Source organism: Triticum urartu, chromosome 3A, assembly GCF_056163025.1.
Source record: "Triticum urartu cultivar PI428250 chromosome 3A, HENAU_Tu73, whole genome shotgun sequence".
NCBI classification, from domain to species: domain Eukaryota; kingdom Viridiplantae; phylum Streptophyta; class Magnoliopsida; order Poales; family Poaceae; genus Triticum; species Triticum urartu.
The window spans coordinates 434,018,402-434,090,490 of record NC_141875.1 but is presented as its reverse complement, the minus strand read 5'-3'; the positions used below and the strand labels follow the sequence as shown (position 1 = coordinate 434,090,490).

Below are 72,089 nucleotides of genomic sequence, written 5' to 3'. Positions count from 1 at the left end.
AAGTTTGTTGCGGCTATAATAATAAGCGTGATGCTACTATCCGTATTTTATTTTTATCGACACCTCTCTCGCTAAACATGTGGACATGATTTTCGATATCGGCTTTCGCTTTAGGACAAGCGAGGTCTAAGCTTGGGGGAGTTGATACTTCCATTTTGCATCATGTTTTCCTACTTTTATTTCTAATGTGTTTATGCATAATAATGCTTTATGGAGTAATTTTAATGTATTTTCTCTCATAATATGCAATGTTTACACAAAGAGGGAGAATACCGGCAGTTGGAATTCTGGACCTGAAAAAGCTACGTCAAATATACCTATTCTGCGCATCTCCAAATGAGCTGAATTTTTTCGAGAATTATTTTGGTATATATAAAAAAATACTGGAGCAAATAACTACCGGAGGGGGCCACCTGGTGACCACAAGACACCAGAGCGCGCCAGGCCCCCCAGGCACGCCCTGGTAGGTGATAACCCACAAGTATAGGGGATCGTTTGTAGCCTTCTTCGATAAATAAGAGTGTCGAACCCAACGAGGAGCTAATGGCAGAATAAATATTCCCTCAAGTTCTATCGACCACCGATACAACTCTACACACACTTAACGTTTGCTTTACCTAAAACAAGTATGAAACTATTTTGCAAGAGTAAAACTACGAGTACTTTGCGAGAATAAAACTATGAATAAATTGCAAGGTAATAAAAGTGGATAGCTTTCGTCAATAAGAAAGTCATTTGTCCCTAGGCAATCGATAACAAGTACTGGTAATCATTCCTGCAATTTTATATGAGGGAGAGGCATGAGCTAACATACTTTCTCTACTTGCATCATATGCACTTATGATTGGAACTCTAGCAAGCATCCGCAACTACTAAAGATTATTAAGGTCGTGAAACCCAACCATAGCATTAAGTATCAAGTCTTCTTTACTCCCATACGACATACCCCACTTACACGGGTTTAAGCTTCTGTCACTCTCGCAACCCACCATAAGCGAACCATGGACATATTGCAACACCCTACAGCGAGGATCCCCCACATTTGCGCGAGATGGAGGGCACCGTAGGACAGCACCAAAAATAAAATATACAATCATACCAACCAAGATCACGATTAACCCATAGGACAAAATAGATCTACTCAAACATCATAGGATAACCATAGATCATTGGGAAATAATATATGGAGGGAGCACCATGTTTAAGTAGAGATTATAGTGGAGAGAAGGGGTGTTACACCGCTGCATAGAGGGGGAGAAAGTTTTTGTTGACAGTAGCAAGGTTGTTGATGTAGATCATCGTCACGATCCTAGCCCCGGCGGCGTTCCGGGGAGAGAGGGGAGAGAGCCCCCCTCCTTCTTCTTCTTCCTTAACCTCCCCCCTAGATGGGAGGAGGGTTTCCCCTCTGGTCCATGGCCTCCATGGCGGTGGAGGGGCAGGAGCCCCTCCGAGATTGGATCTCCCTCTCTGTTCTCTTATGTTTTGCGTTCTCCAGATCTGTCCCTTCACCGTTTCTTAAATTCCCAGAGATCCGTAACTCTGATTGCGCTGAAATTTTTACACAATTTTTCCATAAATTATCTTTCTTGTGCCAGAAGAAGGGCCCCAACCGACTTTCGAGGAGGGCATAAGATACACGGGCGCGCCAGGGGGGTGCTTGGCGCGCCCTGGTGGGTTGTGGTCACTGTGGGCCCCCGTTTGTGTTGATTCCAAGTCCCAAAAATCACATATATTTCAAAACAATTCTCCATAAATTTTTATCACGTTGGACTTCGTTTGATATGGATTTTCTGCGAAACAAAAAAACATGCAACAAACAGGAACTGGCACTGGGCACTGGATCAATATGTTAGTCCAAATAAATCATATAAAATGTTGCCAAAAGTGTATAAAAGTTGTATAATATTGGCATGAAACAATCAAAAATTATAGATACGACGGAGACATATCAGCATCCCCAAGCTTAATTCTCGCTCGTCCTCGAGTAGGTAAATGATAAAAAAGATAATTTTTGATGTGGAGTGCTACCTAGCATAAACTTGATCAAATGTCTAGTCATGGCATGAATATTAAGACATGAGTGATTCAAAGCAATAGTCTATATTTGACATAAAGACATCAATACTCAGGCATCCCAACAAACAATCATGTCTTTCAAAATATCAACGCTAAAGAAAGCTATCCCTACAAAATCATATAATCTTATCATGCTCTGTCTTCTTAACACAAAGTATTTATCATGCACAACCCTGCTTACAAGCCGAGCAATTGGTTCATACTTTCTAACATGCTTCAGCTTTTTCAGCGCTCACGCAATACATGAGCGCAAGCCATGGATATAGCACTATAGATGAAATCGAGTATGATGATAGGGGTAAATATAGAGAAGACAAAAAAGTAAGAAAGTGTCACATCGACGTGGCTAACCAATGGGCTATGGAGATGCCCATCAATTGATATCAACATGAGGAGTAGGGATTGCTATGCAACGAATGCACTAAGAGCTATAAGTGTATGAAAGCTCAACATGAAAACTAAGTGGGTGTGCATCTAATCCTATAATGAAAAATTCCCACTAGTATATGAAAGTGGCAACATAGGAGACTCTCCATGTGAAAAACATGGTGCTACTTTGAAGCACAAGTGTGGAACTAACATGTCCCTTCTCTCTTTATTTCTCTTTTTTTCTTTTTCTTTTTTTATTTTTCTTTTTCTTTTTTCTTTTTATATTTTCTCTCTCATTGTCCGGGGTCTCATCCCGACTTGTGGGGGAATCATAGTCTCCATCATCCTTTCCTCACTGGGGCATTGCTCTAAAAGTGAATAATTGATGATCATCACAGTTCTATTTACTTACAACTCGATACCTATAACAAAGTATGACTCTATATGAATGCCTCTGGCACTACCAGGATTTGCAATGATCTAGCGTAACATGTATGAAAAATGGTGAACGGTGGCCGAGCCACAAATACTATGTAAACTATATGATCATGCAAAGCAATATGACAATGAATCCTTAAGTCATCAAAATGGAAGCGGTGGAAGTTGCATGGCAATATATCACGGAATGGCTATGGAAAGGTCATAATAGGTAGGTATGGTGGCTGTTTTGAGGAAGAAATAATGAGGCTTATGTGTGATAGAGCGTATCATATCACGGGGTTTGGATGCACCGACGAAGTTTGCACCGACTCTCGAGGTGAGAAAGGGCAATGCACGCTACCGTAGAGGCTAGCAAATTGCGAAAAGGTAAGAGTGTGTATATTCCATGGACTCACATTAGTCATAAAGAACTCATATACTTATTGTAACATTTATTAGCCCTTAAATCAAAGTACTACTACGCATGACCCTAGGGGGATAGATTGGTAGGAAAAGACCATTGCTCGTGCCTGACCGCCACTCATAAGGAAGACAATCAATAATAAATCATGCTCCAACTTCATAGCATAACGAGACACTATACGTGCATGCTTCGGGAATCACAAACGTTAACACCAATATTCTCACTAACCACAACCGTTTACGGGTACCTCCCACATATTCCATCTCTATATCGCAAAACTATTGTAAGGAATCAAACATATCATATTCAGTGATCCACAAGTTTGATGTAGGATTTCATGACTGACCATGCAATTGACCAATTCCTGCTGACTCTCTAAATAGATATAAGTGAAGCATGAGAGTTTAATTATTTCTCCGAAAGACCACGCTCTAATAAATATAAGTGAAGCACAAGGGCATTCTCCAAATAACGGTTTTCTGTGTGAAGAGAAACAGGCAATTCAAATTTCAAATGATATAAGTGAAGCACATGAAGCATTCTATAAAGCCATACTCAAAAGATATAAGTGAAGTGCAATGAGCATTCTATAAATCAACCATGGACTATCTCACAGTAGCATGGTGCATACAAGAAAAATGAAAAATAAACACAAAAGATGCTCCAAGATTCAGACATATCACATGAACGAAACGAGAACGAAAACATATCAATACTTGTAGACGAAAGATGGGATGCCTTCCGGGGCACCCCCAAGCTTAGACGCTTGAGTATCCTTGAATATTTACTTGGGTTGCCTTGGGCATCCCCAAGCTTGAGATCTTGCCTCTCCTCCTTCTCCTCATATCAAGACCTCATCGATCTTTGATCACTTCATCCACACAAAACTCAACAGAAAGCTCGGTAAGATCCGTTAGTATAATAAAGCAAATCACTACTCTAAGTACTGTTGCAAACCAATTCATATTTTGTTTTTGCATTGTAGCTAATGTATTATAAATTTTCCATGGCTGATACCACTGATAGAATCGATAGTTTCATCAAAACAAGCAAAACAATGCATTAAAAATAGAATATGTCTTAAACATGACAGTCTGTAACAATCTGAACATATACCATACTTTTGGTACTCCAAAAATTATAAAAAATTAGGAAACAATAAACAATTTGTATAGAAATATTGTGCAAAAAGTTTCATAACCTTTTGACTTCCCGGTCAAAAATGAAAATTCACGCGCTACAGCCAAAGTTTCTGTTTCTGCACCGCACATACCAACAAGCAATCTAATCATCCTAAAGGTAAATCTTGGCACATTATTTTTATAATACAATGGAAAGGTACAAGGGGGTAATTATTCTTGTGGGAATATTCATGAAAAATTCTACATTGTTTCCATGAGCATGAACACAAGTGTTCAAGGTCGACCCTCACTTCTCCAATGCATAACTTCCAATCGCTTCTCTTTTATGAGAAAGTTTTTAAGTTCCCCTCTATATTTTTTTGTTTTAAAACTTTATAAAAGCACTCAACAGAAAAAAAAAGACTCTCTAAAACTTCCAGGTTTTCTCCCTGGCAGCGCTTTCTTTAAATCCATTAAGCTAGGCATGAAGTGCTCAAGTAATGGATCCACCCGGATCCCAAGGTATATCAAAGCCAATTTTAATTAACAATGATTTGGCATTTAGTAGTGAGCACAAAGCAACATATATCATGCAATGACGGAGTCTAACTCTCTTCCTATACATTGGCATGTCATACAAGAACAATTCATGCACATCAAGTAAAGGCCAATACATAGCATAAGCAGTTTCTTGCAATTTTATCGTGTTGAAGACATAAAGAGGCGGAGATATAGTTCCTCTCTCATAATAATTGCAAGTAGGAGCAGCAAGAATATGCATATTATATTCATCAAAATCAAGATATGTAATGGTAGAATGCAACCCATCAATATAATCCTTAATAAGTGTAAATTTCTCCGATATAGTGTAGTTTGGAGAATTCAAAAAGATAATAGGACTATCATGTTTGGGTGCAATAGAAACAATTTCATTCTTAACATAAGGAACAATAGCAAGTTCATCTCCATAAGCATAATTCATATTGGCATCTTGGACACAAGCATAGCAAGCATCAAGTTCATGAAAAAGGGATATTTCAAATGAATCAACGGGATCATAGCAATTATCATAGCATTCATTCTTCGGTAAAAATGAAGGGACATTAAACAATGTATGAGTTGGAGTGTTACTCTCATTAGAAGGTGGGAACGGGTAGCTAATCCGCTCTTCCTTTGTTCTTCACTCTCCTCATCATATTTTTCATCCAATGAGCTCGCAATTTCATTGATTCCTTCTTCCATAGACTCCTGCAATATATTAGTCTCTTCTCGGACAGCAGAGAGTTTCTCGATAGATTTATCAATATAGGAATTATATTTATAATTATCATAGCAATGTTTAAGGATGGCAAAATTTTCAGGTCTATAAACATCATCATCAAAAGCTTCAAACTTTTCAAACAAAGATTCAATTTCATAAGCACCCTTAAAAGCAACAAATTCTTCTATTCGTTCAACATCATAATAATCATATATATCATTAGCATAAGAAGCCAAGGTTTCATTATCACTAATTTTGCATGAAAAGGGAAGGTGCGAAGCCTTCATCCTAGAGCAACAAGTATAATCATATCTCAAGCATAGCTCATGAGCATACCAATGCAACATGTGAATTTGATCCCATAACAGTTTTCCTTTTTGAGTCAAGCGATAATCCCTAAAGTATTCACGTTGATCCAACGTTACTCCCATTATCAAGTTGAATGGGGTTTTCTCAGGATTATCAAAGTAGAGCATAATATTTTTCACATAACGAGCATCGAGGGTTTTAGGAGGTTCCCCATCTCCACGAGCAGCAAGTACAACTAATATTTTTGGTGTTTCGTGTTCCATATCCATAACTAAAGATAGAGAACAACTTCGAACAGGAAATAAAAACTACGTAGTGATAAAGCAAACATGCACACACAAGAATATTCACCCCACGCTATTGCTCCCCGGCAACGGCGCCAGAAAAAGGTCTTGATAAACCACAAGTATAGGGGATCGTTTGTAGCCTTCTTCGATAAATAAGAGTGCCGAACCCAACGAGGATCTAAAGGCAATTTTATATGAGGGAGAGGCATGAGCTAACATACTTTCTCTACTTGGATCATATGCACTTATGATTGGAACTCTAGCAAGCATCCACAACTACTAAAGATCATTAAGGTCGTGAAACCCAACCATAGCATTAAGTATCAAGTCCTATTTACTCCCATACGCCATACCCCACTTACTCGGGTTTAAGCTTTTGTCACTCTCGCAACCCACCATAAGAGAACCATGGACATATTGCAACACCCTACAGCGAGGATCCCCCACGCTTGCGCGAGACGAAGGGCACCGTAGGATAGCACCAAAAATAAAATATACAATCATACCAACCAAGATCACGATTAACCCACAGGACAAAACGGATCTACTCAAACATAATAGGATAACCATAGATCATTGGAAAATAATATATGGAGTTGAGCACCATGTTTAAGTAGATATTACAACAGGGAGAAGGGGTGTTACACTACTGCATAGAGGGAGAGAAAGTTGGTGTTGACGGTATCAAGGTTGTTGATGTAGATCATCGTCGCGATCCTAGCCCTAGCGGCGTTCCGGCGCCACCGGGAGAGAGGGCGAGAGAGCCCCCCTCCTTCTTCTTCTTCTTCCTTTACCTCCCCTATGGTCCATGGCCTCCATGGCGGTAGAGGGGCGAGAGCCCCTCCGAGATTGGATCTCCCTCTTTGTTCTCTTCTGTTTTGCATTCCCCAAATCTGGCCCTTCACCGTTTCTTAAATTCCCGTAGATCCGTAACTCCAATTGCGCTAAAATTTTACATGGATTTTTCCCCTAAATTATCTTTCTTCCGCCAGAAGAAGGGCCCCAACCGACTTTCGAGGAGGTCACAAGACACCTGGTAACACTAGGGGGTGCCCGGCGTGCCCTGGTGGGTTGTGGTCACTGTGGGGCCCCATTTATGTTGATTCCAAGTCCCAAAAATCACATTTATTCCAAAATAATTCTCCGTAAATTTTTATCGCATTTGGACTTCGTTTGATATGGATTTTCTGCAAAACAAAAAACATGCAACAAACAGGAACCGGCATTGGGCACTGGATCAATATGTTAGTCCAAATAAATTATATAGAATGTTGCCAAAAGTGTATAAAAGTTGTATAATATTTGCATGAAACAATCAAAAATTATAGATAAGACAGAGACGTATCAGTGGGTTGTGGACAGCCCAGCCCACCTTCGGTGTCCATCTTCTGGTACATATGGTCATTTGACCATGAAAAAAATAAGGAGAGGACTTTCGGGATGGAGTGCCGCCATCTCGAGGCGGAACTTGGGCAGGAGCACTTTTGCCCTCTGGCAGAGCGATTCCGCCTGGGGAACTTCCCTCCCGGAGGGGGAAATCATAGCCATCATCATCACCAATAATCCTCTCATCTTTGGGACGCCAATCTCCATCAACATCTTCAACAGCACCATCTCATCTCAAACACTAGTTCATCTCTTGTGTTCAATCTTTGTACCGGAAGCTTAGATTGGTACCTGTGGGTGACTTGTAGTGTTGATTACATTTTTTAGTTGATTGCTATATGGTTTATTTGGTGGAAGATTATATGTTCAGATCCATTATGCTATTTAATACCCCTCTGATCTTGAGCATGAATATCATTTGTGAATAGTTACTTTTGTTCTTGAGGTCATGGGAGAAGTCATGTTGCAAGTAATCATGTGAATTTGATATGTGTTCGATATTTTGATGATATGTATGTAGTGATTCCTCTAGTGGTGTCATGTGAATGTCTGATGTCTACTACACAACCTTCTTCTTGTAGACGTTGTTGGGCCTCCAAGTGCAGAGGTTTGTAGGACAGTAGCAAATTCCCCTCAAGTGGATGGCCTAAGGTTTATCAATCTGTAGGAGGCGTAGGATGAAGATGGTCTCTCTCAAGCAACCCTGCAACCAAATAACAAAGAGTCTCTTGTGTCCCCAACACACCTAATACAATGGTAAATTGTATGGGTGCACTAGTTCGGCGAAGAGATGGTGATACAAGTGGTATATGGATGGCAGATAAAGGTTTTTGTAATCTGAAAATATAAAAACAGCAAGGTAACTAATGATAAAACTGAGCGTAAACGGTATTGCAATGCTAGGAAACAAGGCCTAGGGTTCATACTTTCACTAGTGCAGGTCCTCTCAACAATAATAACATAATTGGATCACATAACTATCCCTCAACATGCAACAAAGAGTCACTCCAAAGTCACTAATAGCGGAGAACAAATGAAGAGATTATGGTAGGGTACGAAACCACCTCAAAGTTATTCTTTCCAATCAATCCATTGGGCTATTCCTATAAGTGTCACAGACGGCCCTAGAGTTCGTACTAAAATAACACCTTATGACACAAATCAACCAAAACGCTAATGTCACCTAGATACTCCAATGTCACCTCCAGTATTCGTGGGTATGATTATACGATATGCATCACACAATCTCAGATTCATCTATTCAACCAACACATAGAACCTCAAAGAGTGCCCCGAAGTTTCTAATGGAGAGTCAAGAAGAAAACGTGTGCCAACCCCTATGCATAGGTTCATGGGCGGAACTCGCAAGTTGATCACCAAAACATACATCAAGTGGATCAATAGAATACCCCATTGTCACCACGGGTATCCCACGCAAGACATACATCAAGTGTTCTCAAATCCTTAAAGACTCAATCCGATAAGATAACTTCAAAGGAAAACTCAATCCATTACGAGAGAGTAGAGGGGGAGAAACATCATAAGATCCAACTATAATAGCAAAGCTCGCAATACATCAAGATCGTACCACCTCAAGAACACGAGAGAGAGAGAGAGAGAGAGAGAGATCAAACACATAGCTACTGGTACATACCCTCAGCCCCGAGGGTGAACTACTCCCTCCTCGTCATGGAGAGCACCGGGATGATGAAGATGGCCACCAGAGAGGGATTCCCCCTCCGGTAGGGTGCCGAAACGGGTCTAGATTGGTTTTCGGTGGCTACGGAGGCTTCTGGTGGCGGAACTCCCGATCTATTGTGCTCCCCGATAGTTTTAGGGTATATGGATATATATAGGTGGAAGAAATACATTAGGGGAGCCATGAGGGGCCCACGAGGGTGGAGGGCGCGCCCCCTGCCTCGTGGATTCCTCGTTGATCCCCTGACGTGCACTCCAAGTCTCATGTATTGCTTTCTTTCCAAAAATAACTTTTCCGAAGGTTTCATTCCGTTTGGACTCCGTTTGATATTCCTTTTTTGTGAAACACTGAAAGAAGGAAAAAACAGAAACTGGCACTGGGCTCTGGGTTAATAGGTTAGTCCCAAAAATCATATAAAATAGCATATAAAACATCCAAGGTTTATAATATAATAGCATGGAACAATCAAAAATTATAGATACGTTGGAGACGTATCAGCATCCCCAAGCTTAATTCCTACTCGTCCTCGAGTAGGTAAATGATAAAAACAGAATTTTTGATGTGGAATGCTACCTAACATATTTCTCTAAGTAATTCTCTTCATTTTGGCAAGAATATTCAGATCCATAAGATTCAATACAAAAGTTTAATATTGACATAAAAATAATAATACTTCAAGCATACTAACTAAACAATCGTGTCTTCTCAAAATAACATGGCCAAAGAAAGTTCATCCCTTCAAAATCATATAGTTTGGTCATGCTCCATTTTCATCACACAAGAATGCTCTCATCATGCAAAACCCCGATGACAAGCCAAGCAATTGTTTCATACTTTAGTAATCTCAAACTTTTTTCAACTTTCACGCAATACATGAGCGTGGGCCATGGATATAGCACTATGGGTGGAATAGAATATAATGAGGGGGTTATGTGGAGAAGACAAAAAGGAGAAAGTCTCACATCGACGCGGCTAATTAATGGGCTAGGGGGATGCCCATCAATTGATGTCAATGCAAGGAGTAGGGATTGCCATGCAACGGATGCACTGGAGCTATAAATGTATGAAAGCTCAACAAAAGAAACTAAGTGGGTGTGCGTCCAACTTGCTTGCTCACGAAGACCTGGGGCATTTGAGGAAGCCCATTGTTGGAATATACAAGCCAAGTTCTATAATGAAAAATTCCGACTAGTATATGAAAGTGACAAAACAAGAGACTCTCTATCATGAAGATCATGGTGCTACTTTGAAGCACAAGTGTGGAAAAAAGGATAGTAGCATTGTCCCTTTTTTTATTTGGCCTTTTTCTTTTTTTTATTTGGCTTTTTTATTTGGCCTTTCTTTTTTTTCCTTTTTTGGCGTTTTTCTTGGGACAATGCTCTATTAATGATGATCATCACACTTCTATTTATTTACAACTCAAAGATTACAACTCGATACTAGAACAAGATATGACTCTATATGAATGCCTCCGGCGGTGTACCGGGATTGCGATGAATCAAGTGTGACATGTATGAAAAATTATGAACGGTGGCTTTGCCACAAATACGATGTCAACTACATGATCATGCAAAGCAATATGACAATGATGATGCGTGTCATAATAAACGGAACGGTGGAAAGTTGCATGGCAATATATCTCAGAATGGCTATGGAAATGCCATAATAGGTAGGTATGGTGGCTGTTTTGAGGAAGATATAAGGAGGTTATGTGTGAAATAGTGTATCATATCACGGGGTTTGGATGCACCGGCGAAGTTTGCACCAACTCTCAATGTGAGAAAGGGCAATGCACGGTACCGAAGAGGCTAGCAATGATGGAAGGGTAAGATTGCGTATAATCCATGAACTCAACATTAGTCATAAAGAACTCACATACTTATTACAAAAATCTACAAGTCATCAAAAACCAAGCATTACGCGCATGCTCCTAGGGGGATAGGTTGGTAGGAAAAGACCATCGCTCGTCCCCGACCGCCACTCATAAGGAATACAATCAAATAACACCTCATGTTTCAAATATGTTACACAACGTTTACCATACGTGCATGCTACGGGACTTGCAAACTTCAACACAAGTATTCCTCAAATTCACAACTACTCAACTAGCATGACTCTAATATCACCATCTCCATATCTCAAAACAATTGTCAAGTATCAAACTTCTCATAGTATTCAATGCACTCTAAATGAAAGTTTTTATGATATCCCTCTTAGATGCCCATCATATTAGGACTAATTTCATAACCAAAGCAAACAACCATGCTGTTCTAAAGGACTCTCAAAATAATATAAATGAATCATGAGAGATCAATTATTTCTATAAAATAAAACCACCACTGTGCTCTAAAAAGATATAAGTGAAGCACTAGAGCAACAACAAACTACTCAGAAAGATATAAGTGAAGATCAATGAGTAGTCAAATAATTATGCAACTATATGAATACTCTATAACATTTAAGAATTTCAGATCTTGGTATTTTATTCAAGCAGCAAGAAAAACTAAATATAATAAAATGATGCTCCAAGAAAAACACATATCATGTGGTAAATAGAAATATAGCTCCAAGTAAAGTTACCGATGAACGAAGACGAAAGAGGGGATGCCATCCGGGGCATCCCAAAGCTTAGGCTCTTGGGTTTCCTTGAATATTACCTTGGGGTGCCTTGGGAATCCCCAATATTAGGCTCTTGCCACTCCTTATTCCATAGTCCATCGAATCTTTACCCAAAACTTGAAACCTTCACAACACAAAACTAAACAAAAAACTCGTGAGCTCCGTTAGCGAAAGAAAACAAAACACCACTTCAAGGTACTGTAATGAACTAATTATTGATTTATATTGGTGTTAAACCTACTGTATTTCAACTTCACTATGGTTTATAAACTCTTTTACTAGCCATAGGTTCATCAAAATAAGCAAACAACACACGGAAAACAGAATCTGTCAAAAACAGAACAGTCTGTAGTAATCTGTAACTAACGCAAACTTCTGGAACCCCAAAAATTCTAAAATACATTGCTGGACGTGCGGAATTTATATATTAATCATCTGCAAAAATAATTAACTAAATAGCACTCTCCAATAAAAAATGGCAGCAATTCTCGTGAGCGCTAAAGTTTCTGTTTTTACAGCAAGATCAACAAGACTTTCCCCAAGTCTTCCCAACGGTTCTACTTTGCACAAACACTAATTAAAACGTAAAAAAACTCAATCATAACAGAGGCTAGATAAATTATTTATTACTAAACAGGAGCAAAAAGCAAGGAACTAAAATAAAGTTGGGTTGCCCCCGACAAGCGCTATCGTTTAACACCCCTAGCTAGGCATGATGATTTCAATGATGCTCACATAAAAGATAAGAATTGTAACATAAAAAGAGCATCATGAAGAATATGACTAGCACATTTAAGTCTAACCCTCATCCTATGCATAGGGATTTTGTGAGCAAACAACTTGTGGGAACAAGAATCAACTTGCATAGGAAGGTAAAACAAGCATAACTTCAAAACTTTAAGCACATAGAGAGGAAACTTGATATTATTGCAATTCCTACAAGCATATATTCCTCCCTCATAATAATTTTCAGTAGAATCAGAATGAATTCAACAATATAACCATCACCTAAAGCATTCTTTTCATGATCTACAAGCATAGAAAATTTACTACTCTCCACATAAGCAAAATTATTCTCATTCATAATAGTGGGAGCAATTCATAATAGTGGGAGCAAACTCAACAAAATAATTATCATGTGAGGCATAATCCAATTGAAAACTAAAATCATGATGACAAGTTTCATGTATATCATTATTCTTTATAGCATACAAGTCATCACAATAATCATCATAGATAGCAACTTTGTTCTCATAATCAATTGGAACCTCTTCCGGAATAGTGGAATCATTACTAAATAAAGTCATGACCTCTCCAAATCCACTTTTATAATTATCACAATAAGATTCAACATCCTCCAAAGTAGTGGGATCTTCACTTCCTAAAGTTGACACTCTTCCAAACCCACTTTCATCAATATAATCATCATAAATAGGAGGCATGCTATCATCATAATAAATTTGCTCATCAAAACTTGGGGGACAAAAAATATCATCTTCATCAAACATAGCTTCCACAAGCTTGTGGCTTTGCATATCATTAGCTTCATGGATATTCAAGTAATTCATACTAACAACACTGCAATCATGCTCATCATTCAAATATTTAGTGCCAAACATTTTATGGACTTCTTCTTCTAGCGTTTGAGCACAATTTTCCTTTCCATCATTCTCACGAAAGATATTAAAAAGATGAAGCGTATAAGACAAACTCAATTCCATTTTTTGTAGTTTTATTTTATAAACTAAACTAGTGATAAAACAAGAAACTAAAAGACCCGATTGCAAGATCTAAAGATATACCTTCAAGCACTCACCTCCCCGGCAACAGCGCCAGAAAAGAGCTTGATGTCTACTACACAACCTTCTTCTTGTAGACGTTGTTGGGCCTCCAAGTGCAGAGGTTTGTAGGACAGTAGCAAATTTCCCTCAAGTGGATGACCTAAGGTTTATCAACCTATAGGAGGCATAGGATGAAGATGGTCTCTCTCAAGCAACCCTGCAACCAAATAACAAAGAGTCTCTTCTGTCCCCAACACAGCCGATACAATGGTAAATTGTATAGGTGCACTAGTTCAGCGAAGAGATGGTGATACAAGTGGTATATGGATGGTAGATAAAGGTTTTTGTAATCTGAAAATATAAAAACAGCAAGGTAACTAATAATAAAACTGAGCGTAAACGGTATTGCAATGCTAGGAAACAAGGCCTAGGGTTCATACTTTCACTAGTGCAAGTCCTCTCAACAATAATAACATAATTGTATCACATAACTATCCCTCGACATGCAACAAAGAGTCACTCCAAAGTCACTAATACGGAGAATAAACGAAGATATTATGGTAGGGTATGAAACCACCTCAAACTTATTCTTTCCAATCAATCCATTGGGCTATTCCTATAAGTGTCACAAACAGCCCTAGAGTTCGTACTAGAATAACACCTTATGACACAAATCAACCAAAACCCTAATGTCACCTAGATACTCCAATGTCACCTCAAGTATCCGTGGGTATGATTATACGATATGCATCACACAATCTCATATTCATCTATTCAACCAACACATAGAACCTCAAAGAGTGCCCCGAAGTTTCTACCGGAGAGTCAAGACGAAAACGTGTGCCAACCCGTATGCATAGGTTCATGGGCGGAACCCGCAAGTTGATCACCAAAACATACATCAAGTGGATCAATGGAATACCCCATTGTCACCACGGGTATCCCACGCAAGACATACATCAAGTGTTCTCAAATCCTTAAAGACTCAATCTGATAAGATAACTTCAAAGGAAAAACTCAATCCATTACAAGAGAGTAGAGGGGGAGAAACATCATAAGATCCAACTATAATAGCAAAGCTCGCGATACAGCAAGATCGTATCACCTCAAGAACACGAGAGAGAGAGAGAGAGAGATCAAACACATAGCTACTGGTACATACCCTCGGCCCCGAGGGTGAACTACTCCCTCCTCGTCATGGAGAGCACCGGGATGATGAAGATGGCCACCAGAGAGGGATTCCCCCTCCGGCAGGGTGCCGAAACGGGTCTAGATTGGTTTTCGGTGGCTACGGAGGCTTCTGGTGGCGGAACTCCCGATCTATTATGCTCCCCGATAGTTTTAGGGTATATGGATATATATAGGTGGAAGAAATACATCAGGGGAGCCATGAGGGGCCCACGAGGTGGAGGGCGCGCCCAGGGGGGTGGGCACGCCCCCTGCCTCGTGGCTTCCTCGTTGATCCCCTGACGTGCACTCCAAGTCTCATGTATTGCTTTGTTTCCAAAAATAACTTTTCCGAAGGTTTCATTCCATTTGGACTCCGTTTGATATTCCTTTTCTGCGAAACACTGAAACAAGGGGAAAACAGAAACTGGCACTGGGCTCTGGGTTAATAGGTTAGTCCCAAAAATCATATAAAATAGCATATAAATGCATATAAAACATCCAAGGTTGATAATATAATAGCATGGAACAATCAAAAATTATAGATACGTTGGAGACGTATCAATGTCGAATACATGGCACTTCACAGTATTTGGGCCTAAGGGAATGCATTGTGGAGTAGTTATTAGATGATGGGTTGCTAGAGTGACAGAAGCTTAAACCCTAGTTTATGCGCTACTTCGTAAGGGATTGTTTGGATCCATATGTTTAATGCTATGGTTAGATTTTATCTTAATATTTTTATCGTAGTTGTCGATGCTTGTGAGGGGATTAATCATAAGTCGGAGGTTTATTCAAGTAAGAACAACACCCAAGCACCGGTCCACCCACATATCAAATCATCAAAGTAGCGAACGCGAATCAAACCAACATGATGAAAGTGACTAGATGAAATTCCCATGTGCCCTCAAGAACGCTTTGCTTATGATAAGAAACCATTTTGGTCTATCCTTTGCCACAAAAGAATTGGCTACCTTGCTGCACTTTATTTACCGTTACCGTTACTTGCTTGTTACAAATTATCTTGCTATCAAACTATCTGTTACCACTTATTTCAGTACTTGCAGAGAATACCTTGCTAAAAACTGCTCATCATTTCCTTCTGCTCCTCGTTGGGTTCGACACTCTTACTTATTGAAAGGACTACGATTGATCCCCTATACTTGTGGGTCATCACAGCCCAAACCTAATTCTTCAGGTGAAGACATTGGAAAACTCTTCTGAGTGGTTGAGTCAGCTTTGATTGTATCCCAAGTAAAGTTGTTGTATTGTGTTTGAAATCTTACCATTGGGACACGTGTCCTTTGGTCATTCACCCAGGGTCATTTCGGTCATATCATGTCGGGATGCTACCCCGGCTATAAATAGCCACCCCCTCCACCATAAGTTGTTGGCTGCTTTGAGTTATTGCATGATAATTGTCATCTAGAGAAATCCAACCTCCGAAGCATTTGAGGGAATTTCTGCAAGAAAAAACCCGCAAACGCTCAGAACCCAAAGTGATTGAGCATCACTGAAGAATTTTTATTCTTAGTGAACCAAAGACTTATTACACTTGAAGATTGTGATCTTCTAGACGGTTAGGCATCATGTTCTGAGCTTCCAAGGGACCATTATAGAGTGCATGTGAACAAGTTTGTAAAGGTTTCAAAATTCTACCTTGAATACTTACCACGAGTGATTTGGCGAGAGGTTTGAGTGACCTTAGCTCAAGAATAATAAGGTGAAGACTTGGTCTTCTCAATTCAATCACAGCATCTCCAACTAGACGTAAATTTGTCACAACAATTGAAACTGGTCCAACAAATTTTGAGTCTTCTCCGAGCAACTGGTTCTATCTCTTCACTACTTTACTTTGCATTCTGTATTGTGAAGACTTTGCTTGCTTCTTTGTATGAAGACTTTGCTTGAAGACTTTCTTTACCATGCTTTCTTTTGTCTTTAGCCTAATAGTTCCTATGTGTGTGCTTGTATGTTTGCTTGTTTTAGATATATTGCTATTTAGTTTGCATGGTATCCCTTATCTTGATGATTGTGTGTTCTCATTGTTTACATGATTAGATTAGTTCTACTTCCGTCTTGTATTGTTTCGCACTACTATTCCTTCCGCATTTTCGAATACTTAACCTGTTTCGAAGAGTTTGATAAAAATCTCCCATTCACCCGTCTAGTTGATAACTAGCACTTTCACCAACTAAGATTTAACTAACAAAAGATCCTCAGATATTGTGAGTGTCGGACCTCTTGCCTTGAGTATCTGTGTTGTTCTTTTCTTGTTGTGGGCAATGTTCCCCCAACATCAAACGTAGGACAATTTGGATCCCCCAAGTCATATTTTCTAAGGTTCGTAGGCTCTTTAACCTCATTGGTCATATCCGACATAAAATTCTCCTAAAATGATTATGATTTCAAATCCTAAAAAGGCTTTCGCCCCGCTTTATATATAAAGCAACAAACAACATAGAAAATGCATACAACCCCACACCACACACACACCCAAGGCAGAGACAAGGGAGCTGATGAACAACAACAATACTCCAACTACCCCAGAGCAAACAACAAGTGTACGGATAGAGCATAGCTTGGGATCGAAGGAGCTCTCAACTATGAACGAGTCATCGTGAGGAGACGAAGCCGAAATCCGACGGACCAAGATCTCAAAAACGGTGTCTCCAAGAAAGAAATGGCACTGCAGTGCCACCACCGCCCTATCCACTGAATCCAGATTTTCACCCAGAGTAACACGAAGGACGCAGGGACACCGAGATGGTGCCTTCAAGAAGGGATGAATGCATGGACGCCACTACCGTCGGCCTGGCCAGAGGAAGGTGAGGTTTTCACCCTGGCCACCACCCTCCACCTCCACCCGGTGTACGGCCCGACATGAGAGCGCCAGACGCACCACCACCGTAGAACATCAAACACCCACCCCCATACCACCCACGTGGCCATGACAGTGACCCCGTCAGCACCCAAGCCATGAGCTCCACCCACGAGCCCACAGCTCCGCCACCAAGGTCGCCACCCCGTCTGGAGACCATCAAGGTACGGGCATTGAGCCGACCAGTAGATCCCTAGCACCATTGGAGCGGTCGGTGACCACCCCGCCTCGAATATTGGTCTGCAACCATGAAGCACTAGGCCTAGAAATAGGAAGGAAGGAAGGAGCGGAGCACGTCCGGACCAACGCACAGATACGTCTCCAATGTATCTACTTTTCCAAACACTTTTGCCCTTGTTTTGGACTCTAACTTGCATGATTTGAATGTAACTAACCCGGACTGACGTTGTTTTCAGCAGAACTGCCATGGTGTTATTTTTGTGCAGATATAAAAGTTCTCGGAATGACCTGAAAATCCATGGAGACACATTTTGGAATTAATGAAAAATATTGGCGAAAGAATCAGCATCAGGCGGCCCACACCCTGTCCATGAGGGTGCAGGGCGCCCCCTGGGGCGCGCCCCCTGCCTCGGGGCCCCCCTGGGACTCCACCGACCTCAACCCCAACTCCATCTATTCACTTCAAGGGAGAAAAAAATTGGAGAGAAGGATTCATCATGTTTTACGATACGAAGCCGCCGCCAAGCCCTAATCTTCCTCAGGAGGGCTGATCTGGAGTCCGTTCGGGGCTTCGAAGAGGGGAATCGGTCGCCATCGTCATCATCAACCATCCTCCATCACCAATTTCATGATGCTCACCGCCGTGCGTGAGTAATCTCATCGTAGGCTTGCTGGTCGGTGATGGGTTGGATGAGATTTACCATGTAATCGAGTTAGTTTTGTTAGGTTTTGATCCTAGTATCCTTTATGTTCTAAGATTGATGTTGCTATGACTTTGCTATGCTTAATGCTTGTCATTAGGGCCCGAGTGCGATGATTTCAGATCTGAACCTATTATGTTTTCATGAATATATGTGAGTTCTTGATCCTATCTTGCAAGTCAATAGTCATCTACTATTTGTTATGATCCGGCAACCCCGAAGTGACAATAATCGGGACCACTCCCGGTGATGACCGTAGTTTGAGGAGTTCATGTATTCACTAAGTGTTAATGCTTTGGTCCGATACTCTATTAAAAGGAGGCCTTAATATCTCTTAGTTTCCAATAGGACCCCACTGCCACGGGAGGGTAGGACAAAAGATGTCATGCAAGTTCTTTTCCATAAGCATGTATGACTATATTCGGAATACATGCCTACATTACATTGATGAACTGGAGCTAGTTCCGTGTCACCCTATGTTATAACTGTTGCATGAGGAATCACATCCGACATAATTATCCATCATTGATCCATTGCCTATGAGCTTTTCACATATTGATCTTTGCTTAGTTACTTTTCCGTTGCCACTTTTACGTTGCTACAAAAATTACAACTGTTACTTTTGTCACCATTACCGTTACTTCCATACTACTTTGCTACTAAATATTTTGCTGCAGATATTAAGTCTTTCAGGTGTGGTTGAATTGACAACTCAATTGCTAATACTTGAGAATATTCTTTGGCTCCCCTTCTATTGAATCAATAAATTTGGGTTGAATACTGTACCCTCGAAAACTGTTGCGATCCCCTATACTTGTGGGTTATCAAGACTATTTTCTGGCGCCATTGCCAGGGAGCATAGATCTATTCTTTGAGTCACTTGGGATTTATATCTGTTGATCACTATGAGGAACTTGAAAGATGAAAGAACCAAGATTTTTCCCTCAACTACGAGGGGAGGTAAGGAACTGCCATCTAGCTCTGCACTTGATTCACCTTCTGTTATGAGTAAATTTGCGACACCTACACCTATTATTGATTCTGATATGTCGCATGTTATTGATGATGCCACTTCTGCTATGCATGATGCTTATGATGAAACTACTTCTATGCTTGATAATACCGTGCCATTAGGTGAATTTCTTGATGAACAACTTGCTAGGGTTAGAGAGAATGAAATTATTGAAACAGATAATATTGATGAAAGTGGTGATGAAGATTCTCCCCCTAGATATGAATTGCCTGCGGTGCCTGAGGGTTATGTTATGGATGAAGAAACTGCTAGAGACCCTTTTGCTTGCAAAGATAGATATGATCTTAAGAAACTATTGGCTAAGCTGAAAGAAAAGTCTTTGAATGCTAGAATGAAATATGACCCTGCTTTTGCTACTTCACCTATCTCTATTTCTGATAAGGATTATAATTTCTCTGTCGATCCTGAGTTAATTACTTTGGTTAAATCTGATCCTTTTTATGGCTATGAATCTGAAACTGTTGTGGCACATCTTACTAAATTGAATGATATAGCCACCCTATTCACTCATGAGGAAAAAAATCTGTTACTACTATATCCTTAAGTTATTTCCATTCTCATTAAAGGGTGATGCTAAAACATGGTTTAATTCTCTTGCTCCTGGTTGTGTGTGTAGTCCCCAGGATATGATTTATTACTTCTGTGCTAAATATTTCTCCGCTCATAAGAAACAAGCTGCCTTAAGGGAAATATATAATTTTGAGCAAATTGAAGAAGAGAGTCTCCCACAAGCTTGGGGAGGCTTCTCCTATTACTTAATGCTTTGCCTAATCATCCTCTCAAGAAAAATGAAATACTTGATATCTTTTATAATGGACTAAGCGATGCTTCCAGAGACCACCTGGATAGTTGTGCTGGTTGTGTTTTCAGGGAAAGAACTGTTGAGCAAGCTGAATTGCTATTGAATAATATATTGAGTAATGACAATGATTGGACACTTCCTGAACCAACTCCTAAGCCAACTCCGAAGAAAAGGAGTATTCTATTTCTTAGTCCTGAAGATATGCAAGAGGCAAAGAAATCTATGAAAGAAAAGGGTATTAAAGCTGAAGATGTTAAGAATTTACCACCTGAAGAAATGCATGGTCTTAATAACCCGACACAGGTAGTAAAGGTAAACTCTCTCTATAGATTTGATGAAGGTGATATTCCTCATAATAAGTCTGCTAGCCAATGCTTGGATGAGTTTCATAATTTTATTGTTAAACAAGAAAAGTTCAATGCTTATGTTGGTAGACAATTGAAACATAATGCTTATATGGTTGAACACTTGAGTGATTATATGTCTAGAGTTAAAGGTGACCTTAAACTTATTAGTAAACATGCTTCTATGGTTACCACTCGGGTAGAACAAGTGCTTAAAGCACAAGATGATTTGCTCAATGAATTAAGTAATAAGAAAAATGATAATGTTGTTAGAGCTATGACTAGAGGGGGAAGAATGACTCAGGAACCTTTGTATCGTGAGGGCCACCCTAAGAGAGTTGAGCAAGATTCTCAGAGAACTAATGTTGATGCACCTAGTCCTTCTAAGAAGAAGAAAAAGAAAAATGATAGGACTTTGCATGCTTCTAGTGAACCTATTGTTGACACACATGAGAATCCCAATGATATTTCTATTTCTGATGCTGAAACACAATCTGGTAATGAACATGAACCTAGTGATAATGATGATGTTCATGTTGATGCTCAACCTAGCAATAACAATGATGTAGAGATTGAACCTGCTGTTGATCTTGATAACCCACAATCAAAGAATCAACGTTATGATAAGAGAGACTTCGTTGCTAGGAAGCACGGTAAAGAAAGAGAACCGTGGGTCCAAAAACCCATGCCTTTTCCTCCTAAATCATCCAAGAAAAAGGATGATGAGGATTTTGAGCGCTTTGCTGAAATGATTAGACCTATCTTTTTGCGTATGCGTTTGACTGATATGCTTAAAATGAATCCTTATGCTAAGTATATGAAAGATATTGTTACAAATAAAAGAAAGGTACCGGAAGCTGAAATTTCCACCATGCTTGCCAATTATACTTTTAAAGGTGGAATACCAAAGAAACTAGGAGATCCAGGAGTACCAACTATACCATGCTCCATTAAAAGAAACTATGTTAAAACTGCTTTATGTGATCTTGGAGCCGGTGTTAGTGTTATGCCTCTCTCTTTATATCGTAGACTTGATTTGAATAAGTTGGCACCTACTGAAATATCTTTGCAAATGGCCGATAAATCAACTGCTATACCTATCGGTATTTGTGAGAATGTGCCTTTTGTGGTTGCAAATGTTACTATTTTAGCGGACTTTGTTATTCTTGATATTCCCGAGGACGATAGTATGTCGATTATCCTTGGTAGATCCTTTTTGAATACAGCACGGGCTGTTATTGATTGCAAGAAAGGCAATGTCACTTTTCATGTCAATGGTAATGAGCATACGATACACTTCCCGAGGAAACAACCTCAAGTCCATAGTATCAATTCTATTGGAAAAATTTCAACGATTACTATTGGAGATTTTGAATTCCCTCTTCCTACTATCAAGAAGAAATATGATATTCTTATTGTAGGGGACATGCATATCCCCATTTAGGTAACCTAGTGTTATTCGAAAATTCTTTGGTTTCATGTTATTCGGAAAGAGTTTGTTATCAAGACTTGATCAACCTTGTTAGTGGATTCCTTTTGATGAGCACGACATGGATGAAGTTAGAAAGCACAACTCTCTGTACCCTCCTTTTACTTTATGTTATTTAGGTTAAATAAAGCAAAAATAGTATTTTATGTATGTTTTCTGAATTATCCTTGCAATAAAAATACCCTGAAAATAAAAGTTCTCCAAATGTCCTGAAAATGAAATATGAGTTTTTGTAGAATATTTAAGAATTTCTGGCACTGAGAACACGCTAGGGGGGGGGGCCACCATTTGGGCACGAGGGCACAGGGCGCGCCCACCCCCTAGGGATACCTTGTGGGCCCCATGTGGACCCCCTCCACTTATTCCAGCACCCACTCACTTTGTCTTCCTCCAGAAAAAATCCTCACATAGCTCAAACCCATGTTCTAGCTCATCTTGCTGCCATTTTCGATCTCTTTGCTCAAAGCTCCATTCACAAAACTGTTCTAGGGGATTGTTCTTTGGTATGTGACTCCTTCAAAGGTCCAATTAGTTTTTGTTCTATTGCTTTATTTATTGCAAAATTTTGCTGTTAAGGTGACCCTGTTCTTGAGCTTGCATGTCAAATTTATATGGTCCAAAGTAGTTTTAATGCATGATATAGTCTCTAGGCACTTGTGGGAGTAGTTGCTACCAATCTTGTTGAGTTTGGTTCACTTTTATTTTGAGTCACTAAAAAATTTCAGAAATTTTTCAGATAAAGAAAATGATGAAGAGATTGTTGAGGACCTCTTCGAGTCAAAGCTCGAAGGATAAGAAGAATGAGGAGAATAAAAAGCCCAAATACAATCTTCCTCGCACTACGGAGGTTCGGCCATGCGAATGGCCTTGTGATGCATTCTTGAGAGCCACCGAAATTTATGATGACTTTTATTACTTGGCTAAGAATGCAGGCCTCACCGACTTCCTCCACGACCAACATGAACAGTATCTCCTACTCACTAATATTTTCGTGCAAATTTTTTATTTCCATGCTAAGAAATCACCACCTTCAGTGGAGTTTCACTTATATGGTGAGGTTAAGGAGATGTCACTCCATGATTTTTGTCGGGTCTGCAAGATACCCTTTGTGGGCAGCATCGAGGAACCACATCGTAGTGATGTGGATGGATTTATTGATAGAATTGTTGTAGGGGAAACGCGGAAAGTTTCCGATGCAAGAATTACTAGTATACATTTTCCTGTTCTACGTTACTTTGCGATATTTGCTAGTAGATGCTTAATTGGTCGCGGGAACAGTGGAAATCTTAGTGCTCCTGATCTTGTCATTTTGCGCCATGCTTTGTTTCGTGATACAACTTTCAGCTTAGGCGCTATTGTTGCTAAACAATTAAGTCTAAACCGTACAAAGGGCCCCATCTTCGGAGGCATCTTTGCTTCACACCTTGATAAACACTTTGAGATGCCTATTAGGCATTATTAGAAAGAGGAAAAGTTGATGCCCCCTATTTTTCTAGATTATAAGAGTATGGCAACACATGAATTTATTGTTAAAAATAAGAAGAAGATGCTTAAGTATACTTTGATATTTGATAAACTCACTGTGAGACTATTACCTTACCTGCACCCTCTTTGTTTAACATACTCCCAGGCATGTACCTCATCTTACCCGAGGCCATTTATGCATACTGGAGACTGACACAAGTCGCAGAGCCTTAGTTTGAGCCACCACTTGACCCTTATCGATAGTCTGTTTATCAGTGGGATCCGGAGGAGATCGCCAACCAGTGGCACCCTCAGGACCCTCCTCAGTACACCGGAGAGAGTAGCTTCGATCCATGGGCATAGACCAACTTAGGCTAGAAGCCTAAGCTTGGGGGAGCACGTATTTCTCACCGACATTACATTCATGTTCACACACTCATTCTAGTTGTTGGTGCTCATACTTTTTCATTGTACTATCCATGCTAGTTTGTTTTCTTTTCTAAGCCTTCTTCTTGTGTGTTTGAAAAACCTTAAGAAAACCAAAAAAAATAGTTGTAGCTTTTAGCTAGTTTACTTTCCATGCCTGTAGTAGTAGTAGTAATTAAAAGAAAACCCAAAAAGATTTCTCATTCTTCTTTTGCTTGTTCGGAGCTTTCCCGTGTAAATAGTTTTATTTATTTTCTTATTCTTTGGGGGTCGAGAGGAGAAGATCATGATGAAAATGTTGAGTGGCTCTCATATGCATTATTGTTGATTTAACCAAGAGCCCATATTACCTTGTCTTCCCCCTTGTTTTAAATACTTGCAGATTCCAGCTTAGTACAATGTACGTGTGTCGGGTGGTAGGTGCGACATATGCCAACGGGTGGCTTATCATTGTGGGAGCCAGTAAGATGTCACCGGTGCCTGAAAACGGGATGAGGCGAAGACATGCACGCCGGCGAATCTTACCCAGCTTCGGGGCTCTCCGTGGAGATAATACCCCTACTGCTGCTCTGCGGGGTCTCCGCATGATCACTAGATGGACAAGTAGCTACACAATGCTCCTTGAGCTGTTCGGTGGGAGGAGGAAGAAGGGCATGGCCAGCTTGCTTCTTCTCCTTGTGTGGTGTCTAAAACTAGCTGGGGGTCCAACCCTTTGCATGGGCGTCCCGGGGGATTTATATAGGCCTACCCCCGGGGGTACAATGGTAATCCGACTGGGCGCGGGGCCCAGCCTCTGTGACTACGCTCGCCGACTTCTGGGGCCCGCCGGCTGGTGGGTCCCACCGGCTGCCAACTCCTTGGCAATAGGCAGGCCCCACTGCCAAGGGTCTTGTCGGTGGCTGGTTACTATTGCCTCAACCTGATGACGAGGGCTTCGTCGAGGTAAGCGTGGCTACAGTGCCGCCGTCCGGCGGGCGATCGTTGTAACCTTACCGCGTCTTGTCTCCTGTGGGGCGTCTCCTTCGAGGGGGGAAGCGAGCCGGCTGTGGGGAGCCGGCCCCGTCTCGGGCCGACTGGGGGAGGCCTGGCCGCCTTCGGGCGTCTCTCTGCCCGAAGGGGCCCACCGCCCGTGGGCCGCGCTGGCGGCCCGTCGTGGGTGACATCAGGGTCAACATGGCAACAGTGCCGCGCCGGACGGGTCATGCCCACTCCGTACGGCGCACTGTGCCAGGCATGCTCCGGGATTCGGGGGTGGCAGGCTTCACTGTAGCCACGCCCCGTCACATCGCCGCTAGGTGGATGCAAACTTTGAGGGTACGGTCTCGACCGCTTTATGGGAGCCGGCTTCTTGGAGTCGGCCTTCTCGCGGCCGGCTTCTCGAAGTCGGCCCTCCCATGGCTTTCTTCATGAGGGCTAAAGTCGGGCCGCCTTTTGAAAGCCGGCCTGGGTGACAGCCAGCAAGGGGAAGGCGGCCCCATGTGTTGGATTCTTGAGAGCTGGACGGGCTCGTAATTTTTTCAGAAGGGCCAGGGGAAGCCGGCTAGGCTACCCATGGCTATTTACTCCGACAGTAGTCCCCGAAGCTGATCGAGCTTCGAGGCGGACAAAGGGACGAGAAGCTTGGTCAGCTTCCTACCCTGAAGAGCCGGCTTTGCTGGTGTATGCCGACTTCGGAGGCCCTGCGTCTTGCAGGCGGGAAAGTGGTCGACCCGTGTGCTGACCGCGGGCCCTCCCGCGGGCCACGTGGCAGCGAGACCCTGCCAGCGCACGCGCGCGACGGGACGCCGCCGCAGGCCCGGGCCCGCCACTCCTAGGCCTCGGCCCGAACGCTGATCTTCTGCGGCCCAGGTGGACCGCTCGCCTTCCCGTGGCGATTTTATTTCGCCGTTAGGGCGTAATAAGCACGGGACGTGGGGGAGTGGGCACGATCGATCCCCACGTTTCCCCACGACGCGCCTCCTCAGCTCCGCCACGCGAGCTTATAAGTAGGGGGAGGAGGGGGAGAGACAGAGGCTCGCACGCTCTCTCTCGCTCCGCCCTCCTCGTCCTCCTTTCTTTCTCTCGTTGCCGCCGCAGCCTCCCGTCTCAGCGCCGCCGCGCCGCCACATCGTCTTGCTCTCATGGCACTGTCGAGCTCGTGGGATGGCTCCAACATCCATGAGGACCATGTTGAGTTCCTTCGCCAGACTCGGCGCCTGCCCGACGCCAACCTCGTGCGGGTCCGCCTGGCGCCAGAGACGGAGATCTCGCCGGCACCTGAGGAGGGCGAGCGGGTCGTCCTCCGCTCGCACTTCCTGCGCGGCTTCGGCCTTCCGGCGAGCGGATTCCTGCGCTCCTTCCTCGAGTTCTACAATCTTCAGCCGCATCACCTCACGCCCAACGCGGTGATGCTGCTGTCGGCCTTCGTCTCTCTCTGCGAAGGTTTCTTGGGGCTGCTCCCCACGCTGGAGCTCTGGGGGGAATTCTTCCAGAGCAAACTCGGCACCGTCGTCGCAGGCGTGCCCGCCCCCTGCGGGGCCTACATCGCCATGAGGAGGTCGGGCGAGAACAACCCGTTCCCGTCCATCCTCCTGATCCAGTCGGTGAAGATCTGGCAGAAGTCGTACTTCTACGTGAAGAACGTCGCCCAGCAAGGAGACCACGTCAACCTGCCGGCTTACGTAGCCGGCCCGCCGGCTGGGAGGCAGCCCTCATGGAGTTTCCGGTCCAGGTCACTGTCTCAGGCCGGGAACGCTGCCGTCTCCCGGCTTCGGGTGATGATCCAGTCGGAAGGCCTGAGCGGGGCCGACTTGGTGGCCGCCTTCGTGGAGCGCCGGATACTTCCTCTCCAAAGCCGGCCCCACATGATTGTGTCAGATGAGCGGCCGCTTCGACCCAAGCCGGCTGAGCACCAGGGAGATGCCTCATGCGGAGGTGTCATACATGGTAAATCATATCTCCAATTGCAAGCTCGCCGAGGACTAGCGATACGGCAAGGTGCCGTATTCTCGCGCCAACCCTCTGCCCATGGTAAGCTTTCCTCTCTTTTTTCTTTTTGTTGGTAGCCGGCTTTATGATGGCCGGCGTCTGATCGGTCGGTTCTTCTTAGCAAAACCCCCTTCTTCTGCCGACGACCGGGGCAGCAGGGATAGAACGCCAGTACGTCCCCGACCGCACGGTGGACGACGTCGACGACCCGGATTTGGGGGCGGCCGCCATGGAAAACGCCATCGTGGGGGACGACGCCGAGCCCGAAGGCACAGGGCTTACCGCCAACTTCGAGGACTGGCCGGATGATGCCGAAGCCGAAGTCGCCCCGCGTTGCCAGCCGGCGGCCGACCATCAGGGCGCGGGCTTGTCCACCGTGCCGGCTGCCAGCGGCGGCGCACAGAAGCGCCGGGCCGCGTCAATCCTCTTTGGTAGTCGGCCGAAGAAGTCCAAAGCCTCCACCGCGGCAACCAAACGAGATGAGGCGGCCGCGAAAGCGGCCCGCTTCCGCAAGGCGGTGAAGCAGCCTCAGGCGGTTTCAGCGTAAGTCGTCGATTGCCTGGTCTCATGCTTTTCATCGTTCTCTCCTGTTCGAACATTCTTCCTAACCTTTCCCCGCTCGCTGGACAGGGCGCCGCTTTCCCTTGAGCGGGGTCCGGGCGGCTCCATAGTTGGGCCGACTGGAGGGTCTTCGGGCTCCCGCCACGTGGACCCCCGCGCCGACCTCAGGGAGGCCACGGAGCGGAACGCCCGTGAGGCGCGGGAGGAGCGTGAGGCGGCAGAAAAAGCGGCCGCCCAGGCGGCGAGGGAGCAGGCCGACGTGGCAGCCAAGGCCCAGGCGGAGGCAGCGACCGCGGAAACGGAGGCGGAGGGTTCGCGTAACCAGCCTCCGCTGCTCGCCATTCCCCTCCGAAAGTGGCCCCTGACACCCCATTGCCCCTGGCAGAGGAAATCGTCCAAGACCCGCCGCTGATGGAGAGGAGGGAGGACCTCGTGGTCTTCGCGGGGAGAGCGCCGCCGACAGCGCCAACCGGAGCGGGCCAAGGCGGCCAATCGTCAGCGGCGCCAGAGGAGCCGGCCGGGGGTGAGCCGGAGGATGGAGCCGGCTTCGAGGTGCAGCCGGTGACGCGTCGGCGCGTAGGGGGAGGCGCCGCTCCGCCGGAGTCGCGCCGAGTTGCAGGCGCCAGCCAGTCGGCGGAGGCTCCGGAGGCGGCCAGCACCGCCTCGTCCGAGTGGACTCCTAGCGGGGGGACTGGCGAGCTGAATGCGGCGACTCAAGAGGTCCGGAGCCGGCTTCAAGCTCAGGCCGCCCTGCTGCAGCAGTACACCCAGGAGTTCCTGTCGACGCGGGCCGCCATCCGGGTGAGTCTTTCATTCTTGGCCGCTTTGGTCTCTTGATTTCTTCCGTGGGGGCGCGTCAGCGCACCCACTGGGTGTAGTCCCCGAGATTCGGGGCGACTGCTGAGCAGTCGGGTCGGATCTTTCTTGACGACTACCTTATTTTTGCTTCCTGTCTGAACTTCCAGGAATATCATAACTCCCGTGCTGCCGCCTTCAACTCCCAGGCTCAGGAGTTGGGTCGGAAGACCGACGACCTGGTCAACAGCCGAAGTAAGCGCTTGATCTTGTCTGTCTCCTGTGGGGGCGCGTCAGCGCACCCACTGGGTGTAGTCCCCGAGATTCGGGCCGACTGCTGAGCAGTCGGGTCGGATCTTCCTTGACGACTTTTTCCTTATTGGTTTTTTTCTTTCGTCTTTCGTGCTTTCAGGGGCCAACGCCGACTTGAGGAGGGAGCTCGGCGAAGCGCAGGCCGCCCTTCGTACCAAGGATGCTGAGTACGCTGCCTTGGTCCAGGAGCGTGACCGCCTGGCCAAGAAGCTGGCTGACCAAGAGGAGAGCCACAAGGCGGCCCTGCAGAAAGCGCAGGATAGCGAGGCCGCCCTGAAGGCAGAGTTTGAGACCGAGGCGGCGAGCTGGGCTGAGACCCGGCGAGCGCTGGATGAAGGCTTCGGCCGCATCGAGGACTTGATCGACAGTAAGCCGCCTTCCTCGCTCCTCTCCTGCCCCTTGCCGCCTGGTTTTTGGCCTGACTTGTGCTGCTGCCTATTTTCTTGTGCAGACTACTTTCCCGGCTACTCCGCCTTCGCCGCCCAAACCATCGAGGCCCATCGCGAGGCGCGCCGTCAGGCGGGGGTCAACATCGCGCAGCTCTTGGCTGTCCAAGCGCGGCTGCAGCCGGCTCACCGGATGCTTCGCCGGCTCCAACGTGCCGGGGCGCAGGTGTTGGCCGCCCTCTGGCCCGGCGAGACGATCCCCCGCACCCCAAGCCGGACTGCCGACTGGTTGGAGGTCGCAGTCGGTCGCTTTGAAGCTTGGAAGGCGTCAGCGGCCCGTCTTGGAGCCGGGCGGGCGTTGGAGTTCGTTCGAGCTTGGTACCCAGGGCTGAACCTGGACCAGCTGCGCACTTGGCGGCTGGAGGCCGACGCGGAGCTGGAGGAGGTGCGGCCGGCTATCGCCCAGCGTGCTTCGACGATCGCCGAGTGCACCGACATCAGCGTTTTTGCACCTGAAATCAATGATGACAGCGTTGCCCAGCCGGAGGAGTGGTTCGGGCTGAACCCGGCGGTGGGCGAGGACTCGGCAGAGGAGATCGCCTCCAGCGACGAGGGCGAGGATGATGAAGAAGAGGACGGTGAAGACGTCGAGCCGGCTAGTGGAACAACCGGCCGGCCTCAGGCTGACCGTGCCTCCAGCAACGAGGCGCGTGGAAGCGCGCCCTCTGCGGGAGGCGGTGATCAAGTCGAGGTTCGCCAGCCGGCCACTCCTTCAGCCAGCACAACCGTCTCCACCGACCAGCCCGGCTTGTCGGTCGCTTCGCCAGCTTGACCTGCCGTCCTTATTTTTCCCACTTGTTGCCTTTTGAACAATCTTTATTAAGCTTTCGCAGTTCCACCCACTGGGGGTGTATCCAAACTATGTTGAATGCTGGCCTGTTGGAGGTCTTTTATGTAAATATTATTATGTGCATGTTTGGTTTCCATTCGCGTATGCTTTTTATCCTTAGGCTTTTTCCTTTGCCGCCTTCCCTCTTTGGGGAGGCAAGTACTCGAGCTTTCTTGGATTGAAGTGAAGTGAATGGAAACCGGCCGGCCGGCTACTTTGGTAATCGGTCGGTGGTAGGCGGCAAACCGGCTTTCGTTATATTAGTCCGTTGGTCCCTGGCCATTTTTCGTGTGGGCATCCTTTCCTGCTTTTGACTCTTGCCAGCCGGACAGCCGGTTCTTCGAACTGTGACTTTGGCAAGAGCTAAGCCTGGGTGTCAGCACACTACTTGTCTGACCGCGGGTAGGACTTCTAATATAACTCCAGTCGGCCAGTCCCCGGGCCGACTAGTCGAACCCGGTGCCGGACGGAACAAGTAAATGAAATGACAAGGTCATAAGCATGATACTTTTCATTCATAGATAAAAGATGGCAGTCCCCGAGCCCTCCTCAGGGGGCCTATTGTCTCGTATTTAGTACAAAAGTTAGCGTGATACATACTGCATTTCAACTGTAAAATCTTCGAAGGAGGTTGGCGTTCCATGGTCGTTCCGACTCCTTGCCGCAGTCGTCTCTCTTTCGTGCCTTCGGCTTCTGCGCATCGATCAGGTAGTAGGAGTTGTTGCCTAAGGCTCTGCTGATGACGAAGGGGCCCTCCCAAGGGGCCGAGAGCTTGTGCTGGCCGGCTGTTCGCTGGGTCAGCCGGAGCACAAGATCGCCCTCTTGGAAAGATCTTGGCCTGACCTTCCGGCTGTGGTAGCGGCGCAAACCCTGCTGGTAGATGGCAGACCGGCTGAGGGCTAACAGCCGGCCTTCTTCCAGCAGGTCGACACCGTCTTCTCGTGCTTCCTTGGCCTCCGCCTCCGTGTACATGGTTACCCGGGGCGAGTCGAACTCGATGTCGGTTGGGATGACCGCCTTGGCACCGTACACGAGGAAGAAAGGAGTGAAGCCGGTTGACTTGTTTGGGGTAGTGCGCAGACTCCAGAGGACAGCCGGCAGCTCATCGAGCCAACAGCCGGCTGAACGCTCCAGTGGTACGACCAGTCGGGGATTGATGCCGGAGAGGATGAGGCCGTTGGCTCGCGCGACCTGGCCGTTTGACTGCGGGTGGGCGACGGACGCTAAGTCCAGCCGGATACCTTGGGTTGCGCAGAAACGTGCCAAGGCTCCTTTGGCAAGATTCGTGCCATTGTCGGTGATGATGTTGTGTGGCACGCCGTACCGAGTTGTTATGTCTGCGATGAATGTCACAGCAGTCGGCCCATTCAGCTTCTTGATCGGCTTTGCCTCAATCCTCTTGGTGAATTTGTCCACGGCGACGAGCAAATGCGTCATGCTGCCGCGCGCCGTCTTGAATGGGCCCATCATGTCCAGTCCCCAAACGGCGAAGGGCCAGGTGAGGGGAATGGTCTTGAGTGTCGAAGCCGGCATGTGTTGCTTGGAGCTGAAGAGTTGGCACCCTTTGCAATATTTAGCTAATTCTTTGGCGTCATCCAAAGCAGTCGGCCAGAAGAAACCATGGCGGAAAGCTTTGGCGACGAGTGATCTTGAAGCCGCATGGTGGCCGCATTCTCCTTGGTGAATGTCTCTGAGGATTGCAATGCCCTTCTCTTGCTCGACGCACCGTTGGAGGACTCCAGTGACACTGCGCTTGACGAGTTCTCTGTTGACGATTGTGTATGCTCCGGCTCGACGTTGGACTTGTCTTGCCTCTGTTTCATCAGCCGCCAGATCTTGGTTTACTAGGAAGTTGAGGATGGACTGAGCCCATGACGGAGCCGTGACTTCTCCTACTGCCAATGTGGCTACTGCCACCAGGGTGGGCGGGCTGGGTGGTGAAATGCTGGAGTCGGCCGCCGGCTGTTGTGTTGGTGTAGTCCCCGGGCCAGCTACTGCAGTCCCCGAGCCGGGTGTGGCAGTCCCCGAGCCGGTTGCCGAAGTCCCCGGGCCGACTACTGAAGTCCCGGGGTCGCCTTCTTGGTTCTTCGAGCCGGACCCGGCCGCGTCGGGGTCAGGCGGTATGAAGATGGAATCGGACTCTGGAGATGGCTTGATGGACGTCTTGAAGAGGCGTTGTAGAGCGACGCCGGTTGGTATTGCTTGCCGAGTGGAGCCTATTCGAGCCAGGACATCGGCTGGCTCGTTGTCGGCTCGCGGTACGTGGAGGAACTCGCATCCTTCAAAGTATCCGCTGAGTTGTTGAACCAGGAAGCGGTAGCTTGCCATATTTGCGTCCTTGGCGTCCCAGTCGTCGGATGATTGCTGAACCACCAAGTCTGAGTCGCCATAACATAGGATCCGGCGGATGCCGAGTTCCTTGGCAAGCCGGAGCCCATGTATGAGTGCCTCGTACTCGGCTACATTGTTGGAGGCGGCAAAGTGAATCTGCAGCGTGTATCTGAGCTTGTCGCCTTTGGGAGAGGTAAGGACGACGCCGGCTCCCAAGCCGGTGCGCATCTTGGACCCGTCAAAGTGCATGCGCCGATGGGTGGAGTCGGGAGCCGGCGGCAGGTACTGGGTCTCGGCCCAGTCGACGAGGAAGTCGCCAGTGCTTGGGACTTGATGGCGGTGCGGGGCTGGTAGAAGATTGTGTAAGGGGCCAGCTCGATGGCCCATTTCGCCACCCGGCCGGATGCGTCCCGGCTGCCTATGATCTCGGCCAGCGGGGCGGTGCAAACGACCGTGACGGGATGCTCTTGAAAGTTGGGCTTCAGCTTCTTGGCGGTGAAGTACATGCCGTAACACATCTTCTGGTAGTGCGGGTAGTTCTGCTTTGAAGTGGACAGCACCTCGCTCAAATAATACACCGGCCTCTGGACCGGCTGGGCTCGGCCTTCTTCTGGGCGTTGGACTACGATGACGGTGCTGACCACCCGGCTGGTTGCGGCGATGTAAAGGAGCATGGGCTCTTTCTCAGTCGGCGCCGCTAGGACGGGCGGCGTGGCCAGCATCTTCTTCAGCTCGTGAAAAGCTTGGTCGGCCTGGTCGTTCCACTTGAAGTGACTGCTCTTCTTCATGAGGCGGTAGAGGGGGAGAGCTTTCTCTCCGAGCCGGCTGATGAAGCGGTTCAAGGAGGCCAAGCATCCGGTGAACTTTTGGATGTCTCGAAGCTTGGTGGGGATCGCCATTCTCTCGATGGCCTTGATCTTCACCGGGTTGCATTCGATGCCGCGTTCGGAGACCAGGAAGCCTAGGAGCTGGCCGGCTGGCACTCCGAACACGCATTTCTCGGGGTTGAGCTTGATTTGGAACCGGCGTAGGTTCTCAAACGTTTCTTTGAGGTCTTCCAGCAAGGTGCCGCGCTTCTCCGTCTTCACCACAATGTCGTCCACGTAGACGTGAGCGTTTCTGCCGAGCTGCTTGAGGAGGCACTTCTGCATGCAACGCTGAAAAGTGGCACCGGCATTTCTCAAGCCGAATGTCATAGTCAGGTAGCAGAAGGCTCCAAATGGCGTGATGAAGGCGGTCTTCAGGCGGTCGTCCGGCTCTAGCTTTATCTGGTGATATCCTGAGTAAGCATCCAAGAAACTCAACAGCTCGCATCCGGTCGTGGAGTCTATCACTTGGTCAATCCTCGGCAGGGCAAAGGGATCTTTAGGGCAGGCCTTGTTGAGGCTTGTGTAGTCTATACACATGCGCCACTTGTTGTTCTTCTTTAACACGAGGACCGGGTTGGCAAGCCACTCTGGAAAGAAGACTTCCATAATGAAGCCGGCTGCCAGAAGCCGGGCTATCTCCTCCCCTATAATCCTTCTCTTTTCCTCTGATAGTCGGCGGAGGGGCTGCTTGACTGGTTTCGCGTCTTTTCGGACATGTAGTTTGTGCTCGGCGAATTCCTTCGGAACACCCGGCATGTCCTTGGGGGACCATGCAAAGATGTCCCGATTCTCACGGAGGAAATCGGTGAGCTCGCCTTCCTATTTGCTGTTCAGGTTTGCCCCGATGACGGCAAACCTCTCGGGGTGCTCGGGGTCAAGGGGTATCTTCTTGGTTTCTTTGGCCGGCTGGAAAGATCCTTGGGCATCATACTCCTTGGGGTCGGGGGACTGGTTTGGCTGCTTGCTGGCCATGGCCACGACCCGGTCCAACATCTTCTTCTCTTCGGCAATCACAAGGGACTCGGCCAGCCGGCTGCTGGCGGCAGCGCACTCGGAAGACTTCTTGTAATCGCCGGCTATGGTTATGACGCCCTTGGAACTTGGTATCTTCATCTTGAGGTATGCATAGTGGGGAACTGCCATGAACCTGGCCAAGGCGGGTCGGCCAAGCAACGCGTGGTAGGGGCTCTCCAGGTCCACCACATCAAACCAGATTGCTTCCCGGCGGAAATGCTCCTTGTCCCCAAAGAGTACATCAATCTTGATATTGCCAATGGGGGCGCAGGACAAGCTGGGTACGATGCCATGAAACACTGTCCGAGTAGGCATGAGCTGCTTCGTCTTGACATTTAGCTTCTCCAGGGTGTCACGGTACAGGATGTTGATGCTGCTCCCGCCGTCTATCAGCACGCGGGAGAAGCGGGCAGCGCGTCTGTCCGTCGCGAGGGTGGCTTCCAGGATCAACGCATAAGAGCCGGGAGATGGCATCACCTCCGGATGGTCGGCCCGGCTCCAGCTGATGGGTTTTTCTAACCAATGCATGTGTCCGGCGGGGTTGGCAGCGACCACGCTGACTTCCTGGTGCTCTCAGCGTTTGCCGCGCCGGTCTTCGAGCTGGCTTGTAAAGACGATGTAGGTTGCTTGCTCGTCGGGGAATTCGTCGTGCACGGCTCCGACTGCGGGCCGAGTGGCCAGAGGCGGCAGAGCCGGAGGCGGCGGGCCGGCAGGCGGAGGCGGCGCGAGCCCCTCGCCTTTGGAGATTCGGGTGAGTCAATGGCACTTCCGGGTTGTGTGGTTGGACGGCTTCGCGCTGCTATGGAATTTGCACGGGGCGTCAAGAGTTTGCTCGTAGGAAAAAGCCGGCTGCCAAGCCGGCCGCCCGCCCTTGGGCTTCTTGGGCGCGGGTCGCCCTTCAGGCAGCGCGTCTTCGACCGTGGCCACCTGCCGACTGGCGGGAGGCGGCGCAGGGCCCTTGCGCTTGTGGTCGTTCGGGTGTGGGCGTCGGCCGGAATCCCCTGCCGGCGTCTTGGGCGCCGGGTTGAGTACTTTTCCGGACGCGTCTACCCGGAGCTCGGTCTTCATCGAAGAGTCGGCGGTGGCGTATTTATCTGCTATGTCCAAAAGCTCGTCGAGGGTAGTCAGCTTGTCGCAGAGGAGTTTGTGCTTGAGGAGGGTACCTTCTCGGCACCCCGCTCGCCGGCTGCTGGGGCCCGCCGGCTGGTGGGTCCTGCCGGCTGCCAACTCCTTGGCAACAGGCAGGCCCCACTGCCAAGGGTCTTGTCGGTGGCTGGTTACTGTTGCCTCAACCTGATGACGAGGGCTTCGTCGAGGTAAGTGTGGCTACAGTCCACCGTCCGGCGGGCGATCGCTGTAACCTTACCGCGTCTTGTCTCCTGTGGGGCGTCTCCTTCGAGGGGGGAAGCGAGCCGGCTGCGGGGAGCCGGCCCCGTCTCGGGCCGACTGGGGGAGGCCTGGCCGCCTTCGGGCGTCTCTCTGCCCGAAGGGGCCCACCGCCTGTGGGCCGCGCTGGCGGCCCGTCGTGGGTGACATCAGGGTCAACATGGCAACAGTGCCGCGCCGGACGGGTCATGCCCACTCCGTACGGCGCACTGTGCCAGGCGTGCTCCGGGATTCGGGGGTGGCAGGCTTCACTGTAGCCACGCCCCGTCACATCGCCGCTAGGTGGATGCAAACTTTGAGGGTACGGTCTCAACCGCTTTATGGGAGCCGGCTTCTTGGAGTCGGCCTTCTCGCGGTCGGCTTCTCGAAGTCGGCCCTCCCATGGCTTTCTTCATGAGGGCTAAAGTCGGGCCGCCTTCCGAAAGCCGGCCTGGGTGACAGCCAGCAAGGGGAAGGCGGCCCCATGTCTTGGATTCTTGAGAGCCGGATGGGCTCGTAATTTTTTCAGAAGGGCCAGGGGAAGCCGGCTAGGCTACCCATGGCTATTTACTCCGACAACGTGCACTATTATTATTATCCACACCGTTCGGTCGTGCGAGTGAAAGGCAATAATGATGATATATGATGGACTGAGTGAGATGAGAGAAGCTGGTATGAACTCAACCTATCTTGTTTTTGTAAATATGATTAGTTCATCGTTCCTGATGCAGCCTATTATGAATGAAACATGTTTGCAATGACAATTAGAGATTATAGTTGCTCATGCCATGCTTAATTAGCTAGGAGTTTATAATGGTTTACCTTGCGTGCCAACATGCTATTAAAATGGTTGTGATGTGGTATGATAGGATGGTATCCTCCTTTGAACGATTCGAGTGGTTTGACTTGGCACATGTTCATGCTTGTAGTTGAAACAAAATCAACATAGCCTCCACGATATTTGTGTTCACGGTGATTTATATCCTACTCATGATTGCACTCATTGTTGATTAATTTTCATACATGTTCATGACTGTTGTCGCTCTCTAGTTGGTCGCTTCCCAGTCTCTTTCTAGCCTTGACTTGTACTAAACGGGAATACTGCTTGTGCATCCACTTCCATAAACCCCAAAGTTATTCCATATGAGTCCACCATACCTTCCTATATGCGGTATTTACCTGCCGTTTCAAGTAAATTTGTATGTGCCAAACTCCACCTTCAAATGAAATTCTGTTTTGTATGCTCGAATAGCTCATGTATCAACTAGGGATGTCTATATCTTCCATGCTAGGTGGGTTATTCTCACGATGAGTGGACTCCGCTCATCACTCACGAGAAAATGGCCGGTAACCGGGATGCCCAGTCCCATGCTCAAATCAAATCAAAATAATTGCAAACAAAACTCCCCCAGGATTGTTGTTAGTTGGACGGCACCCGTTGTTTCGGACAAGCCACAGATTGATTTTTGTTGGTGGTGGGGGAGTATAAACTTTACCATTCTGTTTGGGAACCGCCTATAATGTGTGTAGCATGGAAGATATCGAGATCTCTTGGTTGTTATGTTGACAATGAAAGTATGCCACTCAAAACATTATTTATCTCTGTTTCAAAACTCGAGCTCTGGCACCTCTGCAAATCCCTGTTTCCCTCTACGGAGGGCATATCTATTTATTTTTATGTTGAGTCATCATCCTCTTATTAAAAAGCACCAGTTGGAGAGCACCGCTGTCATTCACATACATTGCTATTAATTTACATTGAGTATGACTGTGACGGGATCTCTTTTACCATGAATTACAATGTCTAGTCAGTCCTTGATCTTCAGGGGTGCTCTGCATTTATGTTTTGCGGTCTCGGAAAGGGCTAGCGAGATACCATCTTGTTATATCATGTTATGATTGTTTTGAGAAAGTGTTGTCATCCGAGATTTATTATTATTGCTCGCTAGTTGATTATGCCATTGATATGAGTAAACATGAGACCTATATGTTATTGTGAATATGGTTAGTTCATAATCTTTGCTGAAAACTTGAATGCTGGCTTTACATATTTGCAACAACAAGATCAAACAGAGTTTGTTAAAGTTTTTCTTCATCACTTTCAGTTTGTCAACTGAATTTGCTTGAGGACAAGCAAATGTTTAAGCTTGGGGGAGTTGATACGTCTCCAACGTATCTACTTTTCCGAACACTCTTGCCCTTGTTTTGGACTCTAACTTGCGTGATTTGAATAGAACTAACCCGGACTGATGTTGTTTTCAACAGAACTGCCATGGTGTTATTTTTGTGCAGAAATAAAAGTTCTCGGAATGACCTGAAAATCCACGGAGACACGTTTTGGAATTAATGAAAAATATTGGCGAAAGAATCAGCATCAGGGGGCCCACACCCTGTCCACGAGTGTGCAGGGCGCCCCCTTGGGCACGCCCCCTTCTTCATGGGCCCCCTGGGACTCCACCGACCTCAACCCCAACTCCATATATTCACTTTCGGGGAGAAAAAAAATCGGAGAGAAGGATTCATCGCGTTTTACAATACGGAGCCGCCGTCAAGCCCTAATCTTCCTCGGGAGGGTTGATCTGGAGTCCGTTCGGGGCTACGGAGAGTGGAATCCATCGCCACCGTCATCATCAACCATCCTCCATCACCAATTTCATGATGCTCACCGCCGTGCGTGAGTAATCTCATCGTAGGCTTGCTGGACGGTGATGGGTTGGATGAGATTTACCATGTAATCGAGTTAGTTTTGTTAGGGTTTGATCCCTAGTATCCATTATGTTCTAAGATTGATGTTGCTATGACTTTACTATGCTTAATGCTTGTCACTAAGGCCTGAGTGCCATGATTTTAGATCTGAACCTATTATGTTTTCATGAATATATGTGAGTTATTGATCCCATCTTGCAAGTCAATAGTCACCTACTATGTGTTATGATCCGGCAACTCCGAAGTGACAATAATCGGGACCACTCCTGGTGATGACCGTAGTTTGAGAAGTTCATGTATTCACCAAGTGTTAATGCTTTGGTCCAGTACTCTATTAAAAGAAGGCCTTAATATCCCTTAGTTTCCAATAGGACCCCACTGCCATGGGAGGGTTGGACGAAAGATGTCATGCAAGTTCTTTTCCATAAGCATGTATGACTATACTCGGAATACATGCCTACATTACATTGATGAACTGGAGCTAGTTCTGTCTCACCCTATGTTATAACTGTTACATGAGGAATCGCATCTGACATAATTATCCATTATTGATCCATTGCCTACGAGCTTTTCACATATTGATCTTGGTTTAGTTACTTTTCCGTTGCCACTGTTACGGTTACTACAAAAACTACTACTTTACTTTTGTCACCGTTACCGTTCTTCCATACTACTCTGCTACTAAATATTTTGCTGCAGATATTAAGTCTTTCAGATGTGGTTGGATTGACAACTCAACTGCTAATACTTGAAAATATTATTTGGCTTCCCTTGTGTCGAATCAATAAATTTGGGTTGAAATACTTTACCCTCAAAAACTGTTGCGATCCCATATACTTGTGGGTTATCATGCACCCCCGCGCCGGTAATAGGTAGCTGGGCTACCCATCCCTCCCGCAGCCTCCCTAGCGTCACCCCTGACACCATACTCGGCACCCGGCCAGATCCACTCGAGGCAGAGGCAACCACCTATCCGGCGGCAAGGGCCGCTGAATCGACCGCACCCTACCACCGCAGAAGACCTCTAGAGGAGCGAACACACTGGCTCGCACCACTGCCGTGATGCAAGTGGACCGTCGCTAGGTACCGTCGCCTGAGCCGCCCACCGGCCGCCAAGCCCGCCTCGAGTAGAGCCGCCTGTGGGGCAGATCCAGCTGAAGTCGCCACCACCACCTAGGCCACGCACCCCCACCAACCATCATCGCGCCAGCCCTCCCCGCCTGAGGCAGAGTCGCCTCTGAGCTTGCCGCTACGCCCTAACCCAGTGTCGCGTCGTAGCGCGGGGCCACCGACTGTGCCAAGCTCCCACGCACGGCGAGGAAAGAAGGCCCCGCCACCGCCAACACATAATTGGCTTTGCTTGGCAGCTCGGATCGGCGGTGGCGAGGGAGGGAAGTTTGCTAATGGCTAGGGTTTTCCCCCTCGGTCGCTCACGGGAACGACGGAATGGCGGGAGGGGAAAAACGGCCACAGCACTTGTCCGCGTCCGTTGAAGTTACGGTGAGTGCACACCTTGTTGTCCGACGCCTCCCGTCTGCGTTAAATAAGCACATATTCTTTCTTTTGGGACCAAAATAAGCACATATTCAAATGGAGTGTTGAATTCCTGATTTTATGGCCTGTAAGCTACCGTTGCATGCTATCACTAGCCTGTGCAGCGAGCGAATCCTCGTCCTAGGCGGAGTAGGAAGGTTGTGACGAGCAGCGGGGGCTTCATATCACATCGTAATAAATATTTGCAGCGAGCCTGACTTGTGACAACTCTAGCTTGTGGGCGATTCCTCGCCCATCATTTTGAACTCGATCGCTCCGAGTTGACTCGTACCACCAGTCCACCAACTTACACCATCGACTGCCGCTTTGCCTCTTTGGCCATTGGACTGCTAATTAATCCTCGTCAACGTCATTGATTTATACGTAGCTAGCTAGTGCTACATCCTTCACGTGGAAGTAGAACCACAGGCAGAGGGAGGAAGCAAATGCTCTGAGTCTCCGTGTTGAAACCGCTGGAACACCCTGAGCTGCTTTTGGTGTGACCGGCTGGAATTGCTCTGCCACTCCTCATGCGCACATCACACTTAGCCCTCTCGCTGTCCAAACTCCTGCTTGCATCCACCGAAAAATAGATACTCCTATTTCATACGTATTCGTTTGTAGAGAGTATATAATCATACTACTCCAGTTCGTGGAAAACAGGATGCTCCCAAGCTCCCATCAAAGGTCACTATTGCCCATGATCTCTGGATTGTTGCTGTTGGGTTCCGATCAGAACAGAGTGGTCTTGCGTTATTAACAGAGATAAGCCAAATTTACAACCAAGGACAAAGACCCGGTAATTCCCACCTACATCTACCGAGGGCAGCGTGGACCACGTACGCACGGTCCATGATATCGTCAAGTGACAGACACCTTCAAGTCTTCAAGTTCCATTTTTCCTTTTTGCATTCGGGTTCAAGCAAAGGAAATACGAGCTTCCAAAGCTGCTAGGCGTACGCCCGCCCGCGAGTCTCCAAGCTCCTGCCGATGAAGGCCCTCGCCAAAACCCCTATAAAACCCCTTGCACAGTAAAACACACCTCCACTCCACAGTAAAAACCCACGCCCACAGGCAAGCAGAGGCCCCAGGACCGATCGCAGCAGCCAGTGCCATGGACAAGGAGGAGCAGGAAGGCCGCGCGACGTGGGTCCCCGGCGCCCTCATCGTCGGCGCGGGCCCGTCGGGGCTCGCCGCGGCCGCGTGCCTCGCGGCTCGCGGCGTGCCGGCCACGGTGCTCGAGAGGTCCGACTCGCTGGCCTTCACGTGGCGCCACCGCATGTACGACCGCCTCGCGCTCCACCTGCCCAAGCGCTTCTGCGAGCTGCCGCTCCTCCCGTTCCCGGCCGACTACCCGACCTACCCCTGCAAGGACCAGTTCGTGGCGTACATGGAGGCGTACGCCGCCGCGGCGGGCGTGGCCCCTCGCTTCGGCGCCAGCGTCCAGGAGGCCGCGTTCGACGCGTCCGCGGGCGCCTGGGCGGTGCGCCTGGCGGGCGGCGAGGTGCTGATGACGAGGTGGCTCGTGGTGGCGACGGGCGAGAACGCGGAGCCGCACGTCCCGGACTTCCCCGGCATGCGGCAGTTCGCCGGGCGCGTCCTGCACACGTGCGAGTACAAGTGCGGCGAGGAGTTCGCCGGGGAGAAGGTGTTGGTGGTGGGGTGCGGGAACTCCGGCATGGAGGTGAGCCTGGATTTGTGCCGGCACGGCGCTAAGCCCTCCATGGTGGTGCGGAACACGGTAATAGATACTACTACAATCACAATCACAATCACAATGAGCTCTTGCTATATATACCTAAGATTGTGCTGTTAGGATCCGTCCTCTCTTCTTGCTGCCTTTTGTTTGTTTTCTGTTGTAGTTCGTGCAATTATGTTGACTCTGCTCCTCTTTGGTGCCCTTAACTTCTTTGGCATTTCCCCTTCGGTGCCTAGCCTATCTTCTTGCTGCCATCTTTCATGACAAGCATGTTCCAATCTGCATGGGCGCTGTTGTTGATCCGTTTTGTTTCCCTTCCCTTTTGCTTCAACAAACTATTTATGCCCGCCCGTTTCATTCACGCTAAAACTAACAAGCAGTCACCGTAAAATAAAATTGTACAGGTCCATGTGCTGCCAAAGGAGATGCTGGGTGTGTCGACGTTTGGCATTGCCATGGCTCTGCTCAAATGGCTGCCGGTCCAGTTGGTGGATCGATTCATCCTGACGGCGGCGCGCTTGACCCTCGGCAACACGAGCCAGCTCGGGCTAAGACGGCCCAAGACGGGGCCCATCGAGCTGAAGAACCTCACCGGCAGAACCCCCGTGCTGGATGTCGGGACTCTAGACCACATCAAATCAGGCAAAATTAAGGTTGGTTAGCTCCACCAACGATAATTGAGATTGGCGTAAACTGTGGAAACCTGCCTAGCGGGCCACCGCCCAATCTGGCATACCATACCAGCCAGAGCCAGGTCTTGAATGAAAGCTCACTCATCATGAAGCTCCATTTCTTCTCTGTCGCTACAGCACAGCACATGCACGCCTTAACGTTTCTCTGCCGATTTCCTATGGCCTTGTGTATGTGTGCGCTGATGAGGTGATGTGATAAGCAGGTGGTAGGAGCAGTGAAGGAGGTGACGAGGGTCGGGGCCAGGCTCGCGGACGGCAAGGAGGAGCAGCAGTTCGACGCAATAATACTGGCGACGGGCTACAGGAGCAACGTGCCGTCCTGGCTCAAGGTAAAATACTTATAAAACAACCCACCAAAAAGGACTCCCTTGTTCGTTTTTGGTCTGCACAGGCACAGCTTAGCAAAACAGTAGTGGCACAGTGCGCGTCATGCCGTCACCTTGCCCTGCGTCCCCGCGTCACGGCCGTCCTCCCCTCCCTTCCCCTGTTGGGTTGGGCCATTTTCCCTTCTCCCCTCCCTTCCCCTGTTGGGTTGGGCCATTTTCCCTTCTCCCCTCCCTTCCCCTGTTGGGTTGGGCCATTTTCCCTTCTCGTGTATCGGGGGCGGGCAGGGGCAGCTCGTGCCCTCGCCTGCGCGGAGCCATGCGTTCCTTTCTCCCCAACTGTCCGCCTCTCTCGCGCCAAGTGATCGAGTCAGTGACTCACCCTGGGCATGGGCATGGGCATGGCCGCCCACCGCCGTGGATGCTGGACTCGAGACTTTGGATATACGCTTGCGTTGCGTCGGCCCGGTCACTCCATACCTGTGGATTGCTCAATATGGCCATCTAATCTATATGGTCTATTTCGGGTGCTAGTATCAGTATGGGACGACAAAAGGCTATCCAAACTACATATAGTCAAGATGGCAAGAAAGGTAGTGCTACTTGCTTGAGTCTGACATACTACTTTGATTTTACCCCATTATAAAAGTTCACCAGAGCAAGCCCGCCATACATTGATCCCCTGTAACTGTATGCCCTCCTTTTCTTTGTCTATTCTGATACACTCCATGGCTCATCGTTCCTAATCTGCAGGATGGAGGCGATGTCTTCACAAGAGAAGGCACGCCCAAAACCCCTTTCCCCGACGGCTGGAAAGGGCGAAACGGCCTCTACACCGTCGGATTCTCGCAGCGAGGGCTCCTCGGAGCATCGTCAGACGCCCTATGCGTCGCCAGAGATATACATTGCCAATGGAGGGAAAGAGAAAGAGAAAGAGATAAACCCACCAGCGATGTGCACGAAGCTGATAGCTCTGTTTGATTCTCACGGGAATGTACAGCGTTTAAGTAGGAGTTTTGTGCATATAACACCAAGCTCGTCTCTTGCCTGCCGCAAGGCACACCATTTGCTAAGTGTTTCCGAAGATGATTAGTGGAGTAGAACGGTGGTATGTGTAACGTGTCCCTATAGCACGCAAGCCAGCTTTTTTCTTTGTGTGTGTGTGTGGGAAGCTCTACGATGCGCCACTCCTCTCGACCACATGGGCTGGTAGCCCAGGGATCCAGCCTGAGGCCTGTTCGGCCGTTGCTTGGACCAGGTGTTGTTAGCCCAATTCGGTGGGGGAAGAAAGGCTCGCCTGAAAAGGGGGTGAGTATGGGCTGTAGGCCTAGTTTTTCTTCTTTGCTACGATTTTTCCAACACAGAGCAGTTTTTCCCCGCGGTTGCTATTTATCGCATCAAGCGATTGTAATAGCAGTTTTCGCTTAAGCGTTTCCCGCCTCACGACGTATTGGGCTGGCCCATTTACGCGCGCCCATTCGTTAAAAAACAGGCGAACTGCTATTACAATGTTTTGGGCTGAAAAGGAGGGATAAAACCCGGGTCATCAGCGAGGGCGCACGCCACGCTAACCAACGTCCCGTCAAAAAAACCACTCCACCGACGTTCTTTCATTCATTTTTGCATTTTGTTTTTATTTGGTTATTATATGTTCATTTTTTGCATTATTCTTTTTTTTTTTTGGTTCTCATTTTTCTCCTCCATTTTTTGTTGGTTCGTTTTTCTTCTCCACTTTTTGTTTTTTCTTATGTTTGTTTTCGTTTTCACTCTACATTTTCGTATGTGTCAAAATCATTTTTTTAGTTAGTGATCAATATTTTCTTTATACACGTTTAACATTGTCCGAATGGTTATAATCGTTAAAAAACAGGCGAACTAAGAGAAGGAGGGATAGAACCCGGGTCATCAGCAAGGGCGCACGCCACGCTAACCACTCCACCGACGTAGGGGCGCGTCTTACTTGAGGCCACTCCAGCCGTTTTCTTTTTTTCTATTATGTTTCCTTTTTCCTTTTTTCTTTCATTCATCTTTGCATTTTGTTTTTATTTGGTTATTATATGTTCATTTTTTGCATTATTCTATTTTTTGTTTGGTTTTCATTTTTCTTCTCCATTTTTTGTTGGTTCTTTTTTCTTCTCCACTTTTTGTTTTTTACGTTTGTTTTCGTTTTCACTCTACATTTTCGCCTGCTTTCGTATGTGTCAAAAACATTTTTTTAGTTAGCGATCTACATTTTCTTTATACACGTTCAACATTGTCCGAATGCTTATTTAATATTTTTCAAATACTTGTTCAAAATTTTTTAAATACTCATTCAACATTTTTTGAATACTTGTTCAACATTTTGAATGCTCAGTCAACATTTTTCATTTTTTCAACACTTTTAAAATACTCGTTCAACATTTTTAATGCTTATTCAACATTGTTCTAATACTTGTTCAACATGTTAATACTTATTCAATATTTTCCAAACACTTGTTCAACATTTTTTAAATACACGTTCAACTTTTTTCAATATTTTTCAAACACTTGTTCAACAATTTTTTAAATACACGTTCAACATTTTTCAATACTTATTCAACATTTTCTAAATATTTGTTTAACATTATTTCAAATTCTTTTTGAAGATTGTTTTTTGTATACAATTTCAACATTGTCCGAAAGCTTGTTCAACATTTTGTAATACTTACTAAACATTTTTTTAAACTTGTTCAACATTTTCCAAATACACGTTTAACTTTTTTCAAATACTTGTTCAACATTTTTAATCGAATAATGAAAATAACGAAATAACAAGAAGTGTAAACAAAATTAAAACATGGAATCAAATAACGAAATCAAAAGGTGAAAAAATAGAAAATAAATCGAGGCAGTGTACGTTCCACAAACTGGGCCGGCCCATACCCTCGTGTTTTTCAGCAGAAGACTCGACTCGCTGAACGCGAAAGATAGCAGCGCCCGTTTTTCCCTTCTTCTAAAAAAACATAGCTTTTCCCTGCACACAGGGAGCACTGTAGGGTAGTACAAGTCCAAGAAGTATACAAAGCATGTAAATTTCGGAATTTCACCAAGTTTAGACGGAAAAAACAGGATTTAACATATGTCCCACAACAAAAGCTTTATCAAGTTTGCATAGTTTGCAAATCAAAATGGGGGCGAATATATAAACACCACAAACATGACTTCACCAAGCAAAAGCAATGCTAAACCTATCCATGTCAGGAGCACTTGCCCATGAAGTTGAAGCATCTGATGCACTCCAAGGAATAACATACTTCTATCTATCTGGGATTGTTGGAACATAATGTGGATCTCTTTCACACCAAACAAAGTGGAGGTCATCTTTGTCATGAAGACAAACGTAGTTGTGCAATGTCATAGTAGCTACAACAATCAACATCTATGTTTGAATCGAGTAGTTTAGCGTCTTGAGGAGAATTTTTGATTTCATCCTCAACACTCCAAGGGCACTCTTTATGTCATTATGTTTAGAGTGAATCTTGTTGAACTTCCCTGGAGGAGTTTTGGAGGTGCGCCTCTCTAAAAGTCACGGAGATGATACTATTCTCTTTTGTGTTGCTAGATATCCAACTCGGTTAGGATACCCAACATCTATAAGGTAATATTTGCCGCAATTGCATGACACTTGCAAGATACTTGACATTAGTTGTAATTAAAAGAAATGCTCACCCTTTGGAGGACAGGGGAGGAGGCCTTGTCCATCTTAATTGCATGGAATGACATACTTGCATCATGTATAGAACTAGCATGTTCAGTTGAAACATAAATGACGTGGATATCAAAGTTACATATTACTATGTTAACCAGCCAAGCCCTCTTCACCTCCGAGACATAGTAAAACAAGTCACGAGGACGCCCGTTGCACCACCACCACCACCACGACCGCCGCTCACTTGCCACCAACGTAACCAGCCAACACGTGAGCCATGAGCTCCGTCCATGAGCACCGCGACTCCCACCACAAAGGCCGCCGTGCCGGCTTCTATGGTCCCAACTCCATCCCCGCCCCAAGCTTACAACCTGGCCTCCACCGCACACCTTTCCCTGCCCGGGCAATGGACGAGCTCCTCGGTGGTGTACCGCAACCAGACGGAGAGGCAAGGATGACTCTGTGGTCCTCCTGGCGACGAATCCATCCCTCAATATTGGACAACATCTGGGAGAGGTCCAACCCTTCGATGCATTCCGCACAAGTGCATCTAGGGAATGGAGCTGGTAGGCACGACCGCCACCACGCTGCAACCTCCCCTGCCCGGAAGCACGATGGAGGAGGTCGCTGACCGCAACCCGAGACGCCCACAGTGCTAGATCTTGTCGCGCCACCACCAAAGCTTGCCGGAGTTGTCGTCCCCGGCCCAGTCAGCCAGCGGCTTCATGCCACCGCCCGACACACCACCATAGCATCCCTGTGCCTCCGCGCTCAGCGCCAGCACCACATCCTGTTGTGGCCGCCCCGTCCCGTGCCGAGGCCACCGCGCGATGACACAAGAAGGCCCGCCAGCGTCGGCCAGGCTTCGTCCGGCCACATCCTATGGCGGCGGCATGGGGCGGGATGAGGTGGAGAGAGCTCATGGCGGCGGCTAGGTCGCCCTTCCCGTCTCATGCGGGGCTGCGCGAGAGTGGATGGAGGTGTTTTTTCCGTTACATGTTGTTGTCGCTATCGAGTAACTCTGCAACATTGTGATGCACACAGCCATATCGTGGGCCACCATTCTAGTTTGACCAAAAAATCGAATGAAGAGAGTTTGGAATTGAGCTACTCCTATAAAAAGTCCAAACACTATAATTCATGATCGAAAGAAGATGTCCCACTGTACTCCATATGCAAAAACGAGTCCATGATTAAGTTGCATGCATGTCGCCTGACGTGCATAATAGAATGAATCTATTGGCATCCGCCGTATCCTACTCTTTGCATGTGCCACCACTTCCCCTTTGTTCCCAGTCGAACGTTCTAACGCCTTGCTGCCTTGTCAGCTAGCTAGCAGCAACGCCGGGTCGGCAAACACGATGGCAACCCAGAAGATAATAACATATTAACACCAATCTATTTCTGGTGCGGGCGGCACATCAGGTGAGGTCGCAGTGCATGCCTTCATCCGCACGGTCCACCGCCATCACCAAACAGTGCTTAACAAACCCTGATGGCAACCGGCGAGCACTACAGATCCAGGTAGCCGAACTGATCGGCACGGCCAAACGGAAAGCACTCACCTAAAAGTCCATCCGGTTCGTTTGGCCGTCACGCCGGTGGGAGAAACAAAGGCCGATGTCCCTCGCTCACGCCATGCACAGACCTTTACTTTGTCTATGCGTCTCTCTCCCGGCCGTCTCCGTCTCCGGCGAATGATTCGGACGTGGCGCGGCACATAAGATACGCCTGTTGTTGTTCCTCGCGGTAGGCGGAGGCGAGTTCCGAGTTAGTTAAAGCTGTAAGCAGGAAGCAACATGATTGCATTACGTGTGTGTGGTGTGGTGTGACACCGGCCCGTGTGCTTTTTACTCTGATTTTCCTATGGAGGCGGCCGGCGTACATGGCTGGCTGAGTTGGTTAGTTAGCGCGGAGAGGGACTGACCCGTGAGAGCAAAGCAAGCTACTGGAGTAGCTCGCGTCCGATCGACCGGAGCTGGGTTTGCACTGCATGCCACGATGCTTCCGTCTCAGTACTACAGCGCGCACCTCACTGACAGACCGCGGATCATTGTGCCCTACGCGTAGGCCCGGGCCACCGTGATTAATTAGGAATTAAGCAACGCCTAATTTCATACTCCATGCAGAGTGAGTCGATGCAGAGTTGGCTATATAACCGAGCTTTTAAAAAGAGAAGCGACAGGAACGAGAATCATATGCATGCATGATTCACATTTCTGTGTTCAGTACTGGTGACCATAGGCCGAGCTAGTGTTCTTGTGCTACAAACGTAGGATGCATCTACATGGTCCCTTTTGCCTCCTCATTTCACATAAGAAGTAAGAGTATACAATAGATCAAAGCCGTTGATTTCATTAAGAAGTGGTATGACTAATTCTTACCTTCTTACCTATCACGTGGAAAGAAGAGGTAAGAGGGACCATGTTAAAATTAGCCTTTTAATTAACAGCCTTTCTAGCCTATGTTCTTGCACCAGAACGGTGTAAGCATAGACGGTTAATACTACTAGAGAGAGCATAAAAATGGAGCAGTACATTCTTTTGTACGGGTCAGAAAATGCAGAGTTTGTGAGATTTTGGAGGGTGTAAAGTGCACCCGAGCCAGCAGGAAGTGGGCATGTTAACGTGACCTCACCGGACACAAAATTGGCCCGACTTGTCCGCATCAAGGGAATCGATGAAGTATATTTGAAGCATTCATGTTTACATCTCCCAATCTCCCCGTACGTCATGTCACCATCACCCTCTTCTTTCCCAAATTAAGACGGACAGAATGAATGATTTCACCACATCCTTTTGTCTTTGAAATGAGCATTCCCTCCTACAAACTCGCCTCGGTGAATATACTTTTTACATTTAGAAACAGAGGTAGTACATATCTGCGGGTCAAAAAAAAATATCTTCATCTGTACACGTGTGTGTTAAAGGAACCTATCTGTATAGATATGTGATCGTGGTAGTGCTTATATAGTACATACCTCTGCCATGTTCAGTGATAGCATCTCACACACCTTATTATAGTAGCTCGATTGTTTGATACACGGGGATGTTCAGTATGATCTTCGACAGGAAGGTAGAAATGCATATAAGGTTCAATTTTCGTCCAAAATATATCTCACGCAGATGATCTACAAGGTCAGTCATCTAGACATTGTTTAATTTGTATTCACCCACAAGTGTTGCCAATATTTCAGTCATTGGCTGGACGGTACTTCAAGTAGGTTCAGAATGCTATTAAGAGTGGGAGCGTGTGCCTTATTATAGGAGCTTTGACTATGTAGAAATGTTTTAGTTTTTATGGCAAAAAAACTCTTTTCCTTTGCAGTTTATTTTTCGTTTTACGCACTCGCTTCGTACATGGTTTACGCTACACTAAATAAAGTACCAACCGATGTTCAGTGTGGTGTGTATGAGCTTGGAGCAGGTGGTGAGGAAAGTTTTTACTCAACACAGATGGCAACATAATCTCTAGATCAGTCCATCAACTCCTTCAACACATGCATAGTTTCGGTCTGATATGACTCCATTACCAATATGTCAATTTCTTTAATTATATTTTGTCAGGTTGTTAGTGTTTAGTTGTGTGCATCCTAATTGTGCAGAGATTATTGTTCACTGTGTTTTATATCCGATTGATGCTACATTTCGAGTTAATAAAAGCGCTCTTGATAAAAAAGAATGTAAAGTTCATGTCTGAAACAATCATAACCCCGCGAAGTTATCTTAAAAGTAGACATCGAGAAAACCTATTACAAGGTGAAGTGACCATTTACGCAGTCGGCGCTATGTATGAATGATTTCATGACCAAATGGTGTCACTAGGTTGCAGATTTCCTTTTTAGGAACACACTCGAAAATTGCGTGTCTTTGTATTGATAGATAGAAGAAAGTTGTCACAGAGACAATTCCATCGGCCACTATGGCAGTTACCGCCTTCACCTTACATGGATATACAAACTACTCGCTATATTCTCTGCCGTTGAGTCCCTCTAACCAAGTCGCTAGCCGCCACGATACGACCCACCACCGCAAATGGTAGAGTCGATTTCCGCTAGAAAACTCTATCAGGCCACTCTATTAGGCCAACTCCAGCGCATGATCCCAAACGGACGTGTGTGGGGAGGTGGAGGACCCTTCCTGTCTCTTTTGTGCAGAGCTCGAATCTGTACATCATCTGATGTTTGACTGTGTAGTTGCTAGACATGTGTGGGGATTTGTATCCGATTTCTTTGAGATTGATAGAATTGCTAGCTTTGACGATATCTTTGCTTTTTGGCGAATACATAAAAGGAAACCTGTGCTTAACATGGTTATTGCTGCTTCCTTATGGAGCTTGTGGAGACTAAGAAACAGTTTCTGTTTTCAGGGGCAAAAATGGAGAAACTTGAACTGCATTCTTGCAAGACTAAGCTCTTATTTGCACCAGTGGAAGGTTCTCTGCGACGATGCTCAAGCAACCCTGCTGCAAAGGTGTATCCTCCTGCTGGACAAGCGACGTGGAGAGCTGATGCGGATAGCCTGGAAGTGAGGTGTGGGAGGGGAGCATGAAAGACGCGCGTGGAAGAAAAACTTCTTTGTTCCCTTTCCTTCTGACCTGGTTCTGTAATAAGTAGTACTCAGTTTCATTCTCATATTCTGTTGGAGAGAACTTCTGCTCTCGAGCTTCTAGGCAGCGTAGTCGTCTAGAAGTAGTTGCTTTATTTCTCTGTTTAGGTGCTGTTGGAACTACTTGTGGCTGCTTTATCTGCTTCAATCTATAAAGTTGGGGCGGGTGGGGGGGGGGCAACCCCTTTCTTTCAAAAAAAAATCCCAAACGGACGTCCGTTTTATCCGGATTCTGTCCATTTGGGTAGGGCAATGGGGTCGTGTCCGGGCCTTTCTTGGGATGCGGTGGCCGTGCGCCCAACGCGAGGACGCATCCTTTGGCCCCATCCTGTCCGGCACAGCCAAAATGCCCATATATTCATATTTCAATGTTCAAAACTAGTTTGCCGTCCAAATATTAATTGTCTCAAATAAAAATAGTTTTTACAACCCAATCTAAATTGTCTCTAATAAAATAGTTCTACAACCAAATCGAAATTGTCTCGAATGAACATAATGAACCAATACATCTATTGGTCGCCAATATGATTCCACATGTGCTCAACCAAGTTATTTTAAAGATCCAAATGAGTGTGTCACGCATTTCACGATGAAATTGGACAAACTGTTCAAACGTGGCCAGTTCTTGGTGCAGGGGCTCAACATTTTCACCTTAAAAATCAAATCCTTGGTCGAAGATACTATTATCACGCTCGTCCTCGACGATCATGTTGTGCATGATCACACGAGCAGTCATCACCTCCCAAAGCTTCCCTTCATCCCATGTTAGTGCAGGGCTTCGAACGATACCCCATCGGGATTAAAGCACACCAAAAGCACGTTCCACATCCTTTATAGCACTCTCTTGCATTTGCGCAAATCTCTCTCTCTATTCTCACCTTGGGGGTTCGAGATTGTCTTCACAAAAGTTGACCACTGAGGATATATACCATCTGCTAGGTAGTATCCCTTGTTGTACTGGTGGTTGTTGATCTCAAAGTGGACATTTGGGGAGTGGCCTTCTGCAAGCCTTGTGAACACTGGAAAACGCTGCAGCACATTGATATCATTGTGAGAACCTGCCATGCCCAAGAAAGAATGTCATATCCAAAGATCTTGTGAAGCCACCGCTTCTAATATGACAGTGCATGCTTTAACATACCCCTTGTACTGGCCCTGCCAAGCAAATGGACAGTTCTTCCACTCCCAGTGCATACAATCTATACTGCCAAGCATGCCTGGAAAGCCCCTAGCAGCGTTGAACGCCAACAACCTTTCTGTATCAGCAACATTTGGCTGCCTCAAGTACTCAGGGCCAAACACTGCCACCATGGCCTTGCAGAAGTTGTACAGTGACAACAGACATGTGGACTCACTCATGCGCACGTACTCATCCATCAGATCGCCTAGAATTCTGTATGCAAGCATGTGGATGGTCGCGGTGCATTTCTGATAAGAGGAGAATCCAAGCTTGCCAAGGGCATCCGTTTTGCACTCGTAGTATGGGTCATGAGCAACCACTCCCTCTCAGATACGATTGAACACATGCCTTGCCATACGAAAACGGCGACGGAATTTATCCGGTTTGAAGAGAGGGGTATTCGCAAAGTAATCGGCATAGAGCAGGGCGTGACCTCTCTCTCTCTCTCTGTTGCGGTTCAGGTTGGGAGCACGGCCAGGGACTGAACCCTTGTACCGAGGAAGCTGCAGTTGAATGTGGTCGTGAACGACCAGTGCAGCCACCACAAGATTTTCGTCATCCGAGAACGAATCATCCGATGAATAAATGAAGTGGTTGAAGAAAAATTCACCTCCACTATCCATACCTTTGTGGGTAAAGTGTCAAACACCTTGCGGTCGTGGTGGCAAAGAGGCCGCGATGATCACCTCGATGCAGCAGGTGTGGTGCGGCCGGCTACAGGCCGCTCTCGAGCACTCGACGGAAGCTGCCATGGTCCATAGCCGCCGTCGGCGGTCGTACCCCTGTGGCACCGACTACGACGGCGACGACCGAAACTCCTCCAACCGACGGCCAAAACTCCTACGAAAGCGCGGGCGTGGTGGCGGCCATGTCGAGACATGCTTTGGATTGGACGGCTGATACGTCCATTTTGCATCATGCTTTTATATCGATATTTATTGCATTATGGGCTGTTATTTCACATTATGTCACAATACTTATGGCTATTCTCTCTTATTTTACAAGGTTTACATAAGGAGGGAGAATGCCGGCAGCTGGAATTCTGGGCTGGAAAAGGAGCAAATATTAGAGACCTATTCTGCACAACTCCGAAAGTCCTAAAACTCCACAGAATATCTTATAATAAATAATAAAAAATCCTCGCCAAAGATGAAGATCAGGGGGCCCACACCCTGTCCACGAGGGTGGGGGGCGCCCACCCTAGGGCGCGCCCCCTACCTCGTGGGCCCCCTGGTGGCTCTCCGCTGACCATCTTCTGCTATATGAAGTCTTTCATCGAGAAAAAAAATAAGAGGCAACCTTTCGGGACGAAACTCCGCCGCCACGAGGCGGAACCTTGGCGGAACCAATCTAGGGCTCCGCCAGAGCTGTTCTGCCGGGGACACTTTCCTCCAGGAGGGGGAAATCATCGCCATCGTCATCACCAACGCTCCTCTCATCGGGATAGGACAATCTCCATCAATATCTTCACCAGCACCATCTCATCTTAAAACCCTAGTTCATCTCTTGTATCCAATCCTTGTCTCCAAGTCCGGGATTGGTGCTAGTAGGTTGCTAGTAGTGTTGATTACTCCTTGTAGTTGATGCTAGTTGGTTTATTTGGTGGAAGATCATATGTTCAGATCCTTTATGCATATTATTACCCCTCTAATTATGAACATGAATATGCTTTGTGAGTAGTTACGTTTGTTCCTGAGGACAAGGGAGAAGTCTTGATATTAGTAGTCATGTGAATTTGGTATTCGTTCGATATTTTGATGAGATGTATGTTGTCTAGCCTCTAGTGGTGTTATGTGAACGTCGACTACATAACACTTCACCATTATTTGGGCCTAGAGGAAGGCATTGGCAAGTAATAAGTAGATGATGGGTTGCTAGAGTAACAGAAGCTTAAACCCTAGTTTATGCGTTGCTTCGTAAGGGGCTGATTTGGATCCATATGTTTCATGCTATGGTTAGGTTTACCTTAATACTTTTGTTGTAGTTGCAGATTCTTGCAATATAGGTTAATCATAAGTGGGATGCTTGTTCAACTAAGAACAGCACCCAAGCACCGGTCCACCCACATATCAAATTATCAAAGTACCGAACGTGAATCATATGAACGTGATGAAAACTAGCTTGACGATATTCCCATGTGTCCTCGGGAGTGCTTTTCCTTATATAAGAGTTTGTCCAGACTTGTACTTTGCTACAAAAAGGATTGGGCCACCTTGCTGCACTTTATTTACTTTTTTTAATTGTTGCTTGTTACAAATTATCTTATCACAAAACTATCTGTTACCACTTATTTCAGTACTTGCAGAGAATACCTTGCTGAAAACTGCTTATCATTTCCTTCTGCTCCTCGTTGAGTTCGACACTCTTACTTATCAAAAGGACTACGATAGATCCCCTATACTTGTGGGTCATCAAGACTCTTTTCTGGGGCCGTTGCCGGGGAGTGAAGCGCCTTTGGTAGGTGGAATTTGGTAAGGAAAATTTTATATAGTGTGCTGAAATTTACTGTCACTTGTTACTATGGAAAGTAATCCTCTGAGGGGCTTGTTCGGGGTATCTGCACCCCGACCAGTAGAGCAAATAGTTTCTCCTCAACCTACTGAACCTATTGAAAATGAAATTCCTTTTGAGTTTCCTTCGGGTATGATAGAAAAATTGCTAGCTAATCCTTTTACAGGAGATGGAACAAAGCATCTTGATGAACACCTAATATATGTGGATGAAGTTTGTGGATTATTTAAGCTTGCAGGTATACCCGATGATGTTGCTAAGAAGAAGGTCTTCCCTTTATCTTTGAAGGGAGACGCATTGACATGGTATAGGCTATGTGATGATACGAGATCATGGAACTATAGAAGATTGAAATTGGAATTTCATCAAAAGTATTACCCTATGCATCTTGTTCATCGTGATCGCAATTATATATATAATTTTTGGCCTCGCGAAGGAGAAAGCATCGCTCAAGCTTGGGGGAGGCTTAAATCAATGTTATATTCATGCCCCAATCATGAGCTCTCAAGAGAAACAATTATTAAAAAAAATTATGCTCGGCTTTCTGAAAATAATCGCACCATTCTCGATACTTCTTGTGCCGGCTCTTTTATGATGAAGACTATTGGATTTAGATGGGATTTATTGGATAGAATTAAACACAACTCTGAAGATTGGGATCTCGACGAAGGTAAGGAGTCAGGTATGGCACCTAAGTTTGATTGTGTTAAATCTTTTATGGATACTGATATTTTCCGTAAGTTTAGCACTAAATATGGACTTGATTCTGAGATAGTAGCTTCTTTCTGTGAATCTTTTGCTACTTATGTTGATCTCCCTAAGGAGAAGTGGTTTACATATCATCCTCCCATAGAAGTAAAAGTAGCTGCACCAATTAAAGTTGAAGAAAAGACTGTCACTTATAATGATCCTATTGTCCCTACTTCTTATGTTGAGAAACCACCTTTCCCTGTTAGAATAAAGGATCATGCTAAAGCTTCAACTGCGGTTCGTAAAAGCAATATTAGAACTTATACACCTCCTGAACAAGTTAAAGTTGAACCTAATGTTGCTATTGTTAAAGATCTCTTGGCTGATAATATTGATGGGCATGTTATTCAGTTCTGCGGTGAAACTGCTAGAATTGCTAAACCTTGTGCTAAAGATAAACATAGACCTGTGGTAGGCGTGCCTGTTATTTCTGTTAAAATAGGAGAACATTATTATCATGGCTTATGTGATATGGGTGCTAGTGTTATACCTTATGACTTGTATAAAGAAATCAAGCATGAAATTGCACCTGCTGAGTTAGAAGATATTGATGTCACAATTAAACTTGCCAATAGAGATACTATTTCAGTAATGGGAATTGTTAGAGATGTTGAAGTCTTGTGTGCGAAAACTAAATATCCTGGTGATTTTCTTGTTCTCAGTTCCCCACAAGATAGCTTTTGTCCTATTATATTTGGTAGACCCTTCTTAAACACTGTTAATGCTAAGATAGACTGCGAAAAGAATGTTGTTACTATTGGCTTGGATGATATGATTCATGAGTTTAATTTTTCTAAATTTAGTAAACAACACCGTGAAGAAGAATTGCCTAGTAAGGATGAAATTATTGGTCTTGCTTCTATTGCCGTACCTCCTAGTGATCCTTTAGAACAATATTTGCTAGACCATGAGAATGATATGTTTATGAATGAAAGAAGGGAAATAGATGAAGTATTCTTTAAATAGGAACCTATTCTGAAACACAATTTGCATGTTGAAATCCTAGGGGATCCCTCTCCACCTAAGGGTGATCCCGTGTTTGAGCTTAAACCGTTGCCTGATAATCTTAAATATGCTTATTTTGATGAAAAGAAGATATATCCTGTTATTATTAGTGCTAACCTTTCAGAGCATGAAGAAGAAAGATTATTGAAAACTCTAAAGAAGCACCGTGCTGCTATTGGATATACTCTTGATGATCTTAAGGGCATTAGTCCCACTCTATGTCAACATAAAATAAATTTGGAAGCAGATGCCAAACCAGTTCGTGATCCTCAACGACGTCTGAATCCTAAAATGAAAGAAGTGGTAAGAAAAGAAATACTAAAGCTTCTGGAGGCAGGTATAATTTATCCCGTTGCTGATAGTCAGTGGGTAAGTCCTGTTCATTGTGTCCCTAAGAAGGAAGGTATTACTGTTGTTCCTAATGATAAAGATGAATTGATTCCACAAAGAATTATTATAGGTTATAGGATGGTAACTGATTTTCGCACATTAAATAAGGCTACTAAGAAAGATCATTACCCCCTTACTTTTTATCGATCAAATGCTAGAAAGATTATGCAAACATACACATTATTGCTTTCTAGATGGTTATTGTGATTTCTCTCAAATACCTGTGTCGGCTAAAGATCAATCAAAGACTACTTTTACATGCCCTTTTGGTACTTTTGCTTATAGACATATGCCTTTTGGTTTATGTAATGCACCTGCTACCTTTCAAAGATGCATGATGGCTATATTCTCTGACTTTTGTGAAAAGATTTGTGAGGTTTTCATGGACGACTTTTCCGTATATGTTTCTTCTTTTGATGATTGCTTGAGCAATCTTGATCGAGTTTTGCAGAGATGTGAAGAAACTAATGTTGTCTTGAATTGGGAAAAGTGCCACTTTATGGTTAATGAAGGTATTGTCTTGGGGCATAAAGTTTCTGAAAGAGGTATTGAAGTTGATAAAGCCAAGGTTGATGCTATTGAAAAGATGCCATGTCCCAAGGACATCAAAGGTATAATAAGTTTCCTTGGTCACGCCGGATTTTATAGGAGGTTCATTAAGGACTTCTCAAAAATTTCTCGGCCTCTGACTAATTTATTACAAAGAGATATACCATTTGTCTTTGATGATGATTGTGTAGAAGCATTTGAAATACTTAAGAAAGCATTAGTCTCTGCACCTATTGTTCAGCCACCTGATTGGAATTTACCCTTTGAAATTATGTGTGATGCTAGCGATTATGTTGTAGGTGATGTTCTAGGGCAAAGAGTTGATAAGAAATTAAATGTTATCCATTATGCTAGTAAGACTATAGACAATGCTCAAAGAAATTATGCTACTACTGAAAAATAACTTTTAGCAGTTGTATTTGCTTATGATAAGTTCAGACCTTATATTGTTTATTCTAAAGTAACTATCCACACTGATCATGCTGCTATTAAATATCTTATGGAGAAGAAAGATGCTAAACCTAGACTTATTAGATGGGTTCTCTTGCTACAAGAATTTGATTTGCATATTGTTGATAGAAATGGAGCTGAGAACCCCGTTGCAGACAACTTATCTAGGTTAGAGAATGTTCTTGATGACCCACTACCTATTGATGATAGCTTTCTTGATGAACAATTAAATGTCATAAGTACTTCTCATAGTACTCCTTGGTATGCTGATTATGCTAATTACATTGTTGCTAAATTCATACCACATAGCTTCACATACCAACAAAAGAAAAGGTTTTTCTATGATTTGAGACATTACTTTTGGGATGACCCACATCTTTATAAAGAAGGAGTAGATGGTGTTATTAGACGTCGAGTACCTGAGCATGAACAGGAACAAATTCTACGCAAGTGTCATTCCGAAGCTTATGGAGGACACCACGCTGGAGATAGAACTGCACATAAGGTATTGCAATCCGATTTTTATTGGCCTACCCTCTTCAAGGATGCCCGTAAGTTTGTCTTGTCTTGTGATGAATGTCAAAGAATTGGTAATATTAGTAGACGTCAAGAAATGCCTATGAATTATTCACTTGTTATTGAACCATTTGATGTTTGGGGCTTTGATTATATGGGACCTTTTCCTACCTCTAATGGATATACACATATTTTAGTTGTTGTTGATTACGTTACTAAGTGGGTAGAAGCTATTCCAACTAGTAGTGATGATCATAACACTTCTATTAAAATGCTTAAGGAAGTTATTTTTTCGAGGTTTGGAGTCGTAGATATTTAATGACTAATGGTGGTTCACACTTTATTCACGGTGCTTTCCATAAAATGCTTGCTAAATATGACGTCAATCATAGAATTGCATCTCCGTATCACCCACAGTCTAGTGGTCAAGTAGAATTGAGTAATAGAGAACTCAAATTAATTTTGCAAAAGATGGTTAATAGGTCTAGAAAGAATTGGTACAAGAAACTTGATGATGCATTATGGGCCTATAGAACCGCATATAAAAATCATATGGGTATGTCTCCGTATAAAATGGTATATGGAAAAGCATGTCACTTACCTCTCGAACTAGAACATAAGGCATATTGGGCTATTAAAGAGCTCAATTAAGATTTCAAACTTGCCGGTGAAAAGAGGTTATTTGTGAAAGCACAAGTGCTCCCTGGGTGGTTTTGGTAATTAATGTGAACATATCTCTTGTTGGACTAACACTTTTACCTAGTATGTTTTAGATAAGTTCAACAATGGAGTGGCATGGACTAGAGGATGTGGAACCCTTTCAAGATGCTAAGGACAAAGGATTGGCTCAAGCTTCAAGATCAAGACTCTACATTTTCTATTTTAGTGATCCAAGATCACATTGAGTCTATAGGAAAAGCCAATACTATCAAGAGGGGATGAGGTGTTGCTTAATGGCTTGCTTGCTCAAAGTGCTTAGTGATATGCTCCAAAACCCTCAACTACCTTCCCACATCTACATATGACCTAAACCAAAAGTCAAACTCGGCCCCATCGATTCTATCTATCCGGTGCCACCGAGTTTCAAATGTCATAGCCACTGCCACAAACCCTAGGAAAATCGGTCTCACCGATAGGGATCTCGGTCTCACCGAGATGGGATTGTAATCTCTCTGTTTCCATTTTGTAACATTTCGGTCTCACCGAGATGAGCGAATCGGTCCCACCGAGTTTACCTGACCAACTCTCTGGTTAGCTTATTACCAAAATCGGTCCCACCAAGTTTGTGTAATCGGTCACACCGAGATTACGTTATGCCCTAACCCTAACCATATCGGTCCTACCGAGTTGCATCTCAGTCCCACTGAAAATCCTAACGGTCACTAGGTTTGCTGAATCGGTCCGACCAAGTTTAACCATTCGGTCCCACCGAGTTTTTCAAATTGTGTGTAACGGTTAGATTTTGTGTGGAGGCTATATATACCCCTCCACCCACTCTTCATTCATGGAGAGAGCCATCAGAACACACCTACACTTCCAATACACATTTTCTGAGAGAGAACCACCTACACTTGTGTTGAGGTCAAGATATTCCATTCCAACCATATGAATCTTGATCTCTAGCCTTCCCCAAGTTGCTTTCCACTCAAATATTTTTTCCACCAAATCCAAATCCTGTGAGAGAGAGTTGAGTGTTGGGGAGACTATCATTTGAAGCACAAGAGCAAGGAGTTCATCATCAACACACCATTTGTTACTTCTTGGAGAGTGGTGTCTCCTAGATTGGCTAGGTGTCACTTGGGAGCCTCCAACAAGATTGTGGAGTTGAACCAAGGAGTTTGTAAGGGCAAGGAGATCGCCTACTTCGTGAAGATCTAACGCTAGTGAGGCAAGTCCTTCATGGGCAACGGCCGTGATGGAATAGACAAGGTTGCTTCTTCATGGACCCTTCGTGGGTGGAGCCCTCCGTGGACTCGCGCGACCGTTACCCTCCGTGGGTTGAAGTCTCCATCAACGTGGATGTACGATAGCACCACCTATCGAAACCACGACAAAAACATCCGTGTCTCCAATTGCGTTTGAATACTCCAAACCCTTCTCTTTACATTCTTGCAAGTTGCATGCTTTACTTTCCGCTGCTCATATACTCATTGCATGCTTGCTTGATATGTATTGTGTTTGTTAAACTTGTGCTTAAACTCCACTTAAACTTAAGAATATTAAAAACTGCAACTTTTGGCACTTAGTGTCTAATCACCCCCCCTCTAGACACCTCTTCTCGATCCTTTCAATTGTTACCAGAGCATTGGTCTCCATTGCCTTGGTTTAAACACCATTGGAGAAAGATGGATGTGTCTACTTTGGGGAGTCTTAGACATAGAGTGCCTATTCTTGATGGAGAGTATTTTCATGAGTGGAAAAATGAAATGCTTGAGATTTTCAATGAATATCATTTGAACAAGTACATTACTAGCCCTTGTGCACCTCATGTTGATCCTTTGCACCCTACCCTAGATGAAGATATTGACATGATTCGCAATTTTAGAACTGTTAATCTTATCACTAGAGGCTTGCCTAGAAACTTGATTAGATGTTTGCCGACTCTTAAGTGTGCCTACACCATATGGAAATTTCTTGAGGAACTCTTTCCAAATTACTCCTTGAAAAATTTAGACGAAATTCTCCATAAGTCTATTGCCTTGAGTAAGATGAACTCTAGTGATCCTAGCTTTGGTGATTGTCTATTTGAGCTTACCAATCTCATGCGTGCTAAAGGAAATGTTGGAATCATTAGCGATATCATATCCAAAGCTATTAGAATTCATAAAGGTAACCATTGTGATGATCATTTATCTAATGAATTACCCTCTCTAGGAATTGATCAATCACAAGATGATTTTGAACATGGATACTATGATGAAGATGATGATAGTGACTATGATCTTGATGATGCAATGAGGCATTTTGGTCTTACGGCAAATCTTGGCGGCTACATGGCTGGAGGAAAGAAATGGGTCCTTGATAGTGGATGTACTGATCATATGACCGGAGATAAAGATATGTTCCGTGAGCTTGCTGAAAATGACGGCCCTCGAAAATATGCCACTTTTGGTGATAATTCAAAGGGTAAGGTGGTTGGCCTTGGTAAGGTGGCCATCTCACATGATAGATCCATACAAAATGTCATGCTCGTTGAATCCCTTGGATACAATTTACTTTCAGTTTCTAGACTTGCAGATTTCAGTTTCAATGTCTTATTCACTGAAGTAGATTGCCAAGTGTTTCGTAGAGACAATCATAAAATGGTCTTTACCGATATACGTAGAGGAGATCTTTACATTGTTGATTTCACTAAAAAGGCTCAACCTAGAACTTGCTTAATTACCAAATCTTCTAAAGGCTGGTTGTGGCATAGAAGACTAGGTCATGTTGGTATGCGAAATCTTGATAAGCTCATTAAAGGTGATCATATCCTTGGAATAAAAGATGTCATATTTGACAAGGATAGACTTTGTAGTGCTTGTCAAGCAGGGAAACAGGTTGGAGGAAGTCACCGCGCGAAGAACATCATGACCACAAGAAGACCACTCGAGCTACTTCAAATGGATCTCTTTGGTCCAAATGCCTACAAGAGTCTCGGTGGTAACTCATTTGGTCTAGTCATAGTTGATGATTTTTCAAGATTTACGTGGGTGTTCTTTCTTGATGACAAATCGCAGGTCCAAAAGATCTTCAAAAACTTCGCTAGGAAGGCCCAAAATCAGTTTGACGTGAAGATCAAGAAGGTTCGGAGTGACAATGGAATGGAGTTCAAAAACGCAAATGTGGACACCTTTCTTGACGAAGAAGGGATTTCACACGAGTTCTCGGCTACGTACACACCTCAACAAAATGGAGTTGTTGAAAGGAAGAACTGGACTCTTATCGAGATGGCAAGAACAATGCTTGATGAGTACAAAACGCCAAAGCACTTTTGGGCGGAAGCGGTTGAGACAGCTTGTCATGCAACAAATCGCTTGTATCTTCACAAGCTACTCGGCAAGACGGCATACGAGCTCCTCACCGGTAACAAACCCCAAGTTGGATACTTTCGAGTATTCGGCTCAAAGTGCTACATTCTTGATAAGCATCATCGTTCTAAATTTGCTCCTAAATCTCATGAAGGTTTCCTACTTGGTTATGGCTCAAACTCTCACACTTACCGTGTCTACAACAATTTCACCCGAAAGGTTGAAGAGACGGTAGATGTGAAGTTTGATGAATCTAATGGCTCGCAAGTAGAGCAATTGCCAATTGATGTAGGAGACAAAGACCCTTCGGAAGCAACTCAAGACTTTTCCATTAGCAAGATTCGTCCAACGGAAGTGAAGGAGAGTACCTCGTCCATCCAAGTGGAAGCTTCTACCTCACGACAAGGTGAACCAAGAGTTGATACGGAAGCATCCACAAGTGGGACACGCTGAGATGAAGAAAACGAGGAAGCGCACCAAGATGAACATCGACAACCTCCTTCTCCACCACGACAAGAGAACGACAACGTCAACAATGAAGAAGGCCAAGAAGAAGCACAAGATGAAGAGGATGTTCCACCCCGACCCAAGCAAAAGCTTCCACGAGTTCGAGCAAGAATTGCTAAGGATCATCCCGTCGAGCAAATCTATAATGATATCCAAACTGGGAGAATCACTCGCTCTAAAACTCGTTTAGCTAACTTTTGTGAACATTACTCATTCATCTCTAGCATTGAACCTATGAAGGTTGAAGAAGCATTGGAGGATCCGGACTGGATAAACGCTATGCATGAAGAGCTACACAACTTTGAGAGAAATCAAGTGTGGACATTGGTCGAGAAGCCCGACAACAACCACAACATCATTGGTACCAAATGGGTGTTTCGCAACAAGCAAGATGAAGATGGACAAGTGGTTCGCAACAAAGCACGTCTCGTCGCCCAAGGCTACACGCAAGTTGAAGGTATGGACTATGGTGAGACATATGCTCCCGTTGCTAGACTTGAGTCCATTCGCATCTTACTTGCTTATGCTAATCACCATGATATCACCTTGTACCAAATGGACATTAAAAGTGCTTTTCTAAATGGCAGAATTGAGGAAGAAGTTTATGTTAAGCAACCTCCCGGCTTCGTCAATCCTAAGAAACCTAATCATGTTTACAAACTTCACAAAGCCCTTTATGGTCTTAAACAAGCTCCTAGAGCATGGTATAAATGCTTGACCAAGTTCCTTATTGAAAAAGGCTTTGAAATTGGTAAAATTGATTCTACTCTTTTTACTAAAAGGGTTAATGGAGAACTATTTGTGTGCCAAATTTATGTTGATGATATCATATTTGGTTCAACTAACCCTCATTTTAGTGAGAAGTTTGGAAAGCTAATGTCGGAGAAGTTTGAGATGTCTATGATGAGTGAACTCAAATTCTTTCTCGATTTGCAAATCAAGCAAACTAACGAAGGTACCTTTGTCTCTCAAACAAAGTACACCAAGGACTTATTCAAGAAGTTCAATATGCAAGAATGCAAAGGTATAACTACACCCATGCCTACTAGTGGACATCTTGATTTGACCAAAGATGGTGAACCGGTTGATCAAAAGGTTTATCGCTCTATGATTGGTTCATTGTTATATCTATGTGTCTCTCGTCCCAATATTATGCTAAGTGTGTGCATGTGTGCACGATATCAAGCTGCTCCTAAAGAGTGTCATCTTAAGGCTGTGAAAAGGATAGTGAGATACCTAATCCATACATCAGATTTTGGCATTTGGTATCCCAAGAGGTCCTCTTTTGATCTTGTTGGCTACTCCGATTCGGACTATGCCGGAGATAAGGTTGATAGAAAATCCACTTCGGGTAGTTGTCAATTCCTTGGTAGATCTCTTGTATCTTGGTCTTCCAAGAAACAAAACTCAGTATCCTTATCCACCGCCGAAGCGGAATACATTGCCGCTGGTTCATGTTATGCTCAATTACTTTGGATGATCCAAACTCTTAAAGATTATGGGATATATGTGAAACATGTTCCATTGCTATGTGACAATGAAAGTGCTATTAAGATTGCCCACAATCCCGTGCAACATTCTCGAACCAAGCATATTGAAGTTCGTCATCATTTCATTCGAGATCATGTTGCAAAAGGGGACATTAACCTTAAGCATGTTTGCACCGATAAGCAATTGGCGGATATATTCACTAAACCACTTGATGAGAAAGTGTTTTGCAGATTGAGAGGTGAATTGAACATCATTGATGCTTCAAACTTGGAGTAGTAACTCCATTTGATACATGCGGGGCATGAGCCTTTGACTAATCCTCGATATTTCTCTTATAATGCTATTCATATATCTTGGATATATTTGTACCTTGCATGTTATCTAACCAGTGTAGGTACTTGGTTGAATCTAAATCTATGAGATTGCAACTCACTCACATCTTGAGCAATTTCTACATCACCAAGTCTCTACACAATGGTGGTTGAAGACAAGGAAGCACGAAACCATTCAAACATATCCTTTGGCAAATTCTATGTTGAGTCTCATGATTGTCATTTTGGATACACAAGTGCTCTTCCTTGCAAAGCTAACCCATGTAGGTAGATGAACTCAAACTCCAAGTGGTGCTCCCAACTCTTGATGAACTACATCAACCTTGAGCAACCCACACAAGTTCAACTACATGATCAAGATCAACACCACCACCCAAGGTATGTTATTCCATCTTAGAGAAGCTTTACTCCAAGTCATGAGCCAAAGCAACTCGACAAGATGTGAATACATCAAGATGCTTAAATGAAAAATGGTAACCCCATTTTGAGCTTAAACGATGAGTATGACCTATGATCAAGTGCTCTCACTTGACTCCTAAGTCAATATACTCTAACATAGGTGACTTTGTCACCGACCATTTCTAGATGAAGTTCTCTAGTGTTTCTCTGTGCTTTTGCATTTGCATATTTGTTTCCCCTTTTCAAAAAAAACTTCATCTAGAACTTTTAGTTTCTTTTCTTTCCTTTTTTGTTCTGCATTTTCTGCATCCAATTCATTGCAAATCTTTCAGTAAATTCCTTGCATATCCTTGTGAGATCTTACTTGTCTAGTGAGCTGAGGTGACAAGTGGTTTCACTCTAATGAACTCGGTCACACCGGTTTGTTCTCTTCGGCCCAACCGAAATCTTTCGGTGCAACCGAAGCACACAACTCGGAGTCACCGATTCCATCACAGGAAAACCAACTTGCCAATTATTCCTGATTTCTGTTTGCTCCAGCTCCACTCAATGATTCTTGTCCTCTACTAGCATCATATTAGACATGCTGCTTTGCTCTGTGACTCAAGGACCAACCCATTTGTATCACATGTCCAGAAGAGTCCTTCTTGGAAATTGATGTCAAAGGGGGAGAGAGAGATCACATCAAAGCTTAATCCTTCCTATAGGGGGAGAAAGAGAGAATACTCAGGGGGAGAGAGTTTCTCAACTAGGAGAATGTAATATCATCAAAGACCCCAGATGCTTGGTGTTCAAGAGAAGAGATGTCACATGTCTTTAAGAGGGGAAAGACATGTTTGGTTGGTTGCTTGCTTTAGCTCAAGCTCTGTTGTTTCTTTTTTGTTGCTCTGATTTTCCGTTCCCTATCTTCTCCCAATATCCCATGCAGATTCAGGGGGAGAAAGACATCTAAGGGAAGGAAATCTCTGATTTTATTGCATATCTTTACCTTTGGGGACATGTCTATATCCAATGTGGTACTTAGTACTCACTCTACGTGTCATCCCAGTCTTGGTTCTCTTGTGGTTTCTCTTGCTTGCTCTGGTCAGTAGGTGTATCTGTGTTATTTAACCTTGTTTGCGCAGGTTCATCCCATCCTAAGCCAACTCAAGACCACAAGATAAGTATATGCATCACAGTCATGTGAATGAGAAGTTCTTGCTGATGTACATACTATTTGCAAGAAGGACTAATGAGCATGAAGGTACATTTCTCACATTCACATCATTTGCTCTAATGCATATAGCCAAGATACATGTAACACATTGCTTGCTCTGTCATGTTTACGCATTCACATGCTCCTATATTCAATATTCACATGATTGCATACATGTAGGGGGAGCCTATGCATGTTACATGTCTTTCCAAAGCTTTACTTGCTATTCTCTGTATCTTTATCTAAAGCTTTAATGTATGTTGTCATCAATTACCAAAAAGGGGGAGATTGAAAGCACAAGTGCTCCCTGGGTGGTTTTGGTAATTAATGTCAACATATCTCTTGTTGGACTAACACTTTTACCTAGTATGTTTCAGATAAGTTCAACAATGGAGTGGCATGGACTAGAGGATGTGGAACCCTTTCAAGATGCTAAGGACAAAGGATTGGCTCAAGCTTCAAGATTAAGACTCTACATTTTCTATTTTAGTGATCCAAGATCACATTGAGTCTATAGGAAAAGCCAATACTATCAAGAGGGGATGAGGTGTTGCTTAATGGCTTGCTTGCTCAAAGTGCTTAGTGATATGCTCCAAAACCCTCAACTACCTTCCCACATCCACATATGACCTAAACCAAAAGTCAAACTCGGCCCCACCGATTCTATCTATCCGGCGCCATCGAGTTTCAAATGTCATAGCCACTGCCACAAACCCTAGGCAAATCGGTCTCACCGATAGGGTCTCGGTCTCACTGAGATGCGATTGTAATCTCTCTGTTTCCCTTTTGTAACATTTCGGTCTCACCGAGATGAGCGAATCGGTCCCACCGAGTTTACCTGACCAACTCTCTGGTTAGCTTATTACCAAAATTGGTCCCACCAAGTTTGTGTAATCGGTCACACCAAGATTACGTTATGCCCTAACCCTAACCATATCGGTCCTACCGAGTTGCATCTCAGTCCCACCGAAAATCCTAACGGTCACTAGGTTTGCTGAATCGGTCCGACCGAGTTTAACCATTCGGTCCCACTGAGTTTGGCAAATTGTGTGTAACAGTTAGATTTTGTGTGGAGGCTATATATACCCCTCCACCCACTCTTCATTCGTGGAGAGAGCCATCAGAACACACCTACACTTCCAATACACATTTTCTGAGAGAGAACCACCTACACTTGTGTTGAGGTCAAGATATTCCATTCCAACCATATGAATCTTGATCTCTAGCCTTCCCTAAGTTTCTTTCCACTCAAATCTTCTTTCCACCAAATCCAAATCCTGTGAGAGAGAGTTGAGTGTTGGGGAGACTGTCATTTGAAGCACAAGAGCAAGGAGTTCATCATCAACACACCATTTGTTACTTCTTGGAGAGTGGTGTCTCCTAGATTGGCTAGGTGTCACTTGGGAGCCTCCAACAAGATTGTGGAGTTGAACCAAGGAGTTTGTAAGGGCAAGGAGATAGCCTACTTCGTGAAGATCTACCGCTAGTGAGGCAAGTCCTTCATGGGCGACGGCCGCGATGGAATAGACAAGGTTGCTTCTTCGTGGACCCTTCATGGGTGGAGCCCTCCGTGGACTCGCGCAACCGTTACCCTCTGTTGGTTGAAGTCTCCATCAACGTGGATGTACGATAGCACCACCTATCGGAACCACGACAAAAACATTCGTGTCTCCAATTGCGTTTGAATACTCCAAACCCTTCTCTTTACATTCTTGCAAGTTGCATGCTTTACTTTCCGCTGCTCATATACTCATTGCATGCTTGCTTGATATGTATTGTGTTTGTTAAACTTGTGCTTAAACTCCACTTAAACTTAAGAATATTAAAAACTGCAACTTTTGGCACTTAGTGTCTAATCACCCCCCTCCAGACACCTCTTCTCGATCCTTTCAATTTGATATTAGCTCACTTGATGAATGGAGAACCCAAGCTTATGAAAATGCCAAGTTGTTTAAAGAAAAGGTTAAAAGATGCAATGACAAAAGGATACAAAAGCGTGAGTTTAACGTAGGTGATTATGTATTGCTATACAACTCTCGTTTGAGATTTTTTGCAGGAAAACTTCTCTCTAAATGGGAAGGCCCCTATGTTATCGAGGAGGTCTATCGTTCCGGTGCCATAAAAATCAACAACTTTGAAGGCACAAATCCGAAGGTGGTAAATAGTCAAAGAATAAAACATTATATCTCATGTAATCCCATAAATATTGAAACCAATATTATTGAAACCGCAATCCCGGAGGAATACATAAGGGACACTTTCCAGAACGTTTCAGACTCCGAAAAGGAATAGGTATGTGGTACGGTAAGTAAACCGATTCCAAAACAGTTTTTAAGGCAATATTTATCCGTTTTGGAATATTTAGAAAAATAGAAAAATAAGTAGCAGTCCGGGAAGGACACGGGGGCCCCACGAGGGTGGAGGGCGCGCCCTACCCCCCTAGGCGCGCCCCCCTACCTCGTGAGCACCTCGTGTGCCTTCCGGACTCCGTTTTCTTGCACAATATGTATTTTGGTCGGTAAAAATTCATTATATATTCTCCCGAAGGTTTTGACTCCCGTATCATGCAAATATCCTCTGTTTTTGTTTTGAGCTGTTGCTGCTGCAGATTAGAGCAAGATGTCTTCTCAAGAGTCAGTCGGGGAGAGCCGGGTATCTAATCCGGCACCGGAACCAAGGGAAAACAGCGACTCTGACCACTTTGGGCCAGCAACGGAGGAAGAGATGGAGGCTGACTTAATGAGGGTAGATGCCATGGAGGATCAAGAAGTCACCTCTTGCTTCCGAGTTGGGTTCACAATGGGGGAACTACAGAGCTCAGCTATTCCAAACTCGGTTATCCCTTCCAATGTTAGATTTCTTCCTTATGAAAATATAAGAGGAGTGTCACTTTTTCTCCCGCAACTATGAAACACCCTTGAGTGCAAGGAGCTTTAGTCGTTACAGGAAAGCTTCGTAAGGAAACAATGGACCTCAAGCAGCAAGTCAACAAGCTCTAGGATGAGAATCGTATCATGAGAGGAATCATCGCCAAGAATATCACACCAACGACAAAGAAGGAAATATAATCACATGGGTATGGGCACTCCCCTTGGCAGCTGCCAAGCTTGGGGGAGGTGCCCCGGTATCGTATCACAATCACAACTCCTATCTTTATCGTTTTCCTTAGTTCGATCCTATTAGTAGTATTTTGATCTAGTAGAATAAAGTTTATGGCATGATCTAGTCTTGAGTTTTGCCTTATGATCTCTCTATGTAATCGAGTCTGTGAGCTATAGTAAAGATTAGTGTTGAGTCAAGGGCTTGATTTTCTTGATATGATCTTGGGTGAATAAAAGAAAAGAGAAAAATAATAAGAAGAAACAAAATTTCATATTGATCTTGTTGAGAGTAATGACTTCACATAGGAAGAGTATGATGATTTAAAAGTTGTTGGGAGTTGGCAGACATAGCTTTCGTCATCGTTGCAATTAATAGGAAGTAATATGGAAAGAGAAGGCTTCACATATAAATATATTATCATTGACATCTTTTATGATTGGGAGCACTCATTAAAATATGACATGCTAAAGAGTTGATATTGGACAAGGGAGACAACGTGATGAGTTATGTTTTCTTATATCTGAGATAAAGTATGTTGTCATGGATCCTCCAACATGTTGAGCTTGCCTTTCCCCCTCTTTCTAGCCAAATTCTCAGCACCAAGTAGAGATACTACTTGTGCTTCCAAATACCCTTAAACCAGTTTTGCCATGAGAGTCCACCATATCTACCTATGGATTGAGTAAGATCCTTCAAGTAAGTTGTCATCGGTGCAATGCAATAAAAATTGCTCTAAATATGTATGATTGATTGGTGTGGGAGAAATAAGCTTTATACGATCTTGTGATGTGGAAGTAATAAAAGCGACGGACTGCATAATAAAGGTTCATATCATAAGGGGCAATATAAAGTGACATTCTTTCGCATTAAGATTTTGTGCATCCAACCATAAAAGAGCATGGCAACCTCTGCTTCCCTCTGCGAAGGGCCTATCTTTTATTATTATCTTCTACCTTATGCAAGTGTCACGGTGATCTTCACCTTTCCTTTTTGATTTTATCCTTTGGCAAGCCCAGTATGTTGAAAAGAACCTGATATATATATATATATATATATATATCTAATTGGATGTGGGGGGCATGAGTTATTATTGTTGACATTACCCTTGAGGTAAAAGGTTGTGGGGCGAAACTATAAGCCCCCATCTTTCTCTGTGTCCGATTAAAACTCCGTAACCATAAGTATTGCGTGAGTGTTAGCAATTATGAAGGACTAGATGATAGTTGAGTATGTGGACTTGCTTTTTAGCTCTGACATAGACTCTTTCTGATGTTATGATAAATTGCAATTGCTTCAATGACTGAGGTTATAGTTTGTTGGTTCTCAATAAGGTTTCTGATTCATACTTTTGCATTGTGAATAGATCATCACTTGAACATAAGTAATCATATGACAATATCTATATATGTTGCTGTTCTGAGAATAATCATGATGCCTTCATGTCCGTATTTTATTTTTATCAACGCCTCTACCTCTAAACATGGGGACATATTTATTGTTATCGGCTTTCGCTTGAGGACAAGCGAGGTCTAAGCTTGGGGGAGTTGATACGTCCATTTTGCATCATCCTTTTATATTGATATTTATTGCATTATGGGCTGTTATTTCACATTATGTCACAATACTTATGGCTATTCTCTCTTATTTTACAAGGTTTACATAAGGAGGGAGAACGCCGGCAGCTGGAATTCTGGGCTGGAAAAGGAGCAAATATTAGAGACCTATTCTGCACAACTCCAAAAGTCCTGAAACTCCACGGAATATCTTATAATAAATAATAAAAAATCCTCGCCAAAGATGAAGACCAGGGGGGCCACACCCTGTCCATGAGGGTGGGGGCGCGCCCCCCTACCTCGTGGGCCCCCTGGTGGCTCTCCGATGACCATCTTGTGCTATATGAAGTCTTTCGTCGAGAAAAAAAAAGAGGCAACCTTTCGGGACGAAACTCCGCCGCCATGAGGCGAAACCTTGGCGGAACCAATCTAGGGCTCCGGCAGATCTGTTCTGCCGGGGACACTTCCCTCCAGGAGGGGGAAATCATCGCCATCGTCATCACCAACGCTCCTCTCATCGGGAGAGGGCAATCTCCATCAACATCTTCACCAGCACCATCTCATCTTAAAACCCTAGTTCATCTCTTGTATCCAATTCTTGTCTCCAAGTCCGGGATTGGTGCTAGTAGGTTGCTAGTAGTGTTGATTACTCCTGGTAGTTGATGCTAGTTGGTTTATTTGGTGGAAGATCATATGTTCTGATCCTTTATGCATATTATTACCCCTCTGATTATGAACATGAATATGCTTTGTGAGTAGTTACGTTTGTTCCTGAGGACAAGTGAGAAGTCTTGCTATTAGTAGTCATGTGAATTTGGTATTCGTTCGATATTTTGATGAGATGTATGTTGTCTAGCCTCTAGTGGTGTTATGTGAACGTCAACTACATAACACTTCACCATTATTTGGGCCTAGAGGAAGGCATTGGGAAGTAATAAGTAGATGATGGGTTGCTAGAGTGACAGAAGTTTAAACCCTAGTTTATGTGTTGCTTCGTAAGGGGCTGATTTGGATCCATATGTTTCATGCTATGGTTAGGTTTACCTTAATACTTTTGTTGTAGTTGCGGATGCTTGCAATAGAGGTTAATCATAAGTGGGATGCTTGTTCAAGTAAGAACAGCACCCAAGCACCGGTCCACCCACATATAAAATTATCAAAGTACCGAACGCGAATCATATGAACGTGATG

The 72,089-nt window shown here is 45.2% G+C and overlaps 2 protein-coding genes across 2 annotated transcripts; one reads left to right on the top strand and one right to left on the bottom strand.

The window, feature by feature from the left end:
• Nucleotides 1-40,915: 40,915 nt before the first annotated feature.
• On the top strand, nucleotides 40,916-43,746 carry LOC125548448 (indole-3-pyruvate monooxygenase YUCCA1). Its single transcript, XM_048712039.2, has 4 exons — nucleotides 40,916-41,708; nucleotides 42,071-42,319; nucleotides 42,562-42,687; nucleotides 43,435-43,746. Exons 1-4 carry the CDS (start codon nucleotides 41,082-41,084, stop codon nucleotides 43,660-43,662), a joined length of 1,230 nt encoding a protein of 409 aa, XP_048567996.1. The 5' UTR covers nucleotides 40,916-41,081; the 3' UTR covers nucleotides 43,663-43,746.
• A 7,864-nt stretch (nucleotides 43,747-51,610) lies between these two features.
• LOC147979979 (uncharacterized) lies at nucleotides 51,611-52,335 on the bottom strand. Its single transcript, XM_087515420.1, has 3 exons — nucleotides 52,155-52,335; nucleotides 51,837-52,016; nucleotides 51,611-51,711 (listed from the first exon to the last, which is right to left on the bottom strand). The coding sequence occupies exons 1-3, from the start codon at nucleotides 52,333-52,335 to the stop codon at nucleotides 51,611-51,613; spliced, it is 462 nt and encodes a 153-aa protein (XP_087371546.1).
• Between the last annotated feature and the right edge of the window lie 19,754 nt (nucleotides 52,336-72,089).

Excerpts from the sequence above, each read along its gene's own strand:
- LOC125548448 (XM_048712039.2), top strand. The coding sequence starts at position 41,082 with ATGGACAAGGAGGAGCAGGAAGGCCGCGCGACGTGGGTCCCCGGCGCC. Across the intron at positions 41,709-42,070 it reads CCATGGTGGTGCGGAACACG|GTCCATGTGCTGCCAAAGGA; the intron begins GTAATAGATACT and ends AAAATTGTACAG. Across the intron at positions 42,320-42,561 it reads TCAAATCAGGCAAAATTAAG|GTGGTAGGAGCAGTGAAGGA; the intron begins GTTGGTTAGCTC and ends TGTGATAAGCAG.
- LOC147979979 (XM_087515420.1), bottom strand. The coding sequence starts at position 52,335 with ATGGATGAGTACGTGCGCATGAGTGAGTCCACATGTCTGTTGTCACTG. Across the intron at positions 52,017-52,154 it reads CATGCTTGGCAGTATAGATT|GTTCTCACAATGATATCAAT; the intron begins GTATGCACTGGG and ends TGGGCATGGCAG. Across the intron at positions 51,712-51,836 it reads GACAATCTCGAACCCCCAAG|GGAAGCTTTGGGAGGTGATG; the intron begins GTGAGAATAGAG and ends CATGGGATGAAG.